This window comes from Triplophysa rosa, unplaced genomic scaffold (genome assembly GCF_024868665.1).
Source record: "Triplophysa rosa unplaced genomic scaffold, Trosa_1v2 scaffold62_ERROPOS2744091, whole genome shotgun sequence".
Taxonomy (NCBI): domain Eukaryota; kingdom Metazoa; phylum Chordata; class Actinopteri; order Cypriniformes; family Nemacheilidae; genus Triplophysa; species Triplophysa rosa.
In genome coordinates this window covers 29,167-101,255 of record NW_026634644.1, presented here as the reverse complement: position 1 = coordinate 101,255, position 72,089 = coordinate 29,167, and the positions used below count along the sequence as shown (strand labels likewise).

General features: G+C 42.7%; 4 protein-coding genes and 1 long non-coding RNA gene across 5 annotated transcripts; 2 read left to right on the top strand and 3 right to left on the bottom strand.

The window, feature by feature from the left end:
• The first annotated feature begins 1,954 nt into the window (after positions 1–1,954).
• LOC130551089 (heparan sulfate glucosamine 3-O-sulfotransferase 3B1-like) lies at positions 1,955–3,136 on the top strand. Its single transcript, XM_057328646.1, has one exon. It carries the CDS (start codon positions 2,083–2,085, stop codon positions 2,692–2,694), a length of 612 nt encoding a protein of 203 aa, XP_057184629.1. The 5' UTR covers positions 1,955–2,082; the 3' UTR covers positions 2,695–3,136.
• Positions 3,137–3,927: 791 nt separating this feature from the next.
• LOC130551091 (germ cell-specific gene 1-like protein) lies at positions 3,928–5,766 on the bottom strand. Its single transcript, XM_057328649.1, has 2 exons — positions 5,666–5,766; positions 3,928–5,502 (listed from the first exon to the last, which is right to left on the bottom strand). The coding sequence occupies exons 1-2, from the start codon at positions 5,764–5,766 to the stop codon at positions 5,202–5,204; spliced, it is 402 nt and encodes a 133-aa protein (XP_057184632.1). The 3' UTR covers positions 3,928–5,201.
• A 14,998-nt stretch (positions 5,767–20,764) lies between these two features.
• Positions 20,765–22,343, bottom strand: LOC130551090 (protein FAM174C-like). Its single transcript, XM_057328647.1, has 3 exons — positions 21,927–22,343; positions 21,486–21,614; positions 20,765–21,355 (listed from the first exon to the last, which is right to left on the bottom strand). Exons 1-3 carry the CDS (start codon positions 22,217–22,219, stop codon positions 21,352–21,354), a joined length of 426 nt encoding a protein of 141 aa, XP_057184630.1. The 5' UTR covers positions 22,220–22,343; the 3' UTR covers positions 20,765–21,351.
• A 693-nt stretch (positions 22,344–23,036) lies between these two features.
• On the bottom strand, positions 23,037–27,792 carry LOC130551092 (uncharacterized). The gene is made up of 3 exons (XR_008962534.1): positions 26,082–27,792; positions 25,057–25,166; positions 23,037–23,770 (listed from the first exon to the last, which is right to left on the bottom strand). It is a non-coding gene; the product is annotated as an uncharacterized LOC130551092 (long non-coding RNA).
• A 9,841-nt stretch (positions 27,793–37,633) lies between these two features.
• On the top strand, positions 37,634–50,793 carry zgc:103559 (Allantoinase, mitochondrial). Its single transcript, XM_057328645.1, has 11 exons — positions 37,634–37,780; positions 38,408–38,559; positions 38,690–38,804; positions 47,048–47,194; positions 47,449–47,494; positions 47,579–47,672; positions 48,060–48,246; positions 48,423–48,561; positions 50,250–50,422; positions 50,510–50,542; positions 50,647–50,793. Exons 1-11 carry the CDS (start codon positions 37,634–37,636, stop codon positions 50,791–50,793), a joined length of 1,380 nt encoding a protein of 459 aa, XP_057184628.1.
• The last annotated feature ends 21,296 nt before the right edge of the window (positions 50,794–72,089 follow it).

The following is a 72,089-nucleotide window of genomic DNA, read 5'->3' as shown; positions in this document are numbered from 1 at the left end:
ACCGTTTCTGAATACGTGGTTGAGGAACAAGACGGTGGGACCGTCTCCTGGGGAACGGTCAGACGAGCGAAATGAGGTGCGAACGGTCCGTGAGCCAGTGGCTGGTGGATTAACACTCACAGTAATCCTCATATCACCCTCGCTGCTTGCCGTAGCGGACGGCAGGGCCGTAGTCCTGCCGTCATGGAATGGGGAGCAGATGAGGTGGTGGCTGAGTCCCGTGGGAACACAGCCACCCATGACGCAACGTCTGAATCGTCAACCGCCCGCAGTGCGGGCTGGACGTATCCATAACGTCTGCCCCAGCGTACTGGAAGCAGATATCGTGTCCGTCCCCCTCCTCGATGAGTGTGTTGCACTCATGAGAACAGCGGGACATGCCACGCTGGAGAAATTTGCTCTTTTATAGAAAAAAATTCAAACACTTCTGGAACTGCCAAGACGCCCAGGGGAAGTCGCTGCAGGAAGGGACAGTCCGCTGCACCACGTCATAAGATTCCAGCAGTAATTCGGCATAGAGTGTGAAGTCTCGAAGTCGATCAGTGTCAAGGCTCCGAAGAACAAAAGGTGAATGAATGCAGCACACCGTCTCCCTTTTATACCCGGATATCTGGGGTCGGAGTCCGGCATGCAAATTTAATTCGCCAATTTCATTGGCCTTTTCTAAACTAGTCAGAAGTTGATAGGTTCTCAAGAGCGAACCCCATCTGTTGGCTCGACACAACGCTCGACACCCCTGTGAAATAATTTAGACACATCTCTTTGACATTATGCTGTTTTAAATTACATTAAAGTATTATAATGTCAGTTTAAAAGCTTTCAAGCTAACTCAGTAATGCCTAACTAATGGGATCAAGCGGCGAACCGGAAGTCTTAAGCATCAGCCCTACAGTATGTGCATACGCAAGGCATAATGGGTAATTTCGCACATTGCGAAAAAGGTGGATAGCCTCATGTTAGCTTTTTCCTTCTGCCGATTGTGTATAGGCTTTAAAAATAGCAAATATTTTGTTACTTTGTAAATATTATCTAGATACACAAAACGTGTAAGTATCATAAACCTTTGTTAATAACAGCTTATTTTTTTGCGATCCTCCAAAAGTCTATGGGGAAAATCCATAGGCTTTCGGTTAAGAGAACCAGTGCGGCGCTAACCTCTGTATTGGCTTACAAAGGTACGTCATCTCTGCACCACTTTATAATTGCACATTTTTTGTACAGTTCACAATAAGCCACCTTGTGAAATGGTTGTGAATTTACAAAATGTAAAGTCATAATTTAGTTTACCTGTCAATTTTCCATCCTTTCTTTTACAATTGGTACCATTTTTGTTACAGAAGCTCCCTATAATCTACTTTATCTGAAAAAAGAAAATCTGTCAAAATTTAGGTATCTCATGACATGATCCCTTTAATACCAAGTGTGCCACCAAAATCATTTGTTTTGGCTGAGGAGATATTCTTTGTTATTGGCTTGGTCTTGTGCTTACTGTTGCTCTGTTCTGGCTTTTACACACGGTTGCTATTTTTAGAAGCAGGACCTAATTTAACTTCTCAAAGCTGGATATTGTGTCTTGCAGTCCTTCAAATAGACATTGGATGTGGTCATGCTGTAAAGGCAGGTGGGGTGCAGGTGGACCATTAAACCCAGCGGGCCGACGAGCCTCTTAAAACAAATGAGTCCCATCTGCCGGTGGTAGGAAAGAGATGCATGAATTCCATTTGTTTTTCCGTGTATGTTGGTAACCCTCTGTGATTGATGCTGGTTTCACATCTGCACGATAAGCTGCATTACCAATGCACATTTCCAACACTCTGGGAGCTGCCTGACTTCTCATTTACAGCCAATAAGAGACACAGTGGACCGTGGGTCACCTCATTATTTGGGTTTTGCTGTGCTAAAAGCTTCTTCTGATGCCGGTACTGGAGGGGGGGGGGGTGATGTGGGTTGGACAATCAATACTGTGTTGGCAATCTTAAGTAAAAAAGTAATTGGTAACAGCTAAATACAAGATTCACAGCAGTAAGTGAAACAAAAGTATGTTTGAATAAATTTCTAACATTTCTCTCTTTTAGGAGTGTGATGCCCAAAGCTCTAGATGGCCAAATTGTAATGGAGAAGACACCCAGATATTTTGTCACCCCGGAGACCCCAGCTCGCATCCACGCCATGTCACGGGACATCAAGCTAATCGTGGTGGTGCGAGACCCAATCACCCGCGCCATTTCGGATTACACCCAGATCATCTCCAAGACCCCTGATATCCCCAGTTTTGAGAACCTGACGTTTAAGAACAGATCCACGGGTCAGATAGACTCTCTTTGGAGCCCGCTGTACATCGGACTATACGCCAAGCACTTGGAGCGTTGGTTGGCCTACTTTCCGCTCACCAAGATTCATTTCGTCCACGGCGAGAGGCTGATAAGCGACCCGGCTGGCGAACTGGGACGCGTGCAAGACTTTCTCGGTTTGCAAAGGATCATTAGAGACAAACACTTTTACTTTAACAAGACAAAGGGGTTTCCATGCCTCAAAAAGCCAGAGGGCAGTAGCAAACCCCACTGTTTGGGGCAAACCAAAGGAAGAACTCACCCTAAAATTGACCCAGAGGTCATTCTGAAACTTAGGGAATTTTACCAGCCGCATAATCTTAAGTTTTATCAAATGGCGGGCATGGACTTTGGATGGCAATGAGTGTTTCTAAGCATAAACACATATGTAAAACATATGCAGTTAACATTGACATTGCATCTTTACTCATGAAGTGTCTTCTGTGTTGGGTTCATACACAAGCTGATTGTCTAGATTGGACTAGAGTTTAACAGTAAGGAGGCTAGTGTTCATGGAACAGGAAAAATTATGAAGTGATGTCATTAGATTTCTTTGTAGTTGGCTCCATTAAATGAATCAATCATGTCTGTCTGGTACATAAAGCCTTGGGCACCGCAGGTCACAATATTCTTTTGTACCTTGACTTTGGTTGACAGTGACATTAATTTATTGTTGTAAGCAGCACTTTTCTGCTCTTGTCATTTTTTATGTTTTGATGTCTTTTTATGGCGGAGTCAAATGAAACCTTACACATATGAAAATGTCATCATTTAAAATAAACTGTGTAGCAGAAGCATAGCTTGTCATTGTTGCAGTCTTTATGTTAAACAGAAAAATTACATATTAAAAACAACTTATAATGGAGGTATTATAGCACATAGTATGTGGACGATCATATATATTTTTTGGTTTTCTTGCTGCATGAGAAAACTTTTTGTTTACAAAAAGTTCTTTGTTGTGGAAAAAGGTTCTTTAGACAATAAAAAAGTGCAGTATAAGGGCCATTGCCATATAAATCACAATTTATATTTAAAGTGGTTTTGATTTTTATTTGTATCTGGTTTTTGTTCAGACAACACAGAATGCACATCTTTCTTATAAAAATTCATCTAGTCTGAAATCTGGTTGAAAAGCAAATTGAGTAGCAGTAAATTGTAAAAACATTAAACCTTAAAGTGATAGTTCCCCCAAAATAAACATTCTGTTGAGTACTTTTGGGTAAACAATCACTTTAAATAAAACTTCAAAATATTTTATATCATTAAATAATGACATGACTTAATTAAAAATAATGGTGTTGTTCTATGACAAAAGAAATGTGTGGTACTATTAGCTAATATTGGCTAATAAAGAATATGGATTTGGGACTATAAAATATGGATTTTAAACGATCAACCCAACCCTTCCAAAGTGATAAACGCTGCAAAGCATATTTTGTGGAACGTTGTCTCAGGCGCCACCTTCTGGCAAAACAATAAAGTGCAGTAAATAAAGAGTGCACTATAAAGAAATGCTTATGGGGAAATATAATATCAGAGTATAAAAGTTTTTTTATTATATTGTACTGTTCGACAGGTTCTTTATTATATTCTACGGATCAATAAAAAAAATCTGGTACCTTTTCAACTCAAACCACATTTCATCCACAAAGCTAAAAGAAAACACTAAATAACCAACAAATCCAACAATTAGCCCACTTTTGAAGGAATACAAAATAATCGACAAATGAAATAAGTCATCAATATACAATATTGTTTAAAGGACTTTTTCATTATGTAACTGTACGCTGCTTGTACATTGCTGTAAAAAAAACATTTTAATCCTCCCAGTTTTATTGCACATAAACAATGTTAACACTTCATTTTGGCAGTACAAAGACTCATAGGCAGTTAATACGTTAATCAACACATTGATACACATGTATTTTCTGTAATTGACGTCAAATATACATAAATTAGGAAATTATGAAGAACTAATTTAGTTTTTCCATAGTATAAATGACACAGTACCACCCTTCTTAGTGTTCATAACACTTTGGAATTCTGTATTTCACATTCTTATTCTATTTTTTGCATGCTGCTAGCTTATTTAAAAATTAAATGAACTTTCTTTAATTTTAACTTGAACCTTACCAAATACATAGTGACACAGATCTATAAATTTTAATATTATTATGCTAACTGAACATAACCAAGCAAAATAAAGGAACACAAAAACTGTCCCCAAAATGGGAACATCAACATATCCCATATACTCTAGTTGATGTTTAATATTTGATTACTGTATATTTGTCTACTGAAAAAAATGGTGGTTAAAGAACCTTAGCAATGCATTTTTTTCTCAATATAACAGATAGAATTGGATGCATTTAAGATACCCTCAGGTTCACAGTAATGTTTCAATTTTCACATTTCACATTTTTATTGAATACACCATTTTGTCAGTCTAACAGTATGTGTATGTTTCTAATGTCATTTAAACAGTTACTTTCATATAAAATATATTACATTTGACTCTCTGGGGTTCAGAAAATCATTTAATTTATCCATCACAGTTTTAGCTTCAAAAACGTTTATATCAGCAGTTTCAGCACAATAACAACAAACTAAAACATACAGCAACACCTTCAAACAACAGAGGACATCAAACAGAACATTTTGCCAAATGGCAGAGTTATGAAATCTTAACGCATCGCCTTAAATGAATGCTTTGTCAAACTACTCTAGCGTGAGGCCGGTTTCAATCTACATGAAAGACACACGCACGCACGCACGCACGCACGCACGCACGCACGCACACACACACACACACACACAAAGTGAAAGTGATTAAGCTGTATGCTTTGTTTCTTCAAGTCTATTGGATTGGCCTTAACAGTATTCCTCTCCTTGTGGAGATGGCAGGTCATTGAGGTCTAGGAAGACTGAATTGGTGGACAATTTGCGTCCAGAACTGGACAGGTCCAGAAACTCCTCAGCTGAACTGGGCACAGAGCTGATGTACATGTCCCACACCTGCTCTGGAGATTCCAGGTCCAGCAACTTCTGCTTGATCTTCAGGTTTTTCTCGATGTTCTTTCTCTTGTGTTTGAACTCCATGATAGTCTTTGTGTATCTGTTTATGGTTGTTACAGAGGAGGCCATGCAGGCAGTGAATGAGCTCCAAGCCAAGCTAGAGAATAGACCATACATTAACAGGGCATCAGATAAGCACCAGTCTTTAGTTGCTTTTATGATTTAAACTATTTGTCATAAAGTCATCATTCAAAGAAACATTCCTCTATCACTACAACACTTTGAAACAATGTAATGATTTTGATTTTGCATGAACTTACATATAAGACCAGCTGTAGTCCCAGTTTTGTGGTTTCCAGTCCTCAGGACCCAGACTCACAGTTAGCTGGAATGCTGTTGTAAACATCATGTGTGCTACCATACCAAGAAGACCTGTAAACAAAATCAAAGTCTTTGACTACAGTTCCCTTTCTGTCGGTCTCTCGACTTTGTGGATATGTCCTGCCTGCACTGCTAGCGGTTGACGATTCAGACGTTGCGTTCATGAGTGGCTGTTTTCCCACGGGGCTCAGCCACCACCTCGTCCGTTTTCCCGTTCCGTGACGGCAGTGGCTACGGCCCTGCCGCCCGCTATGGCAAGCAGCGAGGGTGATATCGACAGTAGTTCTCGACAGTAAGGAAGCAGACAGAGGCTATCAAGCATATCCTCCCCTGCCGCGACTCGGCCGCCCTCGGCCGTCGAGTCCCATGCACCGTCTACTTCCCAGCAGCCCTGGTCCTCTTCGACGCCCTCCGGCTCCGGCGTCCCCCACTCAGGCGGCCCCCTGGAAGAAGACATCGAAGAAGAGACCACCACCCCTTCAGCACCCGCGGCGAAAGCAGAAGCGGCCCTCATGGGAAGACCACAGGGAGATCGAGAATACCATCGGGCCCGACCCCAGCCATTCCATCGCTGGGTGGTCGATCCGGGACGGTTCCTGCCCCATCCCAACAGCCCACTTTCTCAAGAAGAGTTTCCTCTCTCTCTCTGGGTGTTTATCACAGACGCTTTCACCCTCTACATGACGGTGTTCGGCAATTCGAAGTTGCGTCACGGCGAGACCCAATGTCGAGGACAATCAGCAGCCTTTAGCACTCTCAGTCGACGGTGCGTTGTACTACATCATCGCCAGGCAGCTAAGTCAGCAGAGCCGATCTCGGGGGCTTCCCCACGGTGAGGGATCCGTACTGCTAGCCATCGAACCACCCCCCGGGGGGACGATGAAGCTGATTGAACCCCTAGTCACCCTGTCTCAGTTCCTGGGATCCTGGCTATGGCTTCCCAGGCCGCCACGGTGGCTAGGGAAGATGATCCGTCTCGGCTACGCGATCGAGTTCGCCAGACGCCCGCCCAAGTTTTGGGGCATCCTCTCAACCTCAGTCAGAGGTAGGGATGCGCCTGTGCTTCCGGCCGAGGTCGCCACCCTTCTGGCGAAGGGAGCGATCGAGCCCGTCCCTTTCGCCGAGATGTCCAGCGGGTTTTGCAGCCCGTACTTCATTGTCCCCAAGAAATCCGCAAGAAAGTCCCCAAGGAACCTACAAGCACTCTCTGTGTCCACGGATTGCCTAGAATTCGGGCCTGAAGACTCTCACGTGATCCTGAGATCACGGCCTGGCTACGTGCCCAAGGTTCCCACCACTCCCTTCCGTTGATATGTTCCCTCCCTTCCGAGAACCTATCAACTACGGATGTAACCTCAGTTCCCTGATGGAGGGAATGAGACGTTGTGTCGAACCGACAGATGGGGTTCGTCATTGAGAACCTATCAACTTCTGACTAGTTTAGAAAAGGCCAATGAAATTGGCAAATGAAATTTGCATGCCGGACTCCGCCCCCGGATATCCGGGTATAAAAGGGAGACAGCGTGCTGCATTCATTCACCTTTGGGTTGAGGAGCTTGAGACCTCTCTCGACTGCTGCAGCGTGCACGAAGGACACAACGTCTCCTTCCCTCCATCAGGGAACTGAGGTTACATCTGTAACCAAGACGTTCACTTTCTGTCGGTCTCTCGACGTTGTGTCGAACCGACAGATGGGGTTCCTATGGAAAATGCCACGGCGCTGTGCCGTGTCACAATCTCTAGTGAAACGATGGTGACTGGCCTGGGCGTGTCAGACGTGAGCGCTACCGCGAAATTGTAACCTACCATTGGATAGGTAGGGGGTCCCAGAGCATTTTGAAAAGGTGGGAAGCCCCTACCTTCGGCCCTCACAGGTGGCGGCTTGTTTCTCTAACAGCGAGAAGCTGCCCGGTACAGTAAGACCACTGGGTAAGCGCTACTTCCTCAAATGGGGGACGTGCTACAGAGACCACTTCCTATCGTAGGGAGGAGTTTAGTGGAGATACCAACATGGTCTCGCCGTTTAGGGGAGAACTCATGGGAGGAATGTGCGGATTGAAGGAGTTTACCGCAAGGTGGAGGTCCACCTAGGGAAGGTCATGGGTTGCCAAGGTGGGAACCAATCATGAGGATACGTCAGACGGAACCGCCCTGCTGGGGGGTTACTACGTCTGGAGCACTAGGTCCGGTTAGAGCTATGCATAGATAACTGAGTTGGTACCCGGCCTATGGGGGCAGGGCTGCTCTGCCCAGCCCGCCTGCAAGAGGTGCTTAGTGATGGATGGAATGCCTGTTCTTCACCCAGTGGGTGACCCACCTAGGAGGGGGGAAGGTGCTTTTGCAGGCGTACGCCCTACCGGCCGCTGGTCTTACCTGATGCCCTGCAAGACTCGAGCTGACACTGGTTTTACGCGGAGGCTGTAGAACCTCGCGAAGGTGTTGGGCATAGCCCAACCCGCAGCTCTGCAGATGTCTGCCAGAGAGGCACCCTGAGCCAGTGCCCACGAGGAGGCTATACTCCGTGTGGAGTGAGGCTCTCACTGCCAGTGGGCACGGGCGGTCTTGGGACCGGTATGCCGTAGTGACAGCGTCCATGATCCAGCGCGCCAATCCAAAACAGATAAAGAGCTGCTCAGAGCTCCTGAAGATCTGTGTGCGGTCCAAGTAGAGGCGCAATGCGCATACTGGACACAACACGGATGGGGTTGGGTCTTCCTCCCCGGTGGGGGGGGGGCGCCTGCAAGTTCACCACCTGGTCTCTAGGGGGAGTGGTGGGAACTTTGGGCACGTAGCCATGCCGGGGTCTCAGGATAACGTGAGAATCACCGGGTCAGAGTTCGAGGCAATCTGTGGACACGGAGAATGCTTGTAGGTCCCCTACCCTCTTGGAGGTGAGCGCCATCAGGAGAGCCGTCTTCATCGTGAGGTGAGAAAAAGGGGCATCTCTGTGGGGCTCGAAGGGGGGCCTCTTGAGGCCCACCAGGACCACATCAAGGTTGCAAGAGGGTACGGAACGGGGGCGAGGCGGCAGCCTTCTCACGCCCCTTAGGAACGTAATGATCAGGGTGTGCTGTTCTAGAGACTTACCAGCAACTGGGTCGTGATGAGCGGCAATGGCGGCTACATACACATTCAGAGTGGAAGGGGAAAGATTACTCTCAAGCCTGTGGAAGGACAGCACGTTCCTGATCGAGCAACTCCACGGGTCTTCTCTTCTAGAAGAGCACCAGGACGAGAAGAGGCGCCACTTATAGGCGTATAGCCGCCTAGTGGCCGGGACCCTAGCCTGAGTTATGGTCTCGACCACAGCAGGGGGTAGGCCACTCAGGATCTCCTCGTACCATCAAGGGGCCAGACATGGAGGTTCCAGAGGTCTGGCCTGGGATGCCATAACGTGCCCTTCCCCTGGGAAAGCAGGTCCTTCGTCAGGGAAATCGGCCAGGGGGGAGTAGTTGTCAAGAGCATTAGCTCCGAGAACCAAGTCCGGTTGGGCCAGTACGGCACAACTAGTAGCACTTGATGCTCCTCTTCCCTGACCTTGCACAGGACCTGTGCAATGAGGCTCACTGAGGGGAAGGCGTACTTCCGCTTGTCCCGCGGCCAGCTGTGCGCTAGAGCATCTGTGCCGAGGGGAGCCTCGGACAGGGAGTACCAAAGCGGGCAATGGGTGGTGTCCAGGGAGGCAAACAGGTCTACCTGAGCCTGCCCGAACTGTACCCAAATGAGCGTCAACTGACGAGAGAGAACGTCGGCTGTCTAGTTCAGGTTGCCTGGGATATGTGTGGCTTGCAGGGAGCGGATCACCTGCTGACTCCACAGAAGGAGGCGTCGGGCGAGTCGTGTTAACTGCCGTGAGCGAATGCCACCCTGGTGGTTGATATACGCTACGGCAGTTGTGCTGTCCGACCGGACCAGCACGTGCTTGTCTTGCACGAGAGGTTTCAGCCTCTTCAGTGCAAGTAGCACAGCCAACAACTCTAGGCAATTGATATGCCAGCGCAGGCGGGGGCCTGTCTAACGCCCCGACACTGCGTGCCCGTTGCACACTGCACCCCAACCCTGCAGGGAGGCATCTGTCGTCACCACGACGTGCCTCGTAACCTGCCCGAGAGGGACCCCTGTCCGTAGAAAGGTCATTGAAGACCAAGGCGTTAGGGTGCATTGGCAGAGAGGTGTAATGACCATACGCCTGCTGCCGGTGTGCCACGCTCTCCAGGGAACTCGACTCTGTAGACAGTGTTGGAGCGGTCTCATGTGCATCAACCCGAGGGGTATCACCCCCGCCAAGGATGCCATGTGTCCCAGGAGCCTCTGAAATTGATTCAGGGGGACCGCTGACTGCTTGAAATGTTCCAGGCAGTTCAACACTGACTGAGCGCGCTCTGTAGTCAGTCGCGCTGTCATGGAGACAGAGTTGAGTTCCATACCAAGAAAGAGGATGCTCTGTACAGGGGACAGCTTGCTCTTTTCTCGGTTGACCTGTAGTCCCAATCGATCTAGGTGCCGAAGCATTAGGTCCTTGTGTGTACATAACAGATCTCGCGAGTGTGCCAAGATGAGCCAGTCGTCGAGATAGTTTAGTACCCGCACACCTCTCTCCCTGAGGGGAGTGATGGCGGCTTCCACGATCTTCGTGAAGACTCGTGGGGACAGGGACAGACCGAAAGGGAGGACTCTGTACTGATATGCCCGACCCTCGAAAGTGAACTGTAGGAACGGGCGATGACGAGGGAGAATCGAGACATGAAAGTAAGCGTCCTTCAGGTCAATTGCCATGAACCAATGTTGACATCTGATAGACACCAGGATGCGCTTCTGTGTGAGTATCCTGAACGGCAGCTTAAGTAGGTGCCTGTTCAGGGTACGCAGATCTAGTAACCTCCCCTTTTTGGGGATGATGAAGTACGGGCTGTAAAACCCGTTGAACATCTCGGCTAGAGGGTTAGAGGCTAGAAGCGGACTTTCTCGGCATCACTCATCTCTGCAAGATTCAGCCAGAGGTGTCTCTCCTGGACCACAAGTGTGGACATCGCCTGACCCAGGGACCGCACGGTCACCTTGGTCGCCCGTAGAGTGAGGTCGGTGGCAGTGCGGAGTTCCTGCATAAGCGCTGGGTCGGTCTTACCCACGTGGAGCTCTCTCAACACCCTGGCCTGCAGGATGGCCATAGCGTGGAGAGAGGAGGCAGCTTGGCCCGCAGACAGTGTAAGCTCTCGACACCAGAGATGCTGAAACCCTACATGCTTTGGACGGGAGTCTAGGTCGAGCCCCCCAGGCAGCCGCCGTCTGCGGGCACAAGTGCACCGCAACGGCACACTCCGCCTGGGGGACATTAACGTATCCTCTAGCTGCCCCACCACCGAGGGAAGAAAGGGTGACGGAACTAGTTTGATGTGCACATGCCGAAAAGGGGGCGTATCAGGTCTTACTGAGTTCCTCATGCACTTCCGGGAAACATGGCACTGGGGGCGGGTGCGGCTTGGAGCCGCGCTCAAACCCGAGGTACCATGTATCCAGCCGTGAGCGTTGGGAGAGGCAGTGCGGTTCAAAGATTCCAGCAGTAATTCAGCGAAAAGTTTGAAGTCTCGAAGTCGATCATGTGCGATGACTCCAAAGAACAAAAGGTAAATGAATGCAGCACGCTGTCTCCCTTTTATACCCGGATATCCAGGGGCGGAGTCCGGCATGCAAATTTCATTCACCAATTTCATTGGCCTTTTCTAAACTAGTCAGAAGTTGATAGGTTCTCAAGGACGAACCCCATCTGTCGGTTCGACACAACATTGAGAGACTGACAGAGAGGGAACAAGAAATAATGTTCAGGCTCCCTTGAGAACACTGATATACTTCAGAGGGCACTGTTTTACTCGTGAAAATTCAGAGAAAACAGTTGCTACTTATGCTTGATTTTTCACCACAGGGTGGCAGTAGATGATGGCCACTTTTTAATACTCCAGTAAAATCAGATTCTGCACATAAACACTTAAATTGATAACATATACCATACCAAATCATAGCATTCCATAGCATACGCCACCTAAAACCCCTGTAACCCTTTCTAACTCTTCTAGACTAAAAAATACCAGTAGTTTTTATCTTATATTAATTCACAGACTGTATGAAATTGGATTTGCACTTCAAAACGTCAGACCTCAAGACTACTTAATAGTGCTGTACGTTATTTTATCCAGATACCATCAATTAAATGTCCCTGCCACGTGAAAGACAGCTTTAAGCAATCTGTGACAGCCCTGTGCTCTGTATGGCATAATTCACTTTATTTACAGTTTTTTTCAACTGCTTACACATATTTTCAAAAAGCTGCCTCTTTTTTTCAAAACTTTACACACAAATCCAAGAATTGCACACACAAAATGCAAAATGCCTCACATCTCTTTCAAAATGAAGCACTACATTAAAAATATCACAAACACATTTCAAAAGCAAAAATTTGTCTTCTGTTGCAAACACTTTTACCGTAATGTTATATTTTGGTATATATCATGTACACACAGTTATTCAAAACCTAAAGCTCTTCGTTCATGAGCTCCTCTGTACATTTCTGTACAAGATTGAAAGAAATTGGCAGAGAGATGTTTAAAATTCACTGTAAAAACAAAAGCTAGATTGAAACCAAACTTTTTATTTCTTGTGTTTATTTATGTTTTTGCTGGTTGTGAATACAGTATTACTGTACACGGTACGGAAAAAAAAATTCTGGAGGACACGATGTATTGTTGAGGGACTCACAGCATTTATTTTCACAAAAATTGTGGCATCATTACAGTAAGCATATGGTTGCGTATATTTCACGAATTCTAAAAGCATTATTGGCCAAAACCAAATTCACGATAGCTGTCTCTTGCTCTTCAGTGAACATGTGACCTCGCCCACCATGAAACCTTCACCTTTCCACTCTGTAGAAGATTCAGGAACAGTGTGAGTGTGTGCCATAAACTGTAACATAATATACTATTTTATACAATAAGGTCAGAATGTCTTCTTACAGTCGGCTGTACTGCTGTACAGTGTGATACCTCACCAGACTGTGACCAATGCAGTGCACCGTAGTAAATGAATGCAAGGGTACTACTGTAAAATACTGTATATGTATTATAGCCTACTGTTTGTGTACATTAGATCATGTGTACATAACAGTAGATTGTTACATACCTGTTCTCATTTCTAAAAGTTCAAATTATACCTGCCATTGTAAATCGACTCAAATTGGGCTGGACTCTCTGTACAGCCTCTCTTGTTGTTACAGTAAACCGTGGTTTATCACATGATCAATGACTGTAGCCCTGATCTCATTCAAGACCACACTTCTTGTTCCTCGTCTTCCTCCTCTTCTTCCGACTCGTCCTCTAATTCGAACTCTGCCTCGTCCTCTGGCTCTCCCTCCAACTCCCCTTACTCTGTCTACATTGTTTGCATCCATTGTTCAAAACCTATAACTTGACCCTTGGCCTATTTATAGGCCTCTTCTAAAGTCATGATTGGTTGGTGTTAAGTAAAGCAATGTGTGTTTGCACATGTGAGGAGTTAGTGTGAGGCACTGAGGAATTAGTGTGGCATTTTGATTGGTTGTGTTTGAAAAAGGAAATCAATATACTTCCTGTAAGATTTTTGTGTGTTACATAGAGAATTGTGTTTTGTGTTTTGCAAAAAGTGTTTTATGAAACTGAAAACTGAGTCAAAGGTCGAGAATTAGTGTATGGTTTTGCCAATTTGGTGTGTGGTTCTGGTGTTTGAGTGTCAGGTTTCAGAATTTGTGTGACAAGTAAACATTTTGTGTGTAAGCAGTTGAAAAAAACTGTAAATCAGAATGTCATCTTGAAAATGTCATACTTAAAACTGTTAAAATACATGTGTCAAGTAGGACCTATAGCCAAGTTTTATATTTCAAATGGTACTATTATAACCTGAAGCTTGGTAATACAACATAAAAATATGCAAATGGCCTATTTCCCGTCGGGTTTAAATATCACGCCGCATATGTATAACCTCAGTTTTCAAAACGACACACCACCCAAGATCACACTATCATAAGTGCTAAAATGACATTGTCAACCCATATTCATTTGACATGAAGAGAACACAAATCCCTGTAGAAGCTTGTTCAGTAATTAGTTAGAGTTAATTGAAACATGTTTAATCCAGTTTATATGATTGTTTACAATTCAGTAATCTTTCTCAGCTTTTGAATGTCACTGAGATGGCTGTTATCACATTAAGCACAGATCAATTAATGGACACACTGGGAAATGTTTCAGAAGTTATTAATGAGTGGTGTGAGGTGTGTGGAGTGGTAGCACAGGTCAGGGTCATTACTTAATAGTGCCATTATGTGGAAGAGAGGAGTCCAGGTGGCAAACAGCACATAATCAACACCAGTCAGCCCATGAGTCAGAAAAAGCAATGTCACCTCATACCGAAAAAATAACAAGGACGAAGGAAGATTACAGGTTATTTACAGCCTACTTAAACTCAAGTTATACTCGTGCGTAGGACCTACGGCGTAGCCTACGTACGTAGATGACGCCGTCATGAACATTTATGGTTCTGTGTTGAGAGTATGCGTCGTACTGCAATTACACCGCCGAAACGGTATTTGTCTCTTTGTGTTTTCATGGGTTTGTTCTTCTTCGCCAATGTTTTGTGTGTATGCTAGTGTATGCAAACGACAATGGAAGTCGTTACAAGTATCCTGGTAGAATATCATATTTTGTCATTGACAACTCAGCCTATTACTGTTTTTTTACGATTGTTTACACACTAAAATAAAAATTTCCACACAATTTGCAAAATTCTACTCCAATGAGCAAAACACCTCCACAGATTTGCACAACATTACACACAATGTCTGCTTCACCCTTTTTGCAAAACATTACACACAGTGATTTGTAAAACTCTACACACATTTTCACACCTTAGACACAGATAAGGATTGTGAGGTTACTTCCTTGTCATTACAAAGCCCCGGATTGCCAATGACCACACTAATAAACGAATTGGATAATCACATCCACCAGGTGTGGAAGCACACATGTGCTAATTTGAAAACGCAGCACTCAGCTGTGCTATAAAAGGCAGCAGGTGAGTTCACCTGTCTTCAACAAAAATGGAAGGAGCTAGATGAAGAAGAAGAAGAAGAGGGAGAAATGTAATTGGACACAGGGCAATCACCAATGTGCCAGGGCAGCGAGGGGGTAACATCACCCTTTGCGCTGCTATTACACAAAATGGGGTCCTCCACCACCATGCAAATCTGGGACCCTATAATGCAAATCTAATACTTGCATTTCTTGACAGATTGCACGAGATTGTCACAGCATTAAACCAAGTGGACCAGATGCGGTACATTGTCGTTTGGGACAATGTCTCATTCCATCGGGCTGCTCTGGTCCACAATTGGTTCCACGAGCACCCTGAATTTGAAGTCTTATACCTTCCCCCATACTCCCCCTTCCTGAATCCAATAGAAGAGTTTTTTTCAGCATGGCGGTGGAAGGTATACGACCTGCGGCCCTATGACCGTTTGCCCCTCATTCAGGCCATGGAGCAGGCCTGTGATCATATCGAAGCAGCTTCTGTGCAGGGGTGGATTCGTCACACGAGGCGATTCTTCCAACAGTGCCTTGCCAATCAAGACATAGCCTGTGATGTGGATGAAATCTTATGTCACGATCGTGGTGAAAGAACCCAAATGCAGGCAGGCGGTGAAGGTTAACACAAGACTTTTAATTTCAACTCAACTCAACTTTATTTATATAGCGCTTTTTACAATTTTCATTGTTACAAAGCAGCTGTACATGAGACATATTGACTATAAGCAAAACAATTAAAGTTTACCTGCTAAAAACAAGAAAAAGGTTGAAAACACAGAAGACAGACATACCCACATACAAAACACTCCACACACACAATATGCACACGTACTAACACACATAGACATAGAGCACACACACACACACACACACACACACACACGCGCACACACCCGCACACACACACACGCAGCACACACACAACACCCGGCAGCACACACACGCACACACACACAACACACACAGCAGCACACCACGCACACACACACACACACGCACGACACGCACGCACAGCACACGCACACACACACACACACACACACACACACACACACACACACACACACACACACACACACACACGCACACACACACACACACACACGCACACACGCACACACGCACACACGCACACACACACACACACACACACACACACACACACACACACACACACACACACACACACACACACACACACACACACACACACACACACACACACACACACACACACACACACACACACCACACACGCACACACGCACACACACACACACACACACACACACACCACACACACACACACCACCACCACCACACACACACACGCACACACACACACACAGCACACGACACACACGACACACGCACACACACACACACTACAGCACACACACACACACAGACAAGTACGCACCAGCACACGCACACACACACACGCCAGTGAGAGCACACATTTAAGATAAAGGAGAGAGAAGCACAGGTCAAATATAACAGACTATAAATTCCTTATGCAATATTAATTAAGTAAAACTTTAAAATTCTAAAGCAGCCCCCCCGGCAGGCAAATAGTGCAAAAACAGTATGCAAACGGTGGCGAGGAACCCAAAACTCTAATCAGAGAAAAAAACCTCAAGAGAACCCAGGCCCAACCAGGGGATTCCAGTTCCCCTCTGGCAAAAGCTGCTTCCTCTGCACAAGCTCCAGGCTTGCACAACAAGGCTAAATAAAATAAATAAACTTATAATAAAATAAATTATAGTTTAAGATTATCATTAATAATCTAATAGCATTTGAAATTTTGTGGTGAAGACATGTCAAGAGACCGCGTCCTTCTTTATCCAGCTCTATCATCTCAGCTCTTGTCAGGTCCCCTTCCATTCTCCGCTCTACCATCAGGTCAGGCCATGAACTGCATCCTGCTCGCTGTGGTAACCTTGGAACAATGAGACAAGACTGGCTGAGAGTAGAGTACTGTTCTGACTCTTTGATGCAACAAGTACATCAGTTGTGTTTTTGGTTCCGGTTGATCTAACTAATGCAGCCTAAACCCTCAGAAGATTTATATTATGGAAGGTAGTGTATGCAAGATTAAAAAGATGCGTCTTTAGTCTAGATTTAAACTTTCTGTTTAAACAACAGAACAGAAAACAAAAACCCACAATGGGGAAAACAGGACACGATCACAATAACTCAACAAAAACAAACACTTCCCTGAAGGGGAAAAAAACAATAAACACTAACCACACACAAGTCCAAAACAAGGTAAGGTAGTCCACAGTGCTACTAGGCAAGGTAAAGGAGCAACACGGGGGATAACATACACACAGAACGCAATCCAAAGGCACAAGACAAAGAAACATGAGGTCATTTATAGGGAAGACAAACGAGGGATAACGAGCAAGGACAGGTGTGGAACATCAAACACTCAGGGAAAGATAACAAGGAAACGAGAGGAGGGGGCCAATGACAAGACACTGGAGAGAACGCATATTATTGTCAAAAGACAATAATATGTTTCTCTCCACACCTAACCAAAGACTTTGTCATGGCTCTGCTACAGGACCAAGAAAACATGACTAAATGAAGCAGAGCCATGAAATCTTATGGCCTGATCCAGCCAGACGGAGAGATGATGAATAGTTACAGTATTCTTGTTGCTTTTACAGTAGTTTTTCTTCAGAGTCAAAGTGTATGTACTTCATGCAGTAATTTTTATTTGTCTACAGATTTTATTTGTTTCATTGATTTCATTGTTGGTTGATTACTGTAACTGATTATGGTAAGAAATACTGTAAGTATTGAAATAAATACTTGAAATATTCAGTCTGCAGCATCAGTGTTGTGCAGTGCTTGGTAAGTTTATAGTAGGCCAATTTGTGTACATTCTCCCTATATCTCAAACTAATCATGAAGAATGTTGTGGGTTTGTCCTTTTTTTCATCTAAATTATCCCTTACATAACAACGTGTGGCCAAAAATCTAGCACATGCTATTTCCTAAAATTAGTTTTGTACAAATGTGTTTTTTATTTATCACAGCAGTGTGAAACTGGCTGCAATAGTGTCTGATCATTGAGGACTGTGTTGGTTAAATGAAAACTAATAGCATTTTCACAAATATGTGTATATGTTTTGACTGAAGGGTGTATGTTTTGACTGAAGTGTGTCATTTTGCAAACAATCTAGGAATTATGCAAATTGAGTGTGGTGTTTGGATAATTGTGCTTATATTGTGAAAAAAAGAACCCGGTTTTCAAAATTGCGTGTAAACAATTGAAAAAAACTGTAATTGTTTAGTTAAAAATGAAACGAAATGCAACCAAGATCTGGAAGTGTCACAATTGTGTTCTTTATTTGCAAAAGAGTCAAAGAACAGAATATGTAAAAGTGCAAACTATGTATAGATGAAATATAAAACTTTCAAAAAACTAGTAACAATAAAAGGTAAAACAATAAATAAAACTATAAAGCCAATAAAGTGCAAAATATCGTGCACAGTGTTTATAAAGTGCAAAGTTCTTCATGTCTTTTGCTGACACTCAAAAAGGAACTTGTACACGTCAAACATGGCCTGTGACCTGTGCTCCTCTGGTACCCTTCGCAGCATGTCAGCAACAGTGTTGCCAAACCGGGAACTTTCATCGCTGTTTTGGCTCAGTCTTTGTTGGAGCTCGGCTCCGTTCTTCCAACTGTGACTCTAGCCTGGCAACTTGCACTTGCATCCAATCATCGCTCCTAGGGGCGAGTTTCTTTCGGAGGTGAACGTACTTGTCCCGGGTGTTCTTCCATCTTTTCACGCATTCCGCAACTTCCAAACCGACATTAGAGGAAATCTCTCTCCAAGAATTCACTGCCATCTGACAGTCTTTATAGTCCGCCGAAGAGGAGTCATACAGATGCTTGTATTTCCGAACCTCTTCAATCAGACACTCAGTAACTTGGTCGATGTCGATGCTTGCCATGTTGTTCTTTTGTGGACTCTGAACTTGCCGGAAGAAGACGCCAGAGAAGAAGACAACAGAAATGCGTAGAAGAAAGTACGATGCTGCCAAACCGACCAATCACAGCGCTTGCGGTCCGCGTAGGGTCCGCGTTGAGTTGACGTGTTGTTACATTTTTGGAGAGGTGCACGTCAAGCTACAGCGTAGGGTACGCACAGGGTACGCGGCTCTGCGTAGGCTCTACGCCATAGGTTACGGCGTAGGTCCTACGCAGAACCATAAATTGGCCTTAACTTGGCATACTTCCTTGCAACCTATTAAGGAGGGAAATCACAAATGCAAAGAATGTGCTACAAAAGTGACAAACAACTAATTAAAGAAACAAAAAATATCATAGTGATGGTTTTGGAGTTTTGAAAAGGCAGCTTGCACTCAAATGCTCCGTGTCTTGTTGTTCACACACTATCATGTCCATCTAAACCTCTCTCTCTCTTGTCTCACTTTCATGCATCCTCTCTCCCCTGAGAGCATTGCACTGATAAACCTTTTGTCTCCATGACAACTACGGCGAGATGCCTTTATGCAGACATCATCACAAATATTCACACAGCCAAAATCTGATAAAAATTAGGAAAATGCATTCGCTAATCTGATCATTTAATAAACCAGTAACCATCTCTTGATAGCACAGTCCATATCCTCCAAAGAAACCCTGCAAAATTGGGGCATTTGGTTTAATGAATGATTTTAATCAATAAGGGATATTTCACCCAAAATTAAAACAAAATATGTCATTATTGTATATGACTCTTTCTTCCGTGGAGCACAAAAAAAGATATTTTGAGAAATGTCTCACTGGTTTTGTGTTCATACAATGGAAGTCAATGGGGGCCAATGTTGTTTGGTTACCAACATTATTTAAAATATCTTCTTTTGTATTTTGCTTATGAAAGAAAGTCATACAGGTTTGAAACAACGTAAGCATGAGTAAATTATGAAATAATTTTAATTTCTGGAAATTGTATTTTCCCTGTATCCAAATGTATAGTCTATGTTTCAAAGGATTGTCTTCTGTGTTCACTTTGCAAAGAATACAGCAGAGCTCAATCTACTGTTGATTGTGTCAAAAGCAGACAGAAGCTAATTGAGGTTGCAGCTTCCTTCCCACGATGCACTGCTTTTATGATCCAGCTCTCATGAAGCTAAACAAAGGAGTGACGGTAGGCCATAAGTTCACCTCTCAGCCATTATGCAACAATAAAACTGAAATGTGAGGTCTCTGCGTGCCATTCTCTGACACAGATATTTTGGTTGGTCCATCTCATTTAAATATAGAGGGCATATCCTATTTTTTTTTAATATGGGAGGTGTTTTATATGCAATATGTGTAAAGGGGGTGCAATCAAATGTTAATCGGTTAAATATAAAATGTCCAAGTATATAAAGGTCCAATGTGTAATTTTTTGGAGGCTCTATTGTAGTGGTGTAACGATACGCGTATTCATATTGAATCGTTCGGTACGAGGCTTTCAGTTCGGAACGCATTACAAACCGAACGGTTCGTTTGACTAATCCTAAAATAAAATAAAATTGCTTAAAGTGTGTGAAATATGATGTTCTCAGTGCGACTTCGCTCAACAAGGCAACCCAAACGACGTAAAAGGCAACGTGCTGTCTGCCACTCCCACCCACCCCCAAAGAAAAACACAATTACACTTAACCGTTACTCCAGTCAGGCATATTGAGTTATTCTGCGGACTATATNTATGCGATTTAAATTTGGCAGGGTCGTAACTCGTAAGACACGGTAATTCATTTGCAAATAGACTTTGCTTTTCCTTTTGAAATTTGGCAGACATTGTACGTTCGCGTAAATGCAAATGAAAACGGTTTGCATTTGCGTTTGAATTATGTCACAATTTTGACACGACAAATAGAAAACGCATTTGCAAATGCAGTTTGCAATTCCTTTTTAGTATAGTGCAGTTTATAGCAGAAAGAAAAGTGAAAATACAAAGATATCTGAAACTTTAGAGAAAACTATTTTTAAAAATAACATTATAATCAACGCAATCAAACATCTAAAACAACAGCAAATACACAAAGTCCAAACAATATTACAGTCTCATAAATAACCAAACATTTTTTAGGCTTTCCAGGGAATGTAAACTGAACATCAGGCCAGTTGTTTACAATATGAATTATTAACACCCATTTACTCAGCCAGGAGTTTAGGATCCATAAAAAACTCTGAAACATTATGCATAAGTAGCTTTGGCACAATCATTCCCAAATAAATGTTGATACTCTAATAACCCCACACCATAAACAAAATGCATGATCTTCATACACATTTCCAAGAAGATCTATTTGGTTACATGAGTCCAACATGTATTGGTCCAAACTAAGTAAACCACTTTATTCTTGGAAAAAGGCATCCCGTCATCCTGCCTAGGTCCTCCTAGGGTTGTTGAAACTGACAACACCAACAACCATTTCAGTGGAAATAACGGGATTGTCTTCATCACATTCTTCTGTCTGCAAGCAACAAATAAATACCCCCAGAGACTCATCTGTTGAAACAAGCAGGTCAGTCAGGGAGTACAAGTACTGTCTGAAGTGTAAATTGTCGAACACTATAATCTCAGTCCGGGATATACTAAGGTTCACTGTCATTGATTGAAAAATGTATTGGTTGACTACCTTCTGAAGGAACTGGCCTCATAAACAGTGTTGTCTTCTTCGTCGCTTTCCAGGTGGGCCATCTCCATTGTGTCATCGTGGTTTGTTAAGAGACCATATTTCCTCCTTTGACCTGTCGGCTTCTTCAGACTTGTTCAAGAAATGAGGATGATTAAAGAAATAAACAACAAAGGCAAACATTTAGTTAAAAATGGCAATTAACAAGTTGTGAGCTCCTGCGAAAGTGAAACATTTTTTGATTATAAACGTGGTTAATATAACCTCGTGGCACTAAATGTCAACTGACAGGAACCTGTGACAACAAAGACCGCATATGTGGGCATCAAACAAAAACATTTAAAAGCGAATATAATAACCAAAAGTGATGTCTATGCTCAACTACGTTTAAAGACACTTTTAATTGATATTAAATTCACGTTAGATGTTTTAGGTCAGACTCACCGAACCGCTCTCACTAAAAAGTAAAGAACTCCGATGGCCGTGATGCCGATGAGAACATACAGAGCCCTCCGAATCATGTCGCCGTCCAGAGAGCGGCCCGCGCCGGAGGGTTTTACTTTCGATGCGGCGGTGGTGCTGATGTTTTTATGGGGCTCAGGACTGATTGTGGTGTTGGCAGTAGTCTTGTGTAGGGGTGATGTAGTGGTGACAGGCTTCGGCGAATCGCCATGGTCATCGGCAAAAGAAACAGTCCACAATGCCAGAAATAGAAGAAAATGTGTTAAAGATGTCATGGTAGCTTGGTTCCTCGGTTTTGAAGCTCGAGATGTAACTTCAACGCATATGAAGTTCGGTTTAGCAACTCAGTGGAGTTCCTGTTCCTCATTGATGACGACAGCACAGGCGGTGTTACGGACAAATGTGTCCGGACTCCGGAGAGGAAACAACAGCGTAATCGGGTTCCCCGTAGAGAGCGTGATGAGCAGACTGGGATTATTTTCTTTCTCTTTTCTCTTTCATCTTTTCGTTTCGTTTAATGTAAATCCCATTTTGATTGTTTATCTCTTTGTTCTCGATTAAAAAAAACATTTTGACGTCACGCCCCCGTTACTTCCTGCTGTCGTCAACATAGCATGAACGAGGCGTTTGAAACTCACAGAGGTGTGCGTCCAGGCTGCCCTTTTCCCCATTTCTTTTCCCAGTTTCTTTTCCTTTCTGCAGATGTATTATAGATAAATGTTTTATAGATTTTTAAAGGTATTGCTAAAGAAAAAAGTCAAATCCCAAAATGATTAAACGGTTTTATTAAACGTCAGGTTACTTATTAAATTGTTGAGTTTGTTAAATTTTTATCTTTTTGTATTGTATTGCAATTATTTTATTCACCAAAATAAATTTCTTAAAACTGCCTATTTTATAAATATGTTTCAATTACTTTAAATAAATACATAAAGACGAATTAAAAAGAATAAACAAATGTCTTGGGGAGTTTTCTTACTGTATGAGGTCCCTCTATCCGTACATCTTGTTTATTTATTGCAATTTATTTATTTTATTTATTGTTATTTAAAAACCATGTTGCTACACTGTAAAAAAAAACATGTGTAATATACGGTAAAATACCGGCAGCTGTGGTTGCCAGAAGTTCACCGTAAAATATAAGGTTACAATGTGGAACACTTTACAGAATGCTTTTTTGCAACCGTAAATTTTACAGTAGCGAATTGCTGCTTGTTTACGGTACACTACTGTTAAATAAAACAGATGTAATGTAAACCTGTTTACAGTGATTTACTTTAAAAATAGCAGTTGCAAGTGTAAATTTCTTTAATAGTAATTATAGTCTATCTCCGTAATAAACACAATTCAACCGTATGAAATATTATAGTATTTTATTGTAAACTTCAATTTTACAGAAAATTACTGGCAGCTGTGGTTGCCAGAATTTCATCGCAAAAAATACGGTATAACACAAAAGGCATTACAAGTGGTTGCCATAGATTTTACAACAGTCAGTCAGGTTATTGTAAATTACTAAATGAGGTAATAAATGCAGTCAATCAACACACAAATTATCATTAACAGATCATTAACAGTATGCAAAAAAAAACCCGTTTTTGCATACTGACACTGTGTTAAAACAGTTTGAGCTGATTCAATAACTTGCAGTGTACTCACAATGTTGAGCTTGGAAATAAAATGTGTCCATATATAAAAGTAAACCAGGGCCACTTGCTCTGTTTGAACAATAATAATAAGTCCACACCTGACTGAAGACATGGCACTAAATCAGTTCGAGAAACTGGAAATGTAGTACTTCATGGACTGCCATTTTCTTCATCTTTCTGCAGAAAAGAGACACAAAGACAAGTTAGTCCATGAGCATTACAGTATACAGTAAGCTCACAGTATTTTTTTACTACACATAAGCAAGCAACACTCTGGAATTTCACAGGCCACTTTGATAATTAATAGATCAGGGCCTTTGTCACCTATGCCACAGGCCGGTCCCACCATACACAATAGCATTTACACTAGTGTAGAGATCTACTTCAACATACTTATGCTGCAAGTCCACAGGGGTAAAACAAATTATAATGACAACTAATCATTTTCTAGCTTTTGCCCTGACACTCAAGTCATCTTTAAGACTTATACAGGTGGCCTGTGTACCTGAGAAAGATGGATTAAGAGGTTCGAATTAGGGTGTGCGATATCATGATTTCTGAACGTGGATGTTTAAAATGTCTCCACAATCTGCTTAATACCATCATGCAGTGCTTTCTGCAAGTTGTAGTTTTGGCGCTTCTGTTTTAACACATTGTACAAAGCGACATACATTCACATCACATGTTAATACAATGTTAGAGTTCATGTCACAATCATGTGACACTGGCATTCATTGTAAACCAGTAAAGTTAATTATTTGTGCATGTTCTGAAGCTTTGGCGGTTAAACTTTATCATTCATGTGCTTGGAATAATTCACCCCAAAATGAAAATTCTGTCATCATTTAGTCACTCTCATGTTGTTACAAACCTATTTTAATTTCTTGTGTTGAACACAAAAGATGATATGTTCAAGAATGTGGGTAACCTAACAGCTGGTCCCCATTTATTTCCATGGTATAGTATTCCTATTATGGAAGTCACTGTGGACCAGCAACTGTTCTTCAAAATATCTTTCATGTTCAACAGAAGAAAGACCTCAAGTTAGGTTAAAAACAATGTGAGGGTGAGTAAATGACAATTTGACAATTTAATTTTTTGATTAATTATCCCTTAAATGTAAATAAATAATACAGTAGCTTTAATAAGAATAAATGTTTAATTTATACAGTACGTCTATAAGTATAGTATATGTAATGTTTTATTTTTACATTTGTTAATTAAATTTCTTACTTGATTGCCACTATTAAATACACCTACTGTAGCTGAAAAAAATAAAGCCCTGTTTATTTCATTTGTGTATTTGTATTGTGTATCTTGTTTTAATGTTCTTATTTTTAATAGCAAAGATGAAGTAAAACCTGTAAAAAATAGATATTTTATATTTTTTACCCCTAGTTTGAATTGAGAGTTGTGTTTTAATCTATGTACTGTTTGATAGACTGAACTATACTACTACTTACCATTAATTATCCTTGAGGTGTCTGAATTACTGGGTCCAGACTTGACTGAAGAGAGGTGGGACAGAGTCTCTTGCAGACAGGTTACAATGATCAGGTGTTGACATGATCCTCTTTGCAGGAAACAAAGAAACAGAAAAGAATGATAGCAGTAATAGTAACTAAAATTATATGACTACTTAGCACATTACACATTAGCTACAGTAAGTACTTCACTTAGCAATATTGAGCAGATTGTGTTATTTCTAACTTAATAAATTAATCATTATGTAAACAATGTACATAATGTTTTTACAAATTCTACCTCAGAACTTTTTTGTTACATTTACATTGAGTCATTTAGCAGACGCTTTTATCCAAAGTGACTTACAGATGGGGTAAACAATGGAAGCAATTGGGACAGCATAAGGACAACAAAAAGCATAAGTGCAATCAAACAAGACTGGTCTCATAGAGCCTACCACAGTATACAGAGCGAAGTTAGAAGGTTTTTTTTCTTTTTAAAGAGTAGAAAAGAAATAGAAGTCAGAACTGATCGGTAAGGTGTTGACGGAAGAGATGCGTTTTCAGACGATTCTTAAAGATGGCTACAGAATCTGCAGATCTTGTAGCAGCGGGCAGTTACAGTGAACTGTTTTTACATACAAAGTTCACTAAGATGACAGAATGTGGTGAATAAGCATTGGTTTTGGTAATATATTCCAGTAATATTAATCTGTAAAAGTCCAAGACAACTTTACTAATATGATGTTAAAAGTTCAGATGTTGATCATATGGTTTTATGTTAGCATAAAAATTAAGCATAAGCATAAGGACAAAATTGGGACATCCACTGTTATACAAGGAAAGATTGTAAACACATTGTGGTTGTAATGAATTACTCTGAAAATTGTAGTTCTGCAATTTTGTTATATCAATGAAAAAAAAGAGTTAGAATAGTTGAACAATCAAGTGGTAGCATGAATGATCTGATAATTATTGATGCAGGGCAGTTTCAGTTCAAAAGCTTATAAATTAATTGTACTTACTAAAGCTCAGAAACTTGCCAATCCTGTGAATTTTCCAGCTGTGCCAAGTTAAGGAAAGGGATAATTTATTAGTATTTTCAATACAATAACATTTTTGGTTAAAAGTTAAGGAATTAATGTATTAATTAACGTATCTAATCCAAATAATAGACTCACAAGAAAAAGAGATTGATGAGGTCCCTGTCGCATACAGCCTCTTGTAACATAAGAAAAGGAGATAAAAGAAAATACATTTGTTCCTGAATAAGACCAAATTCAACAAAAAGTTCAACAAAGCATATATGGCAAAAATATGTCTTTAAAAGTAATTAAAAATCTCACCACTCTTTGATGTCACATGAAGTCGATGAAGTTTAAAATGAAGTACATACCCCCTCAATGATTTGACCGACTTGCCACAGAAATTGCAACTAAACATAGCCAAAACTGGTTAAATAACAACAACGAAAGGAAAATAAATAACTTTAACTTTTTAGTTTGTAACAGTATTGTTTGGCTTACCTCGAAAAGAAATGTTGAACTCCCAGAAATCAAAAGGATGGACGAGGATGGTATTCCAAAAGCAGCTGCTTGGCGCGCTAAAATGGCGCTGATTGAAATATAAAACGACATCGACCGTTAACGTTATTAATGAATTGTCGTGCTCTCTTAAGCATTTTTAAAAGTAAGCCAAGAAATGGATTAAAAGAAGATTAAAAGACGTCAAAAGTACACTTCGCATTAGCAGTGTATGAGTTTTTAAGCACATTTTTCATTAGCGAGTTACCACGTAACCTTAATTTAAGTGATTTGAAAACGCAAGCTTAAATGCAAGTTGACAAGGCATCAGAATTACACTTTGCGTTAGCAGTGCACGATAATCTGTTACTTTAGCTTTGCAATTTGCAAATTACCCCGTGAAAAAGTAGCCAAAGGAGTACTCACCACTTGCCGCATGCAGGTCGCGCTGCGCAATTCACAGGCCTAATCTTAGAAGCGGGGAGACGATCTTCTTCCTCTTGTGTGTTTCTTCGTTTGTTCACGCTTTTTATTATTATTTCAAATGCCATTTCGCAAGCACCACTAATAAAAACACAGTTTCATAATTGTTTTAAAATGGTCAAGTTTTTTTCTTGTTTGAACATTTTTGCTTTGTTCATCCTATTCATAGTCTAGTTGTGGTAATTATGAAATAAGGTGGAAAATATCTTTTTAGAATAGCTATGATAAAATTATTTCTTGACTTTCTTCAAGACATTCGTTTTGTTTTCATTGCAATTAGCATTAACTATCAGATTAGATAAATAAAAGAACAATACACAAAAGTACAGTAAATTACAGAGTATTTAAAGTTTTAACTAAAATTGACAAAAAGATAAACATATGTTTAACATCTTGTTACTGTAGGATTTAAGGTATGTGTTTGTTGGATTTTAAACAGTTTTATATTGTATATTCTACAGTACACATTAAGAAAATGTGTAATTTGCACAGAATAATACCATTGTTTTTAAGGTAATTCCTTGTTTGTAAAGGCCCAGTATTTTCCCATTAATTTCACCAAAAATTAAAAATTTTACTGTAAGAATCTGTGTTTTTTACATATTAAGAGAGTAAAAATAAAATGTATGTACTGTTTCTTAAATTATGGTAATTTAATGTATGCAATACGGTGATATACTATTTAGCTTTAAAAAATATTTTACTGTTGCTGTTTTAGAGTTTTTTACTGTAGTTTTCACAGACTTTTTTTACAGTGTAGGATACCGTTGTTGCTGAGTAACTTTTTTTATTAGCCATTACAAGCTGAAAAAATAGCAACATATCCACGAACAATGGTGAGCATTTGTCAGATAATTATTGTATATTCTACAGTACACATTAAGAAAATGTGTAATTTACACAGAATAATACCATTGTTTTTAAGGTAATTCCTTGTTTGTAAAAGCTCAGTATTTTCCCATTAATTTCACCAAAAATTAAAAATTTTACTGTAAGAATCTGTGTTTTTTACATATTAAGAGAGTAAAAATAAAATGTATGTACTGTTTCTTAAATTATGGTAATTTAATGTATGCAATACGGTGATATACTATTTAGCTTAAAAAAGTATTTTACTGTTGCTGTTTTAGAGTTTTTTACTGTAGTTTTCACAGACTTTTTTTACAGTAATCTAATGTATGTTTACGAAGGTGAGTGGGTCCTGACACATGTTGACTAACACCCATGGAGTTAAGAGTGTCTTTGAAAGCCATTCCCAAGGCATCTGTATCGTTATCTACATGGATGTTAAAGTCACCAACGACAAGGATTCTATCTGCGGCCAGTACTCAACTCAACTCAACTTTATTTATATAGCGCTTTTACAATTTTCATTGTTACAAAGCAGCTGTACATGAGACACATTGACTACAAGCAAAACAATCAAAGTTGTACCTGCAAAGTACTAGTTCTGATAAGAACCCACCAAATTCTTTAATAAAATCTCTGTGGTGCCCTGGAGGCCTATATACAATAGCTAAAATAAATTTTAAAAATGTTTTATCTTTAGTATTAGGTGTTGATTAGGTGGCGTAAGTCTGCAATGCAGCATACTTGAGTGAAAATGAAAAGAGAGGGAGACATGCTCTAGCTAGATGGACGGGTTGAACGCTGTGCTCGCGTCTTTTGGAGCGCCTCGCACGCTGAAGTGGGACGAGTGTTGTGAGCTTTGGTTTACTATAGCATGATATGGCAATTTGGGTTATCAAAAGCGCGTCTCGAGACACTTGCATCCCGAGCGCTGAGAAATAGATACAGCTGTGACGTATGGTTCTGCTGTTCTGCCATCGGTCACTATTGCAAAATACGCGGTTTAGGGTGGGATCGCGTGGGAAATTAAGTCATTGGGGAAACCATGGGGAGAAACAGAAGGGAACCGTGACAATAAGTCCAATTTAGCTAAATGGCGGAGTGACACAGACTGTGAAATGGTTCCTGTCATATATATATATAGTTCCCATAATGATATATATGGCATGATTCGAGAACCAGAATAATTGTAAATACGGCTCACAATGGATTTAAATTAAATTGAGAGCTGTTTGCAATGCCAAATGTTTAACTCATATAGTAATATTACAATGTTTTATTTTTAGAACTGTATATTACACATCTGATTTCACATTAGTATGTACATGTATAATCAATGATATGCACAAAGGGTAGAGTTGCACAAAAGTTCTAGTAGTGGTGGTTTTTCTTTTTTAAATATAAAAGAGTTAGGTCAGATTAGATATTTATTGCATTTTAAAAGTAATAAATTCAGTATTGAGCTGAATCAAATTTAGCCTTTTGGTTCAGCCCTCCACTACAGTCCCATTTCTCATGTGGCCCCTTGGGATTAATTGCACACCCCTGAATTAGAGGAATGTTTGAAAAAACGTCAAGAATAAAAATGATGTATACTGTAAATTATTATAATAATGTGTCTTATGACAGTGTGCAAATCTTTTGCCATTTTTTTTCATTATGAAAGTGTTTATAAAACAGGGTAGAAGGAATTGAATGTACATACATTACAGTAGTAATCAAATTTCAGTTTGGAATAAATAAAAAAAAGATTTAATTTAATGTGCAAATAGGGATGTAACGATATCAACATTGCACGGTACGATAATACCTCGATATGAAGACTACAATACGATATTTGTTGAATTTTGTGCAGGAAAAAACAAAACAAATGAAGACTTGGAAAAATGTGGCATAAGTGTTTATTAAACAATGACTGAACAAAGCTCACATTTATTTTTTTTAGATTTGTAGTGTATATACAGCAAATGGTTTGGTCCATTATTCCCCTGTGTTGTTCATGCAATTGGTATGGGCCAGGGGCGGTGTGTATGTTCCTTAAACTAACATGAAAACAGCTCTGTGTTTATGTGTCTTCTGTTAACATGCAGATTAATGAAGAACACAACATGGTGTCAGAAGCGACTGTATAAGGTAAAGAGACACGCTTAAACAGAACAAAGAAAGAGAAAAAGACCACGGCAAGAGTAACAGACAACATGGAAACGCTGCACCCGCCGACACCTTTAGCTCTGACGGGGAACTTGGCTGAAAACTGGCGTAAGTGGGAACAAAGATTCAATTTATATCTCACTGCCTCTGGACTATCGAATAAAGCTGATTCGAGAAAAATCGCTGTGTTGTTACATTGTATTGGAGAAGAAGCCCTAGACATTTATAACTCGCTAGAAATCGAGTATGAGGACCCGCAAAACGAACGATTATCAGAGGTTCTCGCTGCATTTCAGAAGTACTGTGCACCGCGGAAAAACACTGTTTTTGAGCGACATCAATTTTGGACACACACATTCTCCGGACATGTGGGCATTGATAAGTTTGTAACAGAGTTGAGAAACAAAGCGCGCACGTGCGAATTTAACGTGACGGAAGATCTCATGATACGAGACAAGATTGTATTCAGTATAACGGACACGGGACTGCGTGAACGTCTGCTTTCAATCTCAGAGCTAACTCTAGCAAAAACTATCGACATATGCAGGGCCAAAGAGGTCACAAAAGCACAAGCGAATGCAATGGCGACGTCAGCAGAAACGCAGTATGTGAATGCCATTACAAAGAAGTGGACTGCACACAAAATAAACAAAACAGCGGTAAAAAAACAATCCCCGAAATCATCAAGAGGACAAACAAATCCTTGTAGCAGATGCGGGCGCATACACATGCCTAGACAGTGTTCTGCCTATAATGAAGTGTGTAAAAAATGTGGCAAAAAGAACCACTTTGCGGTGATGTGCATGTCAAAACTTAACATGGCCACACTTGATGTAGATGCAGAGCTGGAAGACATAAACACTTTGTTCATAGGGACTGTACAACAGGCAAACAAGTCTAATACAGGCTGGCACACAAAGCTGTGTGTAGGAGGCACAGTCGTCGAATTTAAGCTTGACACAGGCGCTGAAGCCAATGTCCTACCAAAAAGAATCATTGATCAACTGCAAACTCCCGTGAATGTGCAAAAAACAGACACAGTGCTCTTATCGTATGGTGGCACTCGCATCAAACCAGAAGGTGTTATCAAGCTACAGGTGCAGTTTAAAAATAAAACGACCGACATGATGTTTTTTGTGACCACTGCATCAGACACGGCCCTCCTTGGCAGACAGGCATGCGTTCAGCTGGACCTCATAAGAAAAGTAGGGGTCCTCACAACGTCAACACCCAAGACAAAGACAGAGCTTTTCAAACGCTATGCTTCTGTGTTTCAGGGTCTAGGCCAGTTTCCAGGACTGCATCATATTTACATCGATCCGACAGTTCCACCTGTAATACACGGGTGCAGAAAGATTCCGTTTGCGGTGCATGATCGACTCCGTGAAACATTGGATGATCTAGAGAAAAGAGGTGTGATCAGCAAAGTTTCTAAGCCCACAGCATGGGTCAGCAGTCTGTGCATCACAGAAAAGAAAAACGGCACCCTTAGAGTTTGTCTGGACCCTAGAGACCTAAACTTTGCCATTCTGCGCCAGCACTATGCGATACCAACCCTCGAAGACATACGCAGTATACTGTCGGGTAAAAAGCTGTTCACCATTCTAGATGAAAAGGACGGATATTGGCAAATTAAACTGGATGAGGAATCAGCAGGACTATGTGCTTTCAACATGCCGTGGGGCAGGTATCGTTTTCACCGCATGCCGTTTGGCATCAAATCGGCGAGTGAAGTTTTTCAGCGACTGAATGCAGAGAGCTTTGGGGACATTGAAGGTGTCTTCATGGTGGCTGATGACATGATTATAGCAGCTTCTTCCAAAGCAGAACATGACAACATCCTTGAAAAAGTGATGAAGAGAGCCGTAGCTCTTAACGTCAAGTTCAACAAAGACAAGCTCCAGTACATGGTTAATGATGTGACTTATTTAGGCCACAGAATTACAGCTGAAGGAGTGAAACCAGATGACACCAAAGTGTTAGCAATCAAGCAGTTTCCTCCCCCTACTGACAGAAAAGCACTCCAACGCCTGCTAGGAATGATACGCTACCTGGCTAATTACATACCCAATGAAGCCACTCTTACTGCACCACTCAGACTACTTCTAAGAAAAGACATAACCTGGCAGTGGCATCATGAGCAGCAGACAGCACTAGAGCATCTAAAAATTGCCATAACAACGGCACCAGTGCTGAGATACTTTGATCCGACAGAGCCTGTTGAGGTACAGGCGGATGCCTCAAAAGATGGTTTGGGAGCTGCATTGATGCAAAGACAACGGCCCATAGCATATGCTTCAAGAGCACTATCTGTGGCTGAAAAGAACTATGCCCAGATAGAAAAGGAACTCCTAGCCATAGTTTTTGCTCTAAAAAAATTTCATCAGTACGTCTACGGTGTTCCTGTCAGAGTCCAGTCGGATCACAAACCTCTGGAGGCAATCCTCACCAAGCCCATTGGGGCAGCACCAGCACGTCTCCAGAGAATGCTGCTACAGATACAAAGGTATGACATTCATGTTGTTTACACTCCAGGAATCCAGATGCTGATTGCAGATACACTGTCAAGAGCATATATCCAGACTGATGAAGCGGAGAGCCTTGACCTGAGTGAGGAGAAAGTAATCTATTCACTGAATGCAGAGCCATTTGGTAGCAACATTATGCACATGATTCAACAAGCCACACAGACAGATCCAGAACTTTGTCTGATACAGAAGCTGCACGAAGATGGATGGCCTGAGAGAAAGAAAAACGTCCCACTAGCTGCTCAAGCCTACTGGCCAGTTAGACACACAGTCAGCATAAATGAGGGGCTACTCATGAAAGACGATCGCATTATTATCCCTCGTGCACTGCGACCAGATGTGTTTAATCGACTCCATGCTGCACATCAGGGTATTCAACGATCTCTAGCTCATGCCCGATCATGCATTTATTGGCCAGGCCTCAGCGATTCCTTACGCAGACTGGTGGAGGTCTGTAGTTCCTGCCAGGAGAACTTTCCTGATAACCAGAAAGAACCACTTATCTCGCATTCAGTTCCAGAAGGGCCCTGGCAGAAAATTGCCGCTGACATCTTTGACTTTCAAGGACAAGCGTTTCTCCTGATAGTGGACTATTTCTCCAAATTCCCAGAAGTCCTGCAGCTACCAGATAAAACATCAGGGTCTTTGATAGTACATTTCAATACTGTTTTTGCAAGGCATGGAGTGCCAGAGATTCTGATTGCAGATCACGTACCCTTTGCCAGTGCTGAAATGGCCAGATTTGCCCATAGTTGGGGTTTCGCCATCAAACACTCCAGCCCCAATTATCCTCAATCAAATGGTATGGCTGAGAGAGCCATAAAGACTGTTAAAGCCATGCTGAAAGCTGCTGCTCAGTCAGGTACCGACCCCTACCTTGCCTTATTGGCTCTCCGCAACACGCCTATTACTGGTCTCAAATACTCTCCTGCTCAGATCCTTATGGGTCGCGTTCTGCGCTCCAACTTACCAGCAAGTAAAGCTGTACTGCGACCTTCCACACCCAGGTGTGTCCAGGCGGAACTACAACATCGTCAGTTGCAGCAGAAGAGGTGGTATGACAGGACAGCTGCTCCACTACCAACCTTACAGAGAGGACAGAGAGTCTACATGAAAATAAAACACTCATGGAAACCTGCAACGGTGGTCAGTGTCAGAGACGAACCGCGGTCATACGATGTGGTCACACCATCAGGTACAACCTACCGCAGGAACAGACGGCACCTCAGGTCTGACAAATCAGCAAACAATGAGCCACAATCTGACTGTTCCATCGATACTGATGATGACCTGAATGACAACGTTGTAGCAGAACATGTTGATCCTCAAAACTTGGAAAGGAGTTCTGGGCTCACAAGAACTGGACGCACAATCAGGCGACCAGTACGGTTCAGTGATTATTTGCTTGCCTAAATACTACATGCTAGAGTAGTATTCATGTCACTTGTTCATGACGGATGTTTATGCTACAGTTCACAGTGTATGCTTATTGACTCCTTGTAAGATGTTTCATTCACGTTTGTAAGGGCTACAGTACCTGCACTGTGTTTATTCTCAGTTTTGTTATTGTTACTGTTTGAACTTAAGGGGGGAGATGTAGTATATACAGCAAATGGTTTGGTCCATTATTCCCCTGTGTTGTTCATGCAATTGGTATGGGCCAGGGGCGGTGTGTATGTTCCTTGAATAGTGCAGGTGCCGAGTAAAGAGTCTAAACATGAAAACAGCTCTGTGTTTATGTGTCTTCTGTTAACATGCAGATTAATGAAGAATACAACAGATTAGGTAATTTTAAAGTGCAAATAACAGTAAAGTCAGTAAGAAACAGGAACTAATATAATAACATAAACATTTATAACATACAAATTTTGAGAACATGAAACATGAAAAAATTAACATGAAAAAAACTGATAACATGAGTTGTACTTCACCGCAGTGTCTGCATATTGTTTTTTGTCTGTCCGTCACCTTTTCTCCTTTCTCGTTTCTTGTCAAAACCGAAATGCTTCCACACTAGAGGTCTGCAACCCGACTCGAGCCCGACGGAGCCCGAAAAACTTGTGGGCTTCGTGTCGGCTTCGGGTTAATGTTTAATGAATAGGCTCTGGTTCGGGTTTGTAACTAAAAAATATATAGGCTATATACAAACAAGTTCGCGTGCTGGTTCGGGTTTAAAATGTAACTGTAATGGTCGGGCCGGGTTAAACAATCTCGGGTACGGGCCGGGTTCGGGCTTTCGTTTAAAGCCCGTGCAGACCTCTATTCCACACATCTGATTTATAATTTGCTTTAGCTTCAACAATTTGTAAATCCGTTTCTATGCCGCTAGCGGCATCCGTATGGGATTCCTTTTGTGCCAATAAGAATGAACGCAAACTTTTAAAAAACGAACAAAAATATACAATGAGAAAGAAAATAAACACTTTGATAATGAAAACAATAGACTCAATTGCAAGAAAGTGACATGATTTTCAAATAAACTGCTATTTTTCTTAACAATTTTCTAAGTTTCGTTTTTGCAAATAATAGTTTTGAATTCGCTGCTAGATTTTTCATTTGCGCTTTCCGAGTTTTCGTTTACGCTTCTCAATTTTTCGTTCGCCTTTCTGGCACAAATCTCACGTGTAGGCAGGACTTATGGCCGCTTTACGCTGATTGGCTAGTGAGTTTTTGATTGACAGCTCCCTGACAAGGAAGTCGATACTGAAGACAGTACAGTGCAACGAATCTTAGAGAACGATCTGCATGCTGTTATCTTTATTGTTTGTACTTAAAACTACTTTCTTATTTAGTTAGTATATTAGTAATTGGTATTTGAAGTTGGTAAATCATGCGCGGTGTGGATCCAAGCGTCCTCCTCATCCTCAGGTAAATGAATGTAATTCAGATAATAAAGAAAATCACTAAAAGTTTTATTCCTGTACAGTAGCAATTCTGTCTTTACTAAGCGCGTTCATTGTGTGCTTTATATTTTTTGTCAGGTATTATTTTATGGCCTATTAAGATAATTTTCTTAAAAAGGAACAAACAACTTGCATTATAACATCCAATAAAGACACGTTACAGATTATTGGGTTGTGAGAAATTAACGTGCTAAATGAAAACATTGCTGCATAGTTACTGTACAGAGAAACTTTTAGCGATTTTATTATCTCGGTTACATAAATGTACCTGATGGTGACTTGTGTCCAGCTGAGGAGGAGGATGACGATGTCGCTCTTGCATACAGTCTCCTTTTAAAGAATTAAGTCCACTTATAAGTCAAGTACTGTATCTTTCTTTTTAAACTCATGGTGAATGTACAGTATTATACCCCTTTCTTTACATTCACAGAAAGTACACCTCATAAAACACTACCAATACATTCAAATGACATTTATGTTTTTTAAACGCTACAACAAAACAAATTCATAAGGTGACATAATTAGAGGCCTTATGAATGTTTTATTCATTTAGTCTGCCTCTTGCAAACATCAATTTCATTATGTATTTACACACCTACATAAAACAGGTTAGAGAAAAGCAGAAGAGAGACTTCTTAAACTATAAACAAACATTTAAAGATAGAAACAATACATAAAATGCCACCACGATTATAATGTATAAATTAGAAATATGAACTGGAAGCATAACACTTTATTGTATATCTCCTCAAAACTCACTAGGCATCTCGTTTTCCTGATATCATTGTAATTATAAATTATAGACTGCTGTCTTGACGGCCTCTAAATCCACGTAAAGTTGCATGTGAATATGGCTAACGTTATCTATCCTGTCTTTACTCGACGTTGGCTTGTTGTTACGGCGTGATAGAGCCTGGAAGCGTGTCCTACTTTTATGTGCGTGAAAGTTGGCAACCCTGCTAATATACTAACAAAATAAGAAAGTAATTTAAGTACAAACACTAAAACAATACTATACAGAAAACCGCAAGCAGATTGCTCTCTAATCCGCTGCACTGTCTTCAGTTTCGACTTCCTGGTCAGGAAGCTGTCAATCCAAATCTCACTAACCAATGAGAGTAAAGTGGCCATAAATCCCCCCCACACGTGAGATTTGTGCCAGAAAGGCGAACGAAAAATTGAGACGCGTAAACGAAAACTCGGAAAGCGCAAATGAAAAACCTAGCAGCGAATTCAAAACTATTATTTACAAAAACGAAACTTAGAAAATTGTTAAGAAAAATAGCAGTTTATTTGAAAATCATGTGACATTCTTGCAATTGAGTTGATTGTTTTCATTATCAAAGTGTTTATTTTCTTTCTCATTGTATATTTTTGTTCGTTTTTTAAAAGTTTGCGTTCATTTTTATTGGCACAAAAGGAATCCCATACATCCGCCATTTTCGCTCAACTTGATCTGTAGCGGGCGGCAGCAGAGCGCAGAGGATGATGGGCACGCATGGGTTGATGGGAATTGTAGTTCCCGCTACCCTGAACTCGCTCCATTCGGCTGAAAAAACTACACTTTGCCTGGAAGATCTATCGTCATGCGACCACGATAATATCAACCAGATTTGCTATCTCGATACTTCGATATTTACAATACCGTTACATCCCTATGTGCAAATAATATGCAGCCCTTAACAAGGATTCAAAAACTTTATGTGGCCCTCGGGGTAAAAAGTTTGCCCACCCCTGGTTTAAGGCAATTGTTCCCTCAAAGAGTTTGTGTTAACAAAATAGTAGTGAAGCTGGATGTGAATAAAAAAGCATAAAAGAGGCAATAATAAAGGTTTTTGGTCACACCCAGTTGGGTGAAGGCTGGCAGCTCATTTCACCAGGAAAAAAAAGTGACCCAAGTTTTTAACGGTGTAACTATGAGGGCATATTATTGTACTGTAGGCAAGTTATTCCTTTTATTTACAGTCTAGTATGTTTAACGTGTAATAAACAAGAGAGGTCAAAAAACGTTTATCTCCCTAATGAAACTTGCATAAAGGCCAGTGGTCGAAGGTACCTTGACCCCAGAGTTAGATTTGCTAATATAGCCAGTAAAACATGCAAGCTGGTATAGACCGCATAAAATACTGCAGGTGCAGAAATGGAGCCTGGATCAGTTGTCAGTGCTCTGCGGAGCCAGAGGGTTTTGTATGGAAAGGGAATTCAACCGGCATTTATCATTATTAAAGAAGGAAAGATTCATAGCATACTTCCTGATTCAGCAGCTTCAATGAACACAGCTGGAGAGGTGAGAGAAAACTGTGAGAATGAGACATACACGTCATCCTGCTGGAGACAACAGGTACTGCAGAATGTGGGGAGAAACCAAACATAAGCAATGTTCTTTCGATTAATAAAACTTTAATATAAAAAAGTTATGTAAAAATGTTGTTCTAAAAATGTTTATTGACAGGTTCATTGTAACAACTTATCTTATATGGCGTGACAACATGCCCCATCATTATTTATATATTAAAAAACTGTATTTCCTTTTGGGGCAATAACGGTGGAAATGTTCAACAGACAATTCACTGAGATATATGTTTATGAAGAAGCTAAATTTATGGAAACTGAAAAGTGTGACAACTACAGTAGCTCTGATCTAACCTATATTAAAACAAAATTCAGAATCTTCTTAATAAATTCTATCAAATAAGATACAGTCAGGTGTTAGTCTAGTCCTTATTACAAATTGTTGTGAATGTGATACTAACGATTTTTGAGCTGCGATAAAGTTGTTTTTTGGTTATACCTTGGCATATGCAATATTTTGAGTCATGTTATCTTTTCAGATTACCCTTTACAGATTCTTTTTTCAAATTATATTCCAAAATGTTCTCATTCATGCACTGACAGAACAGTATATGTATAACAGGTATTGGATATGGGGAACAGTCTGGTTATGCCAGGTTTAGTGGACTGTCATGTTCATGTTAATGAGCCTGGTCGCACCAGCTGGGAAGGGTACTGGACCGCCACACAAGCAGCAGCTGCTGGGGGGGTGACCACTATTGTAGATATGCCTCTGTAAGTAAACTTAATATATTTTATAGCTGATATCTTGTCTATGATAATAAGAAACATTTAGTTTAATCTGAAAACATTTTGGTTGGAATCATATAAAACTGACATGTTTATTATATTCCACTTTACTTAGAAACAGCATCCCACCAACTACAACTGTTGGAAATTTTCAAGAAAAGCTTTATGCAGCTACTGGAAAATGTTTTGTAGACACAGCATTCTGGGGAGGGGTCATCCCTGGCAACCAGGTACTACAACAAACTGTAGACAGCTTCACCAGCAACAACATAAACAAACGTTACTTCGCATGCACGCTTTTTTGGCCCAAACATAACCTCCGGAAGTTGTCCGCAAAGTATAGAGCGCTGCAGATTGTCTGATAACAAGGAAAATAAATAACAAGTAAACTACACAAGCAAGCAAGTTAAAACTAGATGAGGTAAAAGTTAGTGAACAAACTTTATGCTGGCTGGAGAAAGCCTGACTTGAAAGTTTGAAGTAAATTTAAGTCAGAAGGTTTTAAGTTATAAAAGATAGATAGACTATCATGTTTGCTAGCACGATTAACATGTTGCTAGCTTGATACTCCACGCCACGAGTGAAACGAACCAACCACCATGTCTCTACGATGTTCTGATGAAGAGATATAGGTCTGGCTAAACGGTTGCTAAACAAATATATTTGGTTGCTATGGGCGTGGCTTAGCAGATGCCAATAGATGATGCTTCGAGCCACAAGTGAAACGAAGCCACACCCATGTCTCTACGATGTTCTGATGCAGAAATATATGTCTAGTTAAATGGTTGCTAAATTAATCTGTTTTGTTGCTATGGGCGTGGCCTCATAGCTTCATGAAGATCCTGGGATACTGATTGGTTGCATAGTCAAAAATGCCAAATCCACCCTCTTGTCTTTATGACACTGTGCTGCAAATATATCCATCTGGGCCTTTTCTAATGGGAGTCCATGGGATCGGTTGCAAGTTTGCTGTAAATGGTTGCTATGGAGGTGGCTTGATTGCTTCATGATAAATTCATGCTATGCAAAAGCACCACTAATAAGTATGAAAGGGAATGTCTCGGTTATGACTGTACCCTGATGGAGGGAACGAGACATTATGTCCTTCATGTCACAACACTTCGCCATCCACTGCAGTGACTAGGGGAACACAGGGAAGCAATACACCCTCGCCACGGAGAACACATCCTGCCATAGGGAGGTTATACGTGGAACACCTACACGGTCTCACCAGTGGGGAGATCTTATGGGAGTAGTAGTGCTGGGCCCCAACCAGGGATGCACAGAAGTGGTGGAGTCCACCGAGGGGAGGTCACAGGTTCACCAACAGGGGAACCAAGAGTGAGGAAACGTCAGACGGGATGACCCAAGGGGGGAGTCATTATGTGTGGAGTACTAGCTCTGATATAGGGTTTCACTTCGTGAGGGATAACTCTACCTTAAATGGGCTTGGTTTACGGGCCACTCCGTCCGCCTGGGAAACTAAAAAAGTGCTTAGTGATGGATGGGATGCTTATACTTCGCCCGGTGGGGGAAGTAGGGAAGCTGATATAGCGCACTGATTCGCCTGATGAAGGAGAGAAGGCGCTTCACAGGCGTATACCCATGCGGCCGCCGGTCTTACCTGTCGGTACCGTGCAAGACGCGGGCAGACACCGGCTCTACATGAAGGTTGTAGAATCTTGCAAAAGTGTTGGTCGTAACCCAACCCGCAGCTCTGCAGATGTCTGCCAGAGAGGTGCCCTGAGCCAGTGCCCACGAGGAGGCTACACCCCGGATGGAGTGAGCTCTCACCGTCATTGGGCATGGGAGATCTTGGGACCGGTATGTCAGAGTGATGGCGTCCACTATCCAATGCGCCAATCTCTGTTTGGACACAGCTCTCCCCTTCAGCTGTCCTCCAAAGCAGACAAAGAGCTGCTCAGAGCTTCTGAAGCTCTGCATGCGGTCCAAGTAGAGGCCCAGGATGTGTACTGGACACAACACGACAGGGGTTGGCTCGTCTTCCCCAGGGGGGAGTGCCTGCAAGTTCACCACCTGGTCCCTGAAGGGAGTGGTGGGAACTTTGGGCATGTAGCCAGGCCGGGGTCTCACAACCACGTCGGAATAGCCCGGCACAATTTCTAGGCACTCATTGGACACTCTTGATGGAGGCGAGCGCTAAAAAGAGAGCCGTCTTCATCGTGAGATGAGGTAGAGCGGCTTCTCCTAGGGGCTCAGACGGGGCCCTTCCAAGGCCCACGAGGACCACGTTTAGGTCTCAAGAGGGTACGGAGCGCGGACGGGGAGGATTCTCCTCGCACCCCTCAGGAATCTGATGACCAGCTCGTGCTGTCCGAGAGACTTACCGGCAACAAGTGTGTGATGTGCGGCGATGGCTTCGACCTACATTTTGAGGGTGGAAGGGGAGAGGTTGCTCTATAACCTTTCCAGGAGGAAGGACAGCACAACACTGATCGCTCAACTCTGCGGATCTTCTCCGCGGGAAGAACACCAGGACGAGAAAAGGCGCCACTTGTAGGCATACAGGCTCCTAGTGTGGGAGGCAGGTCACTCAGGAGGGATGGGCTCGTTCGCACCTTTCGCCAGAAGGGTGGCGACCTCGGCCTGAAGCATGGGAGCATTCTCGCCTAGTAAACAGAATGCCCCGAAACCTGGGCGGCCGTCTGGCGAACTGCACCTAAAAAGGGCCCGACATGAGATGGGTGTGACTCAACAGCGGCATTGTGGCTGGAGTCGTGCCCGATGTCCTGGGTCTCCCTGGGCTGTCCCCGTCAGGGCCGCTTAGAAGTCTACTTAGGCGGCTGCTGACGGGGAGTCGGTGCTCTCCTCTGCGGTGCTCTGCATCCACGGGGGGCTGCCTGAGGAGGGGGCGTCAGAGGGGCGGGAGGAGCGAGGCTGCTGAAGAGCAGATGCCAGCCGGGACTTCGATGACCTGAAGGCGGCCGGTCGCGGCGGGGCAAGATATAGTTGATGGCCTCCGTCTGCTTCTTAACCACTGAGAACTGTTGAGAGAAATCCTTGACGGTGTCGCCAAACAGCCCACCTTGCATGATGGCCACACCGAGAAAGCGTACATTCTCTGCATCTCTCATCTGCATCTCTCATTGCAGGCACAGATGTACCGTGACAGCGCGCTCGACCTGGGGTACGTCAACATATCCCTTAGCTGCCCCGGTGTCGAGGGAAGTCAAGGCGACGGAGCTCGTTTAATGTGAAGGGGGCGTTTCAGGTCTTGGTGAACTCCAGATTCACCTTCGCGGAAAAAGGTACCGGGGTGGAACGTGGCTCGGTAACGTGCTCTGTATCCAGGTACCAGGAGTCAAGCCGCTCGCGGCAGCCCGGGGTCCAGCCTCATCCTGGGCTTGACCGGCCAAAGCCGGGAGCTCCAGGGAGTCTTCAACGTCTGATGAGAGGAGGTCGCCATCCGATGCTGCGACGGAAACCTCATCCTCGTCACACTCTTGCGTGGGTCCGCTATGGGTCGTTTGACTGCCGCTTATCAGAGAGGGGTTTGGTGAGTGCATCAGGACACAGACAGTCCGAGGATTAATGTCCATGGGAGTCCCCACATCACAATCGCCGCTCGCCGGAATGGGAAGCATGCGATGTTGTGGCTGTGTCCAGAAAGAACACAGCCAACTGTGACCGCAACACCTTGATCGACATATGCTCGCAGTGCGGGCATGCCGTATCAACTAATGCTACTTCAACATGCTGCCGGCCCAAGCAAGTGATGCAGGTATCGTGCCCGTCAGGTTCGAGGATGAGGTAGCCGCATCCAAGATTACAATGGCGAGACATGCCTGGCGACACGTGCACAGTATAGGAAATGTCAGCTCTTTTAAGGAAATTTGCCAGAGTAGTCCACTACCGAAACGCCCAGGGGAAGTCACACACAAGAGGACGAGCCCGCTGCTCTGCGTCGTAGAAAGTCCAGTAGAGAGATATCAGAGAGATAACGCTCAGCATTTAATGCCTTGTAGGTTCCGAAGAAGCCGATTAGCATGTTTGCTAACATGATTAACATGTTGCTAACATGATGATAACACGATTAGCATTTTTGCTAACATAATTAGCCTGTTTCTAACATTGTGTTAACACGATTAACATGTTTGCTAGCATGAATTTAACATGATTAGCATGTTTGCTAACACGATTAGTGTTGCTAGCATGTTTGCTAACATGATTAACATGTAGCTAGCATAATGATAACATGATTAGCATGTTTGCCAACATGCATGTTGCTAGTATGATACCCAAATCAATGAGTGAAACGAACCAACCCCTATGTCTCTACAATGTTCTGAGACAGAGATATAGGCAGGGCTCTAGACTAACTTTTTGCACTGGTTGCACTGGTGCGCCTAAAACAAAAGTTAGGTGCACCCAAATTTTTGACCGTATCGCATTTAACACAAATACAAGTTTTACAAGTTCACTTTTTTTTTTAAATCGCTGTCCATATAGGCAATATTGACTTGTAAATGATTAACTAACAATCTGGTCAACATAAAGTTCTTTATTTGAAGCACAATTCTACAAGAAAGCAGGGCTCTAGACTAACACTTGAGAGAGGTGGCACTGGTGCTACCAAGTTATTCAGTTGGTGGCACCAGCCCTTAATTTGATAGCACCAGAGTCGTGGGGTGAGGTAAGAAAAAAGAATCACTAAAACTTCATTAAACTGTGTTTAATACATTAATAAATCAATTAGAATTTAATACAAATCATTGTTTATGATTGAATTATTTTTATTGTATATGTAAACTCTCTTTCAACACTTTACCATATTTAAAGCACAGCTTTCTTAAAGCTACTTTCTTCCTTCATTTGTTGTGAACAACTCCTATGAGAGAACACAATTCCTTTAATATCAGTGAGTGTTTTTGGGCCCGTCCTTTGTTGTTTGATGAACATTATGAACGGAGATCTTTATTATGCTGCTGGCCCTTTAAGAGCTCGCGCAATATACTGGAACACGTGTTTTGTTTCCCAACTGTTTGGTCACGAAACAAACTGAATACCTTTACAAGGTTTCTTGTTAATATGGGAATTTTTAGGTTATTTTGTGTTAATATGTCCGTTTCAGAGTAAGAAGGCGTGAAAGAGAACTCCGTTTGGTATTTTGTGCTCTGACTCTCTGGGCGCACGCATCTCAAACAACCGCCGAGACCTGAAGGCTTTTAGTGATTATTCTTCATGAAAGCTGCATTGATACACGTTTGGCTTCTATCAATAGCGACTCACAAATAAATAGTATTTAGCGTGATGTATAACGTTTTGTATGCTTTGCAGTATTGTTAGAGATCTTTATACAATAGTTCAGTGCTTAAAGTTTAAACACGTGTTTCCTGCATTAGCTTCACATGCATACAATACTTGCAACACATTTCGTTATCTTTGCTGTTTTGTACCTTAGCAGGGGAAATTCTTGTATTCTGCATATTTATTTAAGTTTTGTACCTTAGCAGGGGAAATTCTTGTATTCTGCATATTTATTTAAGTTGCAACATTGAGCGCTTCACTCATCTGCTCTTTCGGTCCTTCGCCTCATACCTGTAACCCGCGAATTACGTATTTGGGGGTGGGGCACTGATAGATAATTGAATGGTTGAAGGAGGGGAGACGAAAATGAGTGACTGAATGCGCAGCTTGCGCAATATAACATTTCTGCGCATTAAATTTATAATACGCAAAAATTATATATTCATCAGTTTGACAGTCGCACCGGTGCGACCATTAAGAAAAACTTTGAAAATTTTGAAAAGGAAAATTTGTCTCAAAATGAGACCATTTAGTCGCAGTCTAGCGTGTCAGAGCACTGGTTATGATTTTCGGACGGATCAGGCCTTAACTTAACATTCTTAACGAAAAAGTTGTCAATCGTTCTTTTCATCTTCTCTCATCATCCGCGGCTACATCCACTCTGTTTATCTGACGGGCCTAGGCTACTCACCTCTCTCTGTCCGACTGCAGCACAGCATTTTCAAATGTACACATACGTACAGGAATATCTGGACCACGGCCAATCAGAGGGGGGTCCGCCCTTCACTATCTCTGATTGGATTAGACCACGATATGGGCCTAATGTGTCTGTTGTTGAACCACAGGGAGACTTTCGCAGAGACTTTTTTTCCCTCGAATGGATGGTCGCACCGGTGCGACCTCAGATTTTTTTTAGTCGCACCATTGAGAAATTAGGTCGCATGTGCGACCAAATTGGTCACACTCTAGAGCCCTGATAGGTATTGCTAAATGTTTGCTAGATGTTTGCTAGATATTTTGTTAAAAAACCTGTTTGGTTTCTATGGGCATGGCTTGGCAGATGCCAATTGATGATGCTCTATGCTATGAGTGAAACAAACCAACTTCCCTTTCTCTACGATGTGCTGATTCAGAGATATAGGTTTTGCTAAACGGTTGCTAGGCTAACCTGTTTTATTGCTATGGGCGTGGCTTGGCAGATGCCAATTGATGATGCTTCAAACCACAAGTGAAACAAACCAACCCCCATGACTCTACAATGTTCTGATGCAGAGATATAGGTCTTGTTATACGGTTGCTAAGATAATATGTTTTGTTACTGTGGGCGTGCCTTTGAAGCTTAATGGACTAACCCTCTGCCCGATCGCTTATAAAGTCATAGCACACCTCTCCTCAATAAGCCGCTCGATTTGAGCCCTCATTCATGGGTCTACGACAAACCGTGCAGGATGAGTTATGCGCCAAAAAAAAGTGGAACAAGAAGAAGAAGAATGTGCTTGCAATATGGTAATAGTGATGCTTTGCATTCTGCAAAAGCACCACTAATAATAATAGGTATGCACAATAGTAATAGTGATGCTTTGCATTCTGCAAAAGCTAAATAAACTTAGCTTTGTATACTGTGGTAGGCTATATGAGACCAGTTTTATTGCACTTATGCTTTTTGTTGTCCTTATGTTGTTCCAATTGCTTCCATTGTTTACCTCATTTGTAAGTCGCTTTGGATAAAAGCATCTGCTAAATGTAATGTAAATGTAAAGTCAGTTCTCCTCAGGATCTCCTCAAGAAGACCGAGCACCAGAAATAATTGTGTTATACAAGAGATCTTTTGTTTACAAATCTTCAAACCTATTTTTGTTGAACTTTTTTTTTTGTATAACATGTTTTTATTAGATTTTAACACAGAGAAGAAGAAAAACAAGCAAACAATACAGACATTACAACCCATCCCTTTACCTCAAAACCCTCAGCAGATTAGCAAAGTAGATATGTATATTTACCCCAGTTTATTATACCCTTTATAAACATTAAACTTATATGAAAGCTTCACACATCAAGTATTGTTGAACATTTTACTTGAAAATTAGTTTGTGCTTTTTTAATTTCTATATTATATCATATATCATCGCTGTCGGGAGCAATCCTCGCATCTCCAAAACCATTATTTTTCAGGAAATTAAAAAAACTGCATTTTTTTTAGTTATTAAACATTGTTTCGTTAAAGTTGGTATTATACCTTATATTGCTATCATATATTGTTGTGTACCAACATTAACACAACATTTCCCCAAAACCATGTTTAATCGGAGATACAAGGTTTATGACTTGGGAGCAAGGAGATACGAGATGACGCTGTCATCGATAAGAATGGTACGGACACAGACGTCGCTGCTGCCAGCAGTGTTCATCAAAGTCTGCGGTCGCGTTGAGCCTTTTGACAAGAGACGAGACCTTAAGAGCTAATGAAAGCTAATGATTGTGGTTAAATACATTTTCCTAAACTCTATTTTAAACGTTAGAGCTATGAGTGATGCAATACCAAAATAAAACGTTAAACAGGCGGAAATTAATCTGCACGCAAATAAAGTCGGCGGTCGCGTTGAGCCTCTTGACAAGAGAAAAGGCTTCAATCGTTAACCAAAGCTAACGACTGTGGTTACATACATCTTCCTAAACTCTATTTTAAAGGTTTAAGAACTATAAGTGATGTAATAAAAAAAAACGATGAGCTGACTACGCTGTCTAATAGGCGGAAATTAGCCGAATCTGCTCGCAAACTTACCTTCGTGGCTCACAGGCATTACAGCTATCGATTTTTAACAAAACAGACCTACTCAAATGTATATAACCTAACTATTTTCACTCGTTATTTTCTAAAAAAAATTCAATCAGGATGTAATGCCGAGAGGCTCCCACGGAGTGAAGAAGAGGTGGAGTTACGAAACTTCTTAGACAGTTGAAGTGTCCAATGGAGTTAAGAGATTTGCTCTCAAGCTATTTTCAACACTTTAGATTGGTTAATAATTTGTAAAAATAACAGACCCACATGGGGACTGACCAATAGCATCGATTTGTGAAAAAATATGAAATTGACCAAATTTGGACATAGGAGGTTTCCGCCCGACAGCGACGATATACAAATACTCTACAGAATATCAATAAGCTATAAATATTGCCTACCCATCTCCCTGTTTCTCCTTCTAAGCTGGAGCTGAGGCCTATGGTCCAGGCTGGCGTGGCTGGGTTTAAGTGCTTCCTGATTCACAGTGGAGTAGAAGAATTTCCTCATGTAAGTGATGCTGATCTGCATGCAGCTATGAAGCAGCTCCAGGGCACAGACAGCGTTCTCCTGGTGAGCAATCGCATGCATTCCCTTCTGTAATTTCAACAACTATCGCTACAAACAAAGGGGTTCAGGTACTGTATAAACAAAGGTATATAGGCTTTAATGCAAAATATGAGCAAAGAAAGGGCTCCAAAGACATCGTTTGGAATTACAGTATGTGAATGTAGTAGATTGTGTCAGTTGCTAATGGAAAATCAATTAACGATGTTGTTGCCTCAGTAGTGTACGTATTATATCTACTGAAATTATTCTCATTTTAGTTTCATGCAGAGCGAGAAGTCCAACATCTAATCCCTGAGAAAGGAGGTCTGATCCTGTTCATTAAAAGCCAATTAAATGTCTTTCGCACTACCTTAATCATTAACATTTATCTATTCATCTATAAATCAGATCCATGTAAATACTCCACCTTTCTGAGGTCGAGACCTGACATTATGGAACTTGAGGCCATCCACACAGTCACTCAACTCTGCCTTCAGTATCAGTATGTTACTAAAACTGTTACTAAAATTACCTCACGGCCAAAAACATGAATACCTAGATGCTCTCAAATGTTATACAGTAATTGGAAAAGTGATTGGAACAGTTGCATCGTGAAACAAGCAGTAATAGCCCCTTCTAATTTGTATATCTTGTTTGTCATAAACATCAGAGAACTTTGGTCATTTTGCACAAAACTAAATTCTGAGTATTGATAAAATGCTCCAAATGACAGTATTCTAAGAACAACATTCTAAGACTTAATGACATATCTGAAGTAACCAAATGAGGCATCTACTTATTTATAATTAGGGTTCTGTGGTGTTTTAGCCAATCATAAGATTCTAAAGGTAAAATGTCAACTGAAACACTGTTTTTAATTATCCATTAGAGTACGATGCCACATTGTGCATCTGTCATCAGCACAACCTCTGGAGCTCATTAAGGCAGCTAGACAGGCAGGAGCTCCCCTAACTGTGGAGACCACACATCACTACCTCAACCTGTCTGCTGAGAACATCCCAGCAGGGGCCACTCATTTCAAGTGCTGCCCCCCCATACGCAATGCAGGCAACCAGGTCAGCAAAAATGCATTTTAACCAATGAAACAGATTTCAACCAGGTTGACAGCAAAATTGAGCATCGAGTATGGTGTCCAGCTTGGCTAATATTTGCACTACAACTTATTTTCTGATTCTTATTGTACTGCTAGTTACCTATAAATGTCAATACATTTTTTGAATGGTTCTGTCAGGAGCTCTTGTGGTCTGCATTAAAATCTGGTGACATAGACATGGTTGTGTCCGATCACTCACCCTGCACGCCTGACCTAAAGTGTTTGGACAGTGGGGATTTTACACAGGCATGGGGAGGCATCTCTTCTCTGCAATTTGGTAGGCTGTCTTTTGAATATCAATACATTTGTACTCTCATTGATTGTAAGAATGCATGTGTGTCTTATGGTGACCAAAGTCCTGTAGGAGATACACTGGTCCACTAACTGTTTACCAATCAGATTAATGATTTACTCTAAAGAAACATATTCCTCAGGGATCAAGTCAGAGTCCCGACTGTGATCTAACTTAACATAGAGATACAGTTGATGTTTATATTTGATTTCTGCATAAATTGGTCTAGGTCACAACAAGAGATACACACAGTCTGCTTAATTATACACAGGGCTAATCAGTTCATATAATTCCAATGACTTTACTGAACATACTTTGTAAACAGAACTAAGTGGAAAAAGTAGTAAGCTAATGACCTCTCCTAAATCTGTTTGGAGTCTTGAGTGCACTAACCTTGAACACAATTAAAGAGAAAAGATCGGATCGGTGTTGGTCAGAGCACCTGTGCTTCATAAAAAAAAAGAGTTTACAATTAAGCAAGATGCATTTGTCAGATAAAATGATCAAACCTAATGCCTTAACCAAAAAAGATCTTGGAACCTCAAAAATAAGAATTAATCTGCATAAATGTGCAAAGGGTTACCAAAGTTTCTTTAAAACCTTTTAAGTTAATCAGTCTAGGGCAGGGGTCAGCAACCTAAGGTGTGATTTTTACTTCTGCGTCAGACCTACGGTGTAGCGCGTAGCCTGACGCACACCTCTCTAAAAATGTAACAGCGCGTAAATGCGACGCGGACCGCAAGAGCTGTGATTGGTCTGCTTGAACCCCCTCCCTTCAGGTCAAATACACATTTCCGAATGAATTATCTAAATAAATTGTGTTTTTCTGTATTTTACAACTCAAGTTGCAAAAGTGACTGTTTACTTGCTGCTATCACTGCTAAATGCTTCTCAAACAGCATACAGAATGAACTGCTTCTTCTTTGGCTCTTGTCTTGGTTACACAAGCAACACGCCTGTAGACACTGACGTCTAGTGGCCATTGCCTGTTGACGTGCACAACGACGCACAAGTATAAAAAAAACATACGGCGTAGGTCTGACGCATAAGTAAAAATCTGCCTTAAGGCACGCGTGCCACTATTTTAACACTGAAAGGAAATGAAGTAAAGTGAAAGTGACCTATTAGTCAGATATGGCCCCCAATTAGGCCACGACTGCCCCAAATCAAGGAAATGTGCCAAGCACATGCAGTTAAATGTTATATTAAAGACAAAAAAATACATTATTTGTTTAGTTAACGAAAATGTTTAAGGCCATTTCGAGTTCCTACGACAAACTACATATTAATCCTTATAATCAAGTTTAGTTACAGTTGCCACGTCATGCGTTAACGCTCATGCAGGTGCTGGCGCACAGTCAGGTGCTGATTGAGGTGTCCACAATCTTTAAAAGAGGTCGGTCTGTTTGCACTCAATGTTGTATGCCATTTACCAACCTTACTTTAAAACTAAACACGAGAAAATCACTGAGATAAGAGGAGTGATGCCACAAAATCTGCCAGTAAAAGATGTTTTAAACACGAAGACCAAGAGCTTGGCAAAGCATCCCGACCCGTTGTTTTGCTGCCTTCCGGTCTGGACAACTTGTTAAACTATTCCAAGGGTTATCAGTAAATACAGTCAAAGTCCACCATTACAATAATTTCTAGTTATCCCACTGTTTTTCCAACAGGTTTATCTTTGTTCTGGACATCAGCTGCTAAAAGAGGTTTTTCACTTTCTGACGCAGTAAGACTCTTGTGTAAAGAGCCTGCCCAGCTCTGTCGCCTTGACAACCAAAAAGGGAGTCTCATTCCGGGTCATGATGCAGACTTCGTAATTTGGGATCCAGAAAAAGAGTTTACAGTAAGATGGATTTTATCCACCTAATACATCAACAGTATTTTTTTAAGCTATACATGCATATAAACCATGTTTCACTTAATATCCCAGGTTAAAGAAGAACGAATTTATCACAAAAACCAAGTAAGTCAAACAAAACTAAAGTTATTTGGCTCAGTGTGTACTCATTGGTGTTAGTGTTGGTGAGTAAAAATAACAGTGATTTTTTTACGTTTCTCTTTTTCTAGCTGACTCCATACATTGGTCTTTCTCTTCTTGGGGAGGTGAAGAGCACTATAGTCCGGGGGAGGGTGGTTTACAGTCATGGCTCTTTTAGTTCCCAGCCTTTGGGGAAGCATCTGCTTATCCAACACAAGACGCATGCCTTTCTGTAAGCAAATAAAGCATATTACTACTAATATCTCTCTAGCTATCACTATCAGGTAGAGTTACAGTACTGATATGCCTGTAAAGTGCAATTTTTGATGAAATGCATTAAGCAATTAATGTGCAAAATCTTATCTTATAATTGTAGTAATAAAACATGTTTTCATTGTTAATGAAGAGCCAACGGCCAGTATTTCTTTCATTGCATTTATAAATATGTATGAAAAGGTTTAGGGCCATTTATATTGTCTTTATTACATTCAAGATCTGCTAAGAATTATGTAATGCAATTATAAATTATTGCAATATATTAGCATTATTTATTAAGTTAACATACGGTACAGTGTTTTGAATGACAGTTATACATCTCTAATCATATGTGCTTTTAGAAAGTATAAAACTTGATTACATCACTATCAAGATAAGCAACTAATAATTAACCCAGTATGGTGCATATTAAAACAGTTTACATTCTCTTGCTTAATGTAAATAAAATTTATCTCTGATATTAAGTGTCTATTAATTAATTAATGGAAAAGGTATTAAAGTGCCCCTGTTGTAAAAATCAAGTTTTTAATGTTGTTTATATGTCCATGTGGTGTTTTTAATATGTGCAAAGTCATCATTATGAAACGGTCAGTTCTGGTCCTTGATTCTAAAGGGTTTAGCCATGTTCGAAGTCATTCACCTTATTATTTGGCATAAACCTGAGCTCCGCTATCTTTGAGCTGTTTGTCAAAACACTTCTGGTGAGCCGCTACAGCTAATGGCAGTCATACGAGTCAGTCATTTGCAGTTTGACTGGCAAGTTAATCTTATTATGGAACCTAAAGGTATACAAGCTTAACGTGTGCAGTTAGAGGTTGCCATAATAGATGGTACAAACGCCAAAAGTTTCTACAAAACATTTGCTTTTACCATAATCCTCACACCAGAGCTGAATGTGGATGTGGCACACCTTATGATCTGTATCCATTATTTTAGTCTACTTGTTGTCCTTCTCCTGGAAAATGTATCTACTTGACAACAATAACTAATAAACATGGTTCAAAGGTGGGCATTTAGGGCACAGTCACACTAAATGTAGAAAATGTCAGATTATGTAAAACATATTTAGCACACCTAAATAAACAGTATCTAAGAAATGGTAAAATAATATTAGTAGTAGTTAAAATTTAGCTGTTAACATTTTCCTGTGTATTTAACAGTTAAAAACTTAAAGCAAACTTACCTTCCAGAGGATCGCAGCTGCATGACTACAGGACTTAGCCCTGTCATTACATTACAATTACATTTATTCGACTGGCATACGCTTTTATCCAAAGCAATTTACTGTACAAATAGGAGAGCATTTAACTTTTTGTCAACATGTTGTCATGGTCCTGCCTCTTCTTGTCATGATTTATGAGTCTTGTGGCAGGATCATGACAGACCCACGTGTTTAATGTGGAGAGGAGCATGGCATTGTTTTGACGTGTCATACATTCTCTCCGGTGTCTCGTCTCTTACCCCACCCCATTGTTTCTCCGTTAACATCCCATTAGTTTTTCATTCCCCTCACCTGCCCCGTGTAATCTTCCCATTAGTTTCCCTTAGTGTTTGATTCCCGTCACCTGCCCGTCACCTCCCATTTGTCATTATTCCCTAGTTAGTGTTCTCCATATAAACTCCCTTGTTTCACTATCCCTTGTCGGTTCATTGTATGCCTTTCTCGTGTACCTGTGTTGTGTCGTCTGTGGATTACCCTGTTCCTGTTTGCCATTGCCTAGTTGTGATTTGGACTTATTATTTGGTTTTTGAACATTTGGTTTTGTTTTGTCCCCCTTGTGGGAAGTTCTGGTTTGCTTACTTGTTTTGTTATTCATGTTTTCCCCATCGTGGGTTTTTATTTTATATTAAAGTTTTTCTGTTAACCCTTCGTCTGCCTGCACCTGGGTCCTGCCTTCCCAAACCTGACACACGCTAAACAGAACTGATAGTTTACTTATAGTTTATTTATGCTACTATGAGGATTAAAGCTGAAGTAGAATGAACAACATGAGACATTTTTTAATAGACTCAAAAACATAGACAGTTATTGGTTAGCCAGATACGTGTGGAACAGGTATGTTTTGAATTGTTTTTTACAAGTTGTAATGAATGCTGCAGCTCAGGTGGAGGCTGACAGTTCATTCTACCTCAGAATGTGTAATAAGGTTTTGCAAGCAATGTCCTGTAACACAAGAGCAATCAGCCGCGTCGATTCTCCCATTGCTTGTTGTAAGAAACCAGGCAGAGTGAATATCTTCTCCACTGGGATTCGCATCTGCTTTTAAAAACAAATTTGTTGCCTATTTCATGTACAAACACTCAACTGACTCTGCAGGTACTGGTACACCTCTGCGCTTTTATAATTGCGCATCAAAGACCCGCCAACTCTGAGAGAAAATACAAAATAATTGAATATACAGTATATTCATATGATATATCAGGCCAATTTTTCATTTCATCTTTACATTGTGTAATACATTGCTGGTGTCATTAATTTCCACCGTTCGGCTAACAAAACGGAAGTTTCGTGACACAAAGGAAGTATGTCACATCATTTACTTCCGCGTTCGAAAATATAAGGTTAATAAAATGCCCAGATTTGTAATTGCTGACTGTATTACATAGCCTAAGAATCACTGCACCACTGTTGCTGCGTCTGTGTTTCTTGGCAACTGCTCTGTTGCAGCCACAGCTGTTTTAGAGGAATGACTTTGTTTGGCAGAATAATCATATTTTTTATAAATATAGTTACACCTTAGTTGCTGTGTTTTATTTAACAGAACCTTGCTACGCATATGGAATAACCGTTTTATAAAACACGAAGCAGTGGGTTAAAAGTGCATTTTATAACAGCTAATGCTACGTGATTTGCCTAACAACCTCCCTTAGCGGTTACAAAATGCAATGTAACCCACTGTTTCTTGGGGCTTATTGCTTTATTTTACACCATTGCGGAGTATTTTCTCCATAAAACTGCAGCATGTGCTACTCACACATCGAATGAAGCCTCTATGTACCTATAATCAATGGTCCGAGATCGCGATTGAATGGAGGCAGGGACCAATTAGCATATTCATGATTTTCCATATACTAAATGAAGCACTGGTGTAGAGTTATATTCAAGTCATTTTAAGGCATGAAGAAATTATCACAGGAAAAAAACTTTTGCATATGTGAACCTGTATCACAAAACCTTAATGTCTCAATTAGCACGGGAACATTTTTAGTAAAAGCCAAAAATGCATTTTATGGGTCAAAATCATCGATTTTTCTTTTATGTCAAAAATAATTAGGATATTAAGTACAGATCATGTTCCATGAAGATATTTTGTAAATTTCCTACCGTCAATAAATAAAAACTTTATTTTTGTTAAAGGTGCAGTGAACTGGCCATTTTTATTGTTGTATACTATTGTCTGATGTCTACTTATGACGTTCGTGTGGTTTTTACATTTGAAAACATCAAAATCAATAAGTAATAGGCTATTTTCTATCCTGGTTTTGATGCCGGCTGGAGAAACGCTTGATTTTTAAGGGCGGGCCGCATAGAAGACTTGGAAGTAAACACCCACTGCTATGATTGGATAGCAGCTTGCGTAGTTGACTTAGTTGGAGCCTTCTGTGAATTTGGTTAGACACGTAACGTTATGTAACGTGATTTTACTCAAATTTACGGACTTATTTCCTGGATGTGATGGCAAGGCTTTGCGTATAGTTTGTATAGCCAATATGTAGTGGGTGCGTTAAGACCCGTTTAGTAGGGAAGATTAGCGTTCTGTGTTTCTTTACTCTGTGGTACAATATACTAAAGGAACCAGGAAATGTGGCTTCAGGTAAACTCAACAATAATACTCTTTAGATTCACTTTAACATTTAATCTGATTTATTTTCCTCTCCTTTTAAGAGGCCCGTTTTCATTCACCGGGCAGGACAAAGAAGATCAGAACAAACATAAAAGAAATGTAGAAACCAATAAACTGTGTCACCCAAACAAGATTGTCAATATAATTTTTACCAGTGGTGCACTACAAATAGTTAAAGCATCAAAACAGTATATGACACCTCTGAAATAAAAATCAATCAATTCACAAATGATTCACGCTAAATAACTCCCCTCAAATACAAAACATTCGTGACTTTATTCAAATGATTCTTTTGAATCATGGATTCAGTTTCTCTTTGATTCAGTAAGCTCAGTTCATTTAAACACTCAGTTCGACTCAATCAATATCAGTAAAGTGTTTGTGTGTGTGTAACGGACTTTTGTACCAGTCTGTGGCAACGGCGGCTTTGATGCGATGACTGGCGAGTCCACTTGAGATGACTTGAGATGACTCACAACAATGAGATCAACAGCTGCGACAGGACAGTGAGATGTCGAGATGATGGCAGGGTAATAAACAAAAAAACAAGCAAGGTGTCAGCACGGCTCAGGAAAACGTCTCCGGTTACTATCGTAACCTCGGTTCCCTGAGAGGAGGGAACGAGACATTGCGTGAAACGCTAGGGGAATCCCCTTCTCCAACCTTTACTGAATCCTTATTGAATAACGCCAGTGAAAATAAAATGTAACTGGCCAATGCCGGTCAAGACGGCGCTTAGGGGCATGGCGCCAACCCTATATAACTCGCCATCTGGACCGCATTCCTCAGAATCTTACGACTGAAACATACAGCGCGACGATCTGAGCACGCGAGCACGGCGGTTTACGCAATGTCTCGTTCCCTCCTCTCAGGGAACCGAGGTTACGACAGTAACCGGAGACGTTCCCTTTCGAGAGAGGTCTCTCTACATTGCGTGAAATGCTAGGGGAACCGAATAAAATCACGCCGTGAGAGCAGCAAAGAGTGAAAACTAGCGCTCCCCCGCATGATCAGGAGAAAAGGAGAAAAAACCTCACCCTTAATCCACAGGGCGTAGCCTCGAGCACGAGTATCAAGCCCATTGGATACCGCGCAAGCCAATCCGATCGGTCCTAAATTTGGGCAAAAATTTGCATACCACTAACTTTTTAGTGTGAGCTGAGCTGTGATGCCACGCTATGTTTAGAGTGGCAGGACATACAGCAAAGAAATGATGTTAAGCGCGATAGATAGCAGCGCACGGAATAGCTGGTTGCACCCGCCGGCTAAAAAAAGGACACCTATTAGCTCGACGAGTGGAATTGAACGGGGCGGAAACAAATACTGTTATTCCGCATCACCGTCTCAAGTGGCAATACATACTGATCCAAGCTATGCAGAAAGCGTCATCTACGGGCTCATAGGCGTAGACGCTACGCCTCCCCCACCACCTATACGACCTAGCTGAGCGCAGCATAGCTAAGCCGTTAGTCGCTACAGGCGGCTGTGGGTGGTGCCGAAACAGACAGCACTTTTGCCGCTAGAGAGGACACATCCAGCCTGTAAAATCTGGCGAAGGTATTCTGCGAAGACCAGCCCACTGCTGCACAAATGTCCTGAACAGACACTCCTCTCGACCAAGCCCATGAAGAAGCCACAGCTCTAGTAGAGTGGGCCCTAAGATCGATCGGGCAGTCCAAGCCTTGACTGGCGTATGCCAGCGCTATCGCGTCTGTTATCCAATGAGACAACCGCTGCTTTGAAATGGGACGTCCCTTAGCTGGTCCACCGTAGCAAACGAACAGCTGGTCAGACTGTCTGAACGCGGCGGACTGCTCAATGTGAATCCTCAAAACACGCACCGGGCACAGCGCGCGCTGAGCGTAATCCTGCGAGACTGGCGGCTCCGGGGAGAAAGCAGACAGGGATATAACTTGCGCTCTAAACGGTGTTGAGAGCGACTTAGGCACATAACCCACTTTAGGTTTGAGCGTGACGCTGCAGTCGTTAGGTCCGAACCGCATGCAGGCATCATCGATAGACAGCACGTGTATGTCCCCTACACGCTTAGCAGACACAAGTGCAAGCAGTAGGACGGTTTTTAGGGAGAGCTCCCGCAGTCCCCATGATTGCAAGGGCTCGAACGGAGGAAGTGAAAGCGCCTTTAAAACCAAGGCTAGGTCCCAGGGCGGCACCATAGGAGGGCGAGGGGGGTTTAGTCGTCTCGCGCCTCATAAAAATCTCACCACCCAAGTATGCTTGCCTACCGAGCGACCGTCAATCGGAGGGTGAAAGGCGGCAATGGCAGCGACATAAACTTTCAGTGTAGACGGCGAGCTGCCGGCGTCCAAGCGCTGCTGCAGAAATGCTAGAATGTCAGATACGGGGCATAGCTCTGGATCGAGACCATTTTCCCCGCACCATTTTACAAAAACCGCCCATTTAAGAGCGTAAAGGCGCCTCGTAGAGGGAGCTCTCGACTCTGTGATAGTATCCATGGCACAACTCGCTAAATTCCCCAAGGCTCCCTGCCCCCGTGAACCCGCCACACGTGCAACTCGGGGTTGGGGTGCCAGATTGTGCCGCTCGCTTGGGTCAGCAGATCGCTCCTCAGCGGAATCGGCTACGGAGGCGCTGCCATCAGCTCCATTAGGTCTGGAAACCACGGCTGATTTGTCCATCTCGGGGTGATCAGCGTCACGGCAGCTTTCTCTGTTCTGATTTTGCGTAGCACCAACGGTAAAATCTTCACTGGTGGAAACGCATAGAGGCTGGCTCTCGGCCACGGGCTCGTGAGCGCGTCCCCCCCCAGCGGGGAGCTCGACAGGGAGAAGAACAGAGGGCAATGCGTATTCTTCTCCGTCGCGAAAAGATCGACATCCGCTTTCCCGAACCGATCCCAGATCAAGCTTACTGACTGAGGGTTCAACCTCCATTCCCCGTGAGGGGGGCCATCCCTCGACAGCATGTCCGCTCCGCAGTTCATCTGACCTGGCACATGCATCGCCCTGATGGAGAGCAGGTGACGATCGGCCCAAAGGAGGAGTTGCACCGCCTGTTCGAAGAGGGCTCGTGAACGGACACCGCCCTGTCGATTTATGGATGACACTACTGACGTGTTGTCCGTATGAATCAGTACATGTTGCGACTCGATCTGCGGGAGAAAGCATTTGAGGGCCAAGAAAACCGCTTTCAACTCTAAGCGGTTGATATGCCACTGTCTCTCCGACTCCAACCAGGAGCCCGAGGCCGGGGCGCCGTCGCACAGGGCTCCCCATCCCGTCAGAGACGCATCTGTCGTAACCACTTTCTGCCCTGTGATAGGACCCAACTGGACGCCGCGGCTATACATGTCGGGGTTGCGCCAAGGCTTCAGGGTGTTTAGACATCCGCGTGTTACCGCAACTCTCGCGTGCCCCGCTAACCAAGCATTTCTCGGCACGCGGGACCTCAGCCAGAGCTGGAGGGGATGCATGAACAACAAACCGAGGTGGCACACTGCGGTTGCTGATGCCATCAGCCCCAGAAGCATCTGAAACACTTTTTGTGAGACGAGACGTCCCAGACTGAAAAGGCTCAAGGTCGACGTGATATGTTGAACACGCTCTGGGCTCAGATGAGCGCGCATGGTGATCGAGTCTAAGCACACTCCCAAATACACGATCGACCGGCTGGGGAGAAGCACGCTCTTCTGTCTGTTCACACACAGCCCCAAGGCTTTCATGTGCGAAAGGAGCCTGCATACATGGGCATCGAGCATCTCTTGCGAGTGGGCCAAAATTAGCCAATCGTCCAAATAATTCAGAATGCGCATACCGCTCGCTCTCAGAGGGGATAAAGCGACATCTTTGTAAAAGTGCGCGGAGCTAACGCCAGCCCGAAGGGGAGCACCATGAACTGGTACGCGGTGCCCTCAAATGCAAACCTCAGAAAGCGCCTGTGGCGAGGGGCTATTTGAACATGAAAGTATGCATCTTTTAGATCTACTGAAATAAACCAGTCCCCGGGCCGAGTCTGCGCGAGGATCTGTTTTATCATCAACATTCTGAAAGCACGTTTGTACAGCGCACGATTGATGGGTCTCAGGTCTAAAATCGGCCGGAAGCCCCCATTTCTCTTTGGAACGACAAAATAGCGGCTGTAGAAGCCGCTCTCTCTCTTGCTTGAGGGGACTACCTCTGTCGCTTGCTTCGCGAGGAGGCTGTTGATTTCCTGTCTCAACAGCGGTATATTCCGCAGGGAGACTACGGACGGGACCACACCATTGAAGCGGGGCGGCCTGCGCCGAAACTGGAGCGAGTAGCCATTCTCTACTATGTTCATCACCCAGGGCGAGATACCCGGGATGGACTGCCATGCTGCCTTGCGAGCCTGCAAGGGACGCAACGTCTCGTTCTGCACTCTCCGGGTTATCCCGCGCGAGGGAGAAACCGCCGTCGGCGGTCGTCGACCGCCGCTCTGAGCTCCGCCGAGAGAGCTCTGACTCGCAGTAACCAGAGTATGAGACGGGACATAAGGCGGGATTGGTGCATCGCCGTAAAACCGGGGGTGCGACCAGCTTGGCACAGGATGAGACAACAGCAGCTCGCGGCACGGAGGCGGCGACCTTGCAGCGTTCATCAGAGGAGGAAGATGCTCTGATTGTGAAAATGTGTGCGTTTTTATTACATTTGACACAACAACATCCATAACACAATCGTTCTCTGTGTCGCCCGCAACCGCTAGGGGGACAGACGAGAACCTCGGACTCTTCGCGGGAGGTCCCCCATCGAGCACTTTCCTCCTCCCAGCGAACTCGTCAGGAACTCGGATTCGGCCCCGACGCCGAACCTCCCCTCAGGCGACAATCCTTCCCTGGGCCGTGGCGCTTCCTGGGCATGTCTCGCCAATGTTTAGGGTGAACCGTAGGTTCGGGAGCTGCGGCGGCGGAGGGGGCCGCGAGCGTGGGCTGCTTCACCGGTCTCTGCGCCGAGCGCGCAGATGAGGATCGGTGACGCGAAGACAGCTGGGCGGGGCGTCTGGGGAGTACCTGGCTCATAGCGCGTGAGCGCTTTTGGTCCTCCGTGAAACGCTGGATGACGGCATCCACGGCGTCCCCGAATGCCACAGGTGAAGGTGGAGCGCAACCATGAAGCCCATGGTGCGGCCGATGGCTTGGGCTGTGCGCTTAGTGGCCATAAGCGCGAAATCCGTGGCCGCACACAGGTCCTTTACGCCGTCCGGGTTAGGTTCTTCCCCGTCCAGAGAACGCAGCAGCTGAATCTGGAAAACCTGGAGTACCGCCATGGTGTGCAGAGCAGAGGCAGCCTCCCCAGAGGCGGCATATGCCTTCTCTGCTATGTGGGCGGTCATCCGGCATGGTTTAGATGGCAGCACCGCCTTGGATCGCAGCGATGACGAAGATGGACCCAGGTGCGCCTCAATTGCCTGCTCGATGGCGGGAATGCGCGCATAGCCGCGGGCTTCCGCCCCATCCACCAGAGAGAAAATAGCCGATCCCGAGGTGTGGGTGCGCGCCGACTGGGGCGCAGACCACGCTTTCACGACCTCCTCGTGGACATCTGGGAAAAAAGGCGCGCGTCCCACTCCGCCCGCTCCTTCCCCGACGCCGCTAGCTCCTCTGACCCCGACAGATCCCTGTCCGAAGCCGCCAGCGACATGAGCTCGTCTTCATCTCCCGACGCGCCAAACCGGATCATCTCCATAGCTTCATCAGCGAGATGGAGGCTATCATCCGCGAAGGACACTGGAGACCCGGGGGGCCGAGAGCAATGACGGCGGTCCGGCTCTTTATCTCCCCGGGGGGGAGGGGCGGCGGTCCCGCCAGCGACCGGACGCTGCCTAACAAAATCTTCGAGGCCGGCGACTCTCGGAGCCTAAAGCACCCGCACCGGAAGGTCTTCGCAGTGCAGGCAGTTAGACTCAGAGAGAGCCCCCTCTGCATGGGCCAGACCTAGGCAGAGCACGCAGTGTGAGTGCGTGTCCTGCGGGTCGATGGGCCCTGAACATAACTTGCAAATTGGCATACCGGAACACACGAGCAGAAGGATCCGATGAATTCCTCTTCTCTGAAGCGTATCCTCAACAGCATGCGAAAGGTGAGTGAAGGAGAAAGATTCTGAGGAATGCGGTCCAGATGGCGAGTTATATAGGGGTGGCGCCACGCCCCTAAGCACCGTCTTGACCGGCATTGGCCAGTTACATTTTATTTTCACTGGCGTTATTCAATAAGGATACAGTAAAGGTTGGAGAAGGGGATTCCCCTAGCGTTTCACGCAATGTAGAGAGACCTCTCTCGAAAGGGAACTCGGAACTCTCTGGAACAAAATGGCGCTCAAGCACGGGACCCACGCGACAGCTTGCAGTCTTCCTCAAAAGGGGATTTTCAAAAGTAAACTTGATTGTAACGGTTTCAGTCTCTCCCAAAAGTGCAAAATACTCAAAAGGAAAGAAAAGACTTAAACGCTCCGTAAGGAAACTATAACACGGTTCAGGGGCGACTTACAAAAAAACAGTAAAACCCTCAAAAATACTCATAGTCGGGATGACAAGAACTCTTTCTCTCCCGTAACGCCGGCCTCCAACACAGTCCTGCTTCCGATGAGGCACTCAACCGAACTTCTGCATTAACTACGTCTCTAGTTTCACACGATAACGTCAGTGCACACGAAACTCAAACTGACCGCATACCACTGTCTTTCATTAAATCTTAGGCGGAAAATACAGACTTTTATATCATGGCGTATCTGCCCTTAGTGTCTCTCCTTCTTCTCCTACCCAGACGTCTCTGCACTCCCCATCAAAATAAAAGTCCCTTTTTAAGAATTACAACCATTACATATAGTTGTATGGTGTTTAGTGTCATGGTTCTGCCCCACCTTGTCTTGCTTCTCTTGACCTAGTGGCAGAACCATGATAGAACCTCTTGTTTTATGTGGAGAGTGACGTTTTGTCCCTGTTGGTCTTCCACTCTCCGGTGTGGCGTCTCTGTTCCCTGTTAGTTTATTTTGTAGTTGTGATGTGTTTTAGTCTAGTCCTGTTAGTTTAGTTAGTCTTGTTCCTGTTTCTATGTTTGTTACTTTACCCCCACGTGGGTCTTTGTTTTGTTGCTTTTTATTTATTAAAGTTTGTGTTAACCCCTTACCTGCTGTCTGCACCTGGGTCCTCTGTCTCCGTGTCTCTCACCACCCACCATTCATGACAGAATGAACCAGCCCTTTTGGACCCAGCAGACAGAGGGATCTCAGAGGGAGGGGTCGATGCCGCCGGACTCCCTTCCAGGGTTGAATCCGCCGGACTCCCTTGGAGGGTAGAGGCTGCCGGGCTCCAGTCCAGAGTCGGGACCGCCGGACTCCCTTCCGGGGTCGAGACTGCCGGAACCCCGTCCAGGATCAAGTCCGCCGGGCTCCCTTCAAGGGTTGAGGTCGTCGGATTCCCCTCCAGGGTTGAGGCCGCCGGTGTCCTGTTCCCGCTGCAGATCCCTGCCGGCCTCCCAGCTGGTGCCGAGGCCTGTCGAGTTGACTGTTTGTGTGTGTTTGTTCTTGTTTGCTGCCCGGCTGCCAGAGAGCGCTGCCCAGCCGTCAGAGATGCTGCCCAGCTGCCAGAGAGCGCTGCCCAGCCGCCGACATCCTGTCCTGTCATGTCGACATCCAGGCCTGCCCAGCCGGTGATAGCTGGTCTCCCAGTCGGCCACCCAGCAGAATTTTCTTCTCTTGTCCTTGTTGTTCCAGACTGTCACTTCAACAGTCGAGTCCCCCTACTCATTGGAACAAATGTTCTTGACCGCCTTTATCAGCAGGGTGTAGAAAAAAGGGGGGCCAAGTTCTTCAAAGATCCCAGTGCCAGCAGTGACTGTGCTTTGCTTTTCCGGCATGTCGCTCGGAATTTTGAGAGTGTTAAGCAACCGATAAAAGTCAGAGCACTGGGGAGAGGCCACATTACTATCACTGCCAAACAGAAGATTTGTGTCCCTGGTCAAGTGAGGATAAAGACAAGCATTTCAAGGGGTTCATTTGTCTTGGAGCAATCTGAGTCTTTTCCCTTGCAGGTGGGCTACTTCTTGAAAGTGCTGTGGTGAATGTTCCATACCGGGCTTGTTCCAAAATTCCTGTCATTCTAAAGAACATGACTAACCATGATATTACTCTCTATCCCAAGTGTGTGATTGCAGAGATGGCAGCTGCCCATGTTCTTCCTTTGACCCCTGAAGTACTATTTTGTTCTAATCAGGTGCCCTCTGGGAAGCTGCTGTTCAATCTTGAGGATTCGCAGATTCCTGAAGAGTGGAAGAAGTGTATCTCAGACAAACTGAATTCCTTACCAGAAGTTTTTGCTGCTGATGAGTTGCATATGGTCATACTACTGCAGTGAAGCACCATATCAGACTGCAAGATGAGACACCTTTTAAAGAACGGCCAAGACCCATACACCCAAGTGATAGAGAAGCCGTAAGGCAACACCTCAGGGAGCTTCTAGATGCTAAGATCATCAGAGAATCCGACAGCCCATTTGCCTCACCAATTGTGCTGGTCCGCAAGAAAAATGGACAGATAAGGCTTTGCGTCGATTACCGGAAGCTTAACATGCGTACAGTGAAAGATGCTTATGCCCTTCCCAATATAGAGGAGACTTTCTCAGCACTAAATGGGGCTAAATGGTTTTCTGTCATGGACCTTAAGTCTGGATACTACCAAGTTGAAGTAGCTGAAGAAGATAAGCACAAAACAGCTTTTGTTTGTCCTCTTGGCTTCTTTGAGTTCAACCGTATGCCTCAGGGTGTAACAAACGCACCTAGTACCTTCCATAGGCTTATGGAGAAGTGTGTAGGAGACTTGCATTTGAGTGAAGTACTCGTGTTTCTGGATGACCTCATCGTCTTTTCCAGAACACTTGAGGAACATGAGACCCGACTAATGAAAGTGTTGCATCGTCTGAAAGAATACGGGTTGAAATTGTCTCCTGATAAATGCCATTTCTTTAAGTCATCTGTGAAGTATCTGGGGCATGTTGTGGATGCAGATGGAGTTCACACAGATCCAGAGAAGATTTCAGCTTTGAAAGATTGGCCTCGTCCTTCAACCAGGCGAGAGCTCAAATGTTTTCTAGGTTTCGCAGGGTATTATCGGCGCTTCGTTGAAGGTTACTCCAAGATAGCCAAGACACTGAATTGTCTAACTGCGGGGTACAGCCCTCCAATAAAAAGGGGAAAGATCTATAAACGAGATAAATCAAGCACTTCTGCAAATCCCAATGCTTCTATTGGTGAAGAGTGGACAGTTGAGTCTGAAAATGCGTTTAGAACCTTGATCGACAAGCTGACTTCTGCACCAATCCTTGCCTTCGCAAACCCACAAATTCCCTATGTCTTACATACAGACGCTTGTAAAGAGGGGTTAGGAGCGGCTCTTTATCAGGACCAAGGGGGCAAGCTTCGTGCGATAGCCTATGCCAGTAGGGGACTTTCAAAGAGTGAAATTAACTATCCCACTCATAAACTTGAATATCTCGCTCTGAAATGGGCTGTCTGCTAAAAATTCAGTGATTATCTTTATGGCACTGAATTTACAGTACTCACTGATAATAATCCCCTGACCTATGTGTTAACCACGGCAAAACTTGATGCCGCGGGACATCGCTGGCTTGCACAATTATCCACATACAGATTCAATATAAAGTACAGATCCGGATCTGTCAACAAAGATGCTGATGGACTGTCTAGAAGACCACAGAATCCGCCAGAGGAAGATGAAGCGTTTCTTGAAGAGGAGAGAGCTATAGAAGACTTAAAACAGCGACTACTTGAGAAAACCGAAGTGATCTCCAATGAAACCCTCTCTGCAATATCTGACCGCCATTCAGTTGTTTTGTCAAGTGGAGTTTCAGATGCATCAGAGTTTGTTCTCGCAGAGTCCTTAGCTTTAAATGCCTCATCTGTCCCTGAGAGTTTCGCCTGTCCAGGTTATGGGACTATCCCTGGGATGACCGGTACAAAGCTCAGAGGGAGGATTCATCTTTGAGAAGGATCATTTCTTTTGTAGAATTAGGTCAGAAACCTAACTTTCGACAGACCAAGCTTGAACCACTCGAAGTCAAACTGCTCCTAAGAGAGTGGAACCGGCTTAGACTGCAAGATGGAGTGCTGTACCGGAAGTGGGCTACCAACGAGGCTGTGCTTCATCAGATCGTTCTGCCTCCACAGTCCAGGGAAAGAGCATTGAAGGGTGTTCATGATGACGTAGGCCACCTTGGCTACGAGCGTGCACTTGACCTAGCTCGTGCTAGATTCTTTTGGCTGAAGATGGCAAGGGATATTGAGGGCAAATGTCGTACCTGTGAAATATGTTTCAGGAGGAAGGCAAGCCCTCAGAAAGCAGCCCCCATGGAATCCATACAGACAACGTTTCCCCTTGAATTGGTATGTGTGGATTATTTGTCTCTCTAGCCTGACAACCATGACATCAGGAATATACTGGTCATTACTGACCACTTTACTAAATTTGCTGTGGCAGTACCGACGAAGGACCAGAAAGCTAGAACCATTGCCAAGGCACTTTGGGAGAATTTCATTGTTCAGTATGGATTCCCGAGTCGCCTCCTCAGTGATCAAGGAAGGGACTTTGAATCTCACACCATCCGTGAGTTGTGTGCTCTCATTGGGGCTGACAAGGTGAGAACAACACCTTATCACCCACGTGGCAACTCTGTTGAGAGATTTAATAGAACCTTGCTCAGTATGCTTGGAACCCTCGATGAAAAAAATAAACATCATTGGAGAGATTTTGTGAAACCCCTTGTACATGCGTACAACTGTACGCGGAATGATACCACAGGCTATTCGCCCTATGAATTGATGTTCGGTCGCCAGGCTAAACTACCAATCGACCTTGCTTTTGGCATCAATCCTCCAGGTGAAAGGCCCAGAACTCACTCTGAGTATGTGAAGAAGCTACGAGAACATCTTCAGCACAGCTATGAGTTGGCTGCTGAAAATTCCCGTAAAATGAGTGAAAAGAACAAAGCGAGTTTTGATCTAAAAGTCAGAGCAGCTGAGCTAATGCCTGGTGACAGAGTCTTAGTGAGAAATTTGAGTGTGAGGGGAAAGCACAAACTTGCCGACAGGTGGGAGAAGATGGTCCACACTGTGGTCAAGAGAATTTCAGATGGTCCTGTATATGTTGTAAATCCGGAGAAGGGTAATGGTCCTCACCGTACTCTTCACAGGGATCTATTATTGCCCTGTGGGTTCTTGCCTGCAAGCTCAGAAGAACAGGTGCCTGGGACAGATTTCACCGTGAACAGGAAGCACAAGATGAAGACAAGGGCTAATACTGAAGTACGAGAGGTTGATGAACCTGACGAACAGTCCAGTGATGAAGAGGGGGGTTACTTTCAAATGCCATCCCTGAAATAGTCACAAGGAGTCCTTTTATTGAACTAGTGGATGCTGGGTCACCTACCTCTCATGATGTTTCTGCAAAATCATCAGGGCCATTGAACCCTCAAGCAGTCGAATTTACTCCCCGTACTTCAACTGTGCCTCTATCAGAGCCTGTTCAGTCTGTGACTGAACCCACAAGAGAAGCATCTGAGGTTGTTACTGTGGATGCATTAGTTCTTCCTTCCTCAGAATCTGTTGTGATTGAAAATGCCTCTGATTATATAGCCATTGAAATTCCAGAGGAGTTTGAACCAGCTGCAGGGTCAGAATCTCAAAATGTTTCCCACAGTCCAATTGACGCTGAACTCCTCAGACGTTCAGGTCGGGAAAGACGGCCACCAACGACATTAGAATATGAGCAATTAGGCAATCCTATATTACTTGCTCTTACATCTTTTTTTGATTCCTTGGGAAACATTCTCTCTGCCAGTCTTGTGGTTAGAACGCATGCAGGGACTCATGCGGTTTAGAGGGGGAGAGTGTAACCCGTGTAACTTTCACACTAAGGTTGTTAGTGAGTGTTGCTTTAATTTGGTATTGCCTTTTAAGAGGGCGGAGCTAGCGTGTGTATGCAGAGAGCGTATCTGAAGAAAAATGCTATGAGAGAATATGCGTAGCGTTTGAGAATAGATCCAATCTAACTTGATAAAGATTTTATTTTCCTCTTATTGGAACATTTTCTTTGGGTTTATGTTTACCGTTAAATAATCAAGCTGAGACATTTAGGTGATATACCATTGAGACAGTTGCTGAAGTTGAAGATATATTCCTCATTTCTTTGTATTTCCAAGACGTTCTGGTGAGTGTATTCTGCTTGTATATGTTTATTTTTTTGTCATTGTATTGGAAAAAATACCAGTCAGAATGTGAATGTATTGAAGGATATCCCGCTACATTTTTGTGTGATTGTGATCTAAAGTTCATAAGATAGCGGCTAACAGTGCTGTGATGCTAGCTTTGCTAACTATGGTGAGCACGAGGTGTGCGATGCCATATACTCATTGCTATTTTTTTTCCCCCAAGTTGATTTGAATTATTAACGATTTAGAATAATTTTAATAATTTTGTGCCTATTTCGTTGATGTGATAGAGTTTTGTCACTCTAGAAAAGAGGGAAAACTTTATATTAAAAAATATACACATATAAAATCCATTAGTACATTCTGTATGTATATGTAATCTCCCTCATTGGAATGGGTAAATGTTGTTATTAATTTGTAATGTATAATTGTTGCAGATTGGTTTTTATTTTGACCTATTTGTTGGAGGACCAAAATCGGGACCTGAGTTCTCTGAGTGGTTTCCTCAGCAGTGGGTTCGTTCGAGTGTATGTTTTCCAAACTGGGTTCACCTCTTCATCATCTCATCGGTTATCTGCTCCTCAGTCTTCAGTTTTGTTCTTCATCTTCGATTAACTAAATGCCATTCCTAAGGGAGCGGTAGGACTGATATATTTTCACACATTACAATTGTTTTTTCCAAAGAACTCTGAACATTCCCCAAGTTTGGACATGTTTCATTTCTACATGTACTGAACGTGTATACATTCCAAGTGTAATCAGTGTTGGAATTTGTTTTGGGCTAATGTACACTGTATTGTTAATTACATTGTTATATTTTTTTCCTGAAGTGCCGGGAAAAGGGAGAAATTTGCCTCACAATACAATTTCATGGTTAGTGTAACTTTTCTGCATGTGGTGTTACCTTATTTTATCATTATTATTCCTCATATTCCTGATATTTAAAATCGTTCATCTAACCATTGGGTGGGTAGCATACAGTGGAAAAAAAACCCAGGCTCCTTTGAGGAACTTAGACAATTCTTGATTTAGAGTTTGATCGTACAGCCCTGATGTCTATCATAAAGCCGGGGTTACATCAGCATTTAAGACCCGCGAACCGGACAGAAGATCACCACGATCGTGGGTCTCAAATGTTATAGTTTTCATGATAAATAAACAAACGGTAGACTCCCAGCCAAAATGACCCAGCACCAGAAACAATATCAAAACACTTCAAAACAGCCTCCTTTATTCGCAAACGGTGGATAAAACCTTGAAAAATTATATATGAGCCCGCCAAATCACAGAGATGCCGATGACAATTATTACAAATGACCAGAAGTCCCCAGGTAATACTATCAGGGCATATCAAGCGATCTCTGACAAAGCAATAGTGACGCATAGTACAAATTTGTTTTACTCACATAAGATTGCTGCGCCATTCCTATCGGATCCAATATTGATGGCACAGCACTGCTTTTTAATTTTAGTCTCTCCGCAAAGACTTCTTCAAGGAATCCGCATTGAAATGAAGCGAAAAAATGCTCAATGTTTTCCCCACGTCAGCTGGAACGTCTTTAAAAATGAACTTCAACCACGCATTCCTACTGTTGGAATCCGAAGGAAGGTTATGCAGGGACTGTGTTCTTCCACAACCAGGCACTGCACAATATTTTGTGATCTTAAAAACGTCATCTAAACGACATGATGCTTACACTCGCTCTATCTGGTTCCGTGCAGCTTGTCTTCAGTACTGTCGTGCGCCGGCGGCTTGTTTGTATCAGTGCGCTTACCACTTCGCTCTAAAATTAGTGTATTTTATTATCGTTAATTATTATTGTCGTTGCTAACTTATCCTGATATCTCAATAACCCTGTTCTTGTTATTTACTTGAAGAGTCTAAACCAAAAGTGATAGTTAACTTAACGCCGTTAGCATAGCAATAGCGTGTTAGCTTGCTTTCTGTTTTACACTGTGGAATATCATCTTGCCTCTGGTTTGTCTTGTGTGCTAACTGTTTCTCTTTTTAAGCGAGTATACTATGATCCATCGAGCAACCTTGGTAAATTGGAATTGCACTTCAAATCCGGTGAGTTATGGCTTCTATTCCTATTATTGTTACTTGCACCTCATGTCATATGTTTAGCTTAGCCTTCTCTGTCAGCTGCGAGGGTTTTATATGTGATAAATGCAGGGAAATAGCTAGGCTGACAGAGAAGATCTTAGAATTAGAGTCTCGCATCCAATCTTTATCTGAGGATAGTAAGAGTTTAACGACGATAGAAAACACTTTGGATGCGAGCAACATTAGCGCACACAGCTCGGTTCCGGTTGAAAATCCTCCGCAGCTGGGAAACTTCGTGACTGTGAGACGGCGTAGTCGCAGAACAAAACATCACTCGACCGTTCCGATTACAGTCTCGAACAGGTTTGCCCCGCTCAGTGACGCACCGACTGAGAAACCTGCTGAAAGTGCCCTAGTTATCGGTGATTCTATTGTTCGGAACGTTAACATAGAGGCACCAGCCACCATAGTCCAATGTTTACCGGGAGCCAGAGCGCCTGACATCAAGTCAAATTTAAATGTGCTGGCTAAGGCTAATCGTAAATTCAGTAAGATTGTCATTCACGTCGGCACAAATGATGTTCGACTCCGTCAATCGGAGATCACAAAAGATAACATTAAAGAGGTGTGTGAGCTCGCAAGCATGATGTCAGACACTGTAATATTCTCTGGCCCCCTCACTGCTTATCGTGGTGATGAGATTTATAGCAGATTATCATCACTAAATGGCTGGTTGTCTGAGTGGTGCCTGCAGAATGATATAGTTTTTATAAATAACTGGAAGAGTTTTGAGGGCAGACCTGACCTGTTGAAACGAGATGGTCTCCATCCCTCCTGGGCTGGGACTTCCATCCTGTCTAGAAATATGGCAAAAAGTCTTAATGCTAATGCTAAAACTTGACTCGCTGGGGCCCAGGTCAGGGAGCAGACAGTATGGCTTAACCAACTGTCTGCTTGCCGTCTCACGTCGCAGAATACACAAAATGTACAACATGTAGTAATCCGTTCTCCCAAACATCACAAAATAGAGACTGTGTCTGTCCCCCGGATTAGCAAACATAAAATAATGCGTAAACCTCTTGAAAGTAATTTAATAAACGTTAAACAAACTAAACATGAACAAAATACAGATAATCAACTGTTACGACTCGGATTGCTAAATATTAGATCTCTCTCTAATAAAGCACTTTTTGTTAACGATATGATAACAGATCATAAAATAGACATGCTCTGTTTGACAGAAACATGGCTAAAACCAGATGATTATATTGCTTTAAATGAATCTGTCCCCCAAGATTATTATTATAAACACGAGCCTCGTCTAAAAGGCAGAGGGGGAGGTGTCGCAGCACTTTACAATAACTCTCTTAGCATTTCCCAGAAGTCGAACTCTAAATATAATTCTTTTGAAGTCATGGTTCTTCATGTTTCAACACCTAATACTAAAGATAAAACACTTTTTAAATTGATTCTAGCTATTGTATATAGGCCTCCAGGGCACCACACAGATTTTATTAAAGAATTTGGTGGGTTCTTATCAGAACTAGTACTGGCCGCAGATAGACTCCTTGTCGTTGGTGACTTTAACATCCACGTAGATAACGTTACAGATGCCTTAGGAATGGCTTTCAAAGACACTCTTAACTCCATGGGCATTAGTCAACATGTGTCAGGACCCACTCACCTTCGTAATCATACTTTAGATTTAATACTGTCTTACGGTATAAATGTGGACGACGTTAAAATCCTTCAGCAGAGTGAAGACATTTCGGATCATTATCTGGTATTATGTTTGCTTCACTGGCCTACGGCTGCAAATAAAACTCATTGTTACAAATATGGTAGAACAATAACTTCAACTACCAAAGATGCGTTTCTCGATAATCTGCCCGAATTGTCTCAAATCATGAGAAATAACGTTGAAGATCTTGACATTACCACTGAAAATTTTAATTCCACCTTCTCGGTAACGCTAGACAAAGTTGCTCCACTACGTTTAAAGAAGATTAAAAATGGCAGCCCCACACCGTGGTATAATGAACACACTCAGGCTCTAAAGAAAGCGGCCCGAAAAATGGAGCGCAACTTTAAGAAAACTAAATTAGAGGTATTTCGTACAGCATGGAAGGATAGTATTCGAAAATACAGGAAAGCCCTAATAACTTCTAGATCCGCCTACTTTTCATCACTAATAGAAGAAAACCAGCACAACCCTAGGTTTTTATTTAACACAGTGGCTAAATTAACAAAAAATAAATCGTCAGTGACTTCTGATCCTGTATATCAGCATAGCAGTGATGAATTTATGAACTACTTCACATATAAAATCCAAGATATTAGAGAAAAAATTATAACAATGCAATCAGAAGTGAAACCCGCTGAACAAACTAACTACAGCGCCCTTAAGGAGAAAATGCAATTATTTTATACCGTAGATCAAGATGAGCTGTCTAAAATTATTAGATCATCTAAATCAACAACATGCATACTAGACCCTATACCTACAAATCTACTGAAAGAGATGCTCCCAGAAATTATAGATCCTCTTCTTGGTATTATTAACTCATCTCTGACATTAGGACATGTGCCTAAAGCATATAAGGTGGCTGTTATAAGGCCCCTTGTCAAAAAACCCCAACTCGACCCTAGAGAACTAAGGAACTACAGGCCTATATCGAATCTACCTTTCATATCTAAAGTTCTGGAAAAAGTAGTTTCAACTCAATTATGCTCCTTCCTCCAAAGGAATGACATCAATGAAGAATTCCAGTCTGGATTTAGAGCATGTCACAGTACAGAGACTGCTTTGATCAGAGTTACAAATGATCTGCTATTGGCGTCTGACCGAGGTTGTATCTCGTTATTGGTGCTGCTAGACCTTAGTGCTGCATTCGATACCATTGACCACAGCACACTCCTACATAGACTCGAAAATTATGTCGGCATTAAGGGAATAGCTTTGAAATGGTTTAAATCTTATTTATCCGACCGTTTTCAATTTGTAGCAATAAACAATGAGGTGTCACGCAAATCGCAAGTCCAGTACGGTGTACCACAGGGCTCAGTCTTAGGGCCTCTGCTCTTCGCATTATACATGCTACCTCTAGGAGATATAATAAAGCGACACGGAGTTAGCTTTCACTGTTAT

Excerpts from the sequence above, each read along its gene's own strand:
- LOC130551090 (XM_057328647.1), bottom strand. The coding sequence starts at position 22,219 with ATGACATCTTTAACACATTTTCTTCTATTTCTGGCATTGTGGACTGTT. Across the intron at positions 21,615-21,926 it reads TTTTTAGTGAGAGCGGTTCG|TCTGAAGAAGCCGACAGGTC; the intron begins GTGAGTCTGACC and ends TTCTTGAACAAG.
- LOC130551091 (XM_057328649.1), bottom strand. The coding sequence starts at position 5,766 with ATGGTAGCACACATGATGTTTACAACAGCATTCCAGCTAACTGTGAGT. Across the intron at positions 5,503-5,665 it reads GACTACAGCTGGTCTTATAT|CTTGGCTTGGAGCTCATTCA; the intron begins GTAAGTTCATGC and ends TCTATTCTCTAG.
- LOC130551089 (XM_057328646.1), top strand. The coding sequence starts at position 2,083 with ATGCCCAAAGCTCTAGATGGCCAAATTGTAATGGAGAAGACACCCAGA.
- zgc:103559 (XM_057328645.1), top strand. The coding sequence starts at position 37,634 with ATGGAGCCTGGATCAGTTGTCAGTGCTCTGCGGAGCCAGAGGGTTTTG. Across the intron at positions 38,560-38,689 it reads ACTATTGTAGATATGCCTCT|AAACAGCATCCCACCAACTA; the intron begins GTAAGTAAACTT and ends CACTTTACTTAG. Across the intron at positions 47,673-48,059 it reads CAACTCTGCCTTCAGTATCA|AGTACGATGCCACATTGTGC; the intron begins GTATGTTACTAA and ends ATTATCCATTAG.